The sequence below is a fragment of the Henckelia pumila genome, chromosome 1 (genome assembly GCF_033568475.1).
Source record: "Henckelia pumila isolate YLH828 chromosome 1, ASM3356847v2, whole genome shotgun sequence".
NCBI lineage: Eukaryota > Viridiplantae > Streptophyta > Magnoliopsida > Lamiales > Gesneriaceae > Henckelia > Henckelia pumila.
Genome location: NC_133120.1, coordinates 97831224 through 97903312, shown reverse-complemented (window position 1 = coordinate 97903312; position 72089 = coordinate 97831224). Strand labels below are relative to the sequence as shown.

Genomic DNA, 72089 nt, shown 5'->3' with positions numbered 1-72089 from the left:
TTTTACTTCACTCGCTTAAAGTCGAGATGCAAGTGAGAAATTTTTCACTATGCAGATTTTGTCGTTCAGAATATTTGATCTTTGGATGACCTCTACTTAAGTGAGTTTCTTTGATTATGAATTTCAAGAGTCGTTGATCATTTGGTATATACATTCAGTATATTTTGATGATTTTGGGCTCGTAACTGATCGAAATTTGGATTCAGAGTATCAGTAAGAGTTTTGAATTGATTGTATGATTTTCCAAAACTTGAGAAATAGAAAGAAGAAATTGGAAGAATGCTTGATCGACTGATTAAAGATCTGTTCCTTTTGTTCTTGAGTTCTATACAGATCATCAACCAGTCAGTATTGTTGCAATCCACACTATGTTAGATTAGTTTGGAAAGATTAAAGCAATATTGAGATTAAATCAAGCGATTAGAATTGTTTGAGAATGCTAGATGGAGATATAAAACAAGATGGTAGATCAGAAATAATGGATTTTGAGATGAATATTTATTTGATTGAGCCAGATAATCTAGACATGAAATATCACATTCTGGAAAAGGCACAATACATCAGATTTTATATCTATTCAGTAGTTTGGAAATGTTGTATGAATTAATTGGAAATCAGTATTGGTAAAGGAAAATAGAGAATGATATGACAGAAATGAGTTTCCGATACGTACGTTTCCAGTAATACAATCAGAAAAGAAGAAACCAAATGATCTATGAATCAGTTTAGCAACTCTAAAGTCAAAACAAGAATAATTTTTTTGACAGATTTTAGTTCGAAATTACTCAAGTCGTCATGAGTTTGCGATTTGTATTGAAATATATTCGTCAGATTCAAGAATTCGCTGGATTAGCAATAATATTGATATGAGTTGCTAGATGTTAAGAAGTTAGTGATATGATAAAATTACAGGAATTGTTGAAATTTATTGTCGAGACAGAGACTTTAAATTTAGTTAGTAGATTGTGGCATCGATTTTTAGAAGTTCTAAGTATTTGATCGCTTTATGCCACCCTTTGATCGATGGATTGTCTGAGGTGACTATCCAAATTTGAGGAAATGCTCAGAACTATAGTATTTGATTCGATACTAACTGATAGAGTTTGCCATTTTCTTATTGCGATTCCTGTAACAGTTATACGATTGATATAGAGATAGTGTTTTTGACTAAGAAATGAGAAGAAAAGCAGAAGTTCCTTTGTGATAAGATAGTATTGCAAAAGTATTAAATATCAGATCAGATGTGGTTTGATAAAAGACAGAAAATATGAAGATTTATTCGTAATGAATTTGAACAGAACAGATTAGACAGACCCAGAGTTTGAATCTTGAACAGAATGTTCAGTGAGAAATATTCTTTCCGAAGAAATATCTGATACAGAAGGAAATTTTATTATGAATAATCGATATAGATTTTAATCAGAAAAAAAGAAGAAGATACAATATCAGAAAAGATATATAAAGTTCTTAGGATTGAAATAAGAATTACTTGAGTCAGCTTTACAGTATACGCGATTCAGTAATTCGATTGAATGCGATTTCGAGGACGAAATCATTCCTTAGAGGGGAGGAATTGGAAGGCCCTGAACATATGAATATTAATTACGGAATTAGAGATTTAAATTTCGTCTTTGAAAAATATTCAATTAGGAATTTATGGAAATTAGAGATTTAATTTCTGAGCCGAAAATATTTAATTTGAGAATTTACGGATATTTGGGAACTAAATTCCGGGATTATTAAATTAAAAGAATAAAATATTTGGGTTGAATATTTATGAGATTGAATATTTTTATTATGAGTTTGGATATAAAGAGGATTTAATTTGAAGAAGAAACTTGAGCAGGGACTGAATTGCAAATATCGAGGTTTCAGGGGCTAAATTGCAAAAATGGGATTTGACTTGTCAAAAAGGGATTTATATTACACTTTGCATGTGTATATATTCCCTTCAGCAGTAGCAAGACCGAGAGAGAGATGATTGAAGGTTTCCAAGGACCGATTTTCAAATAGCCCAGAACTTGGGGGCCAAAGTGCAAAATTGATATGCAAGTGGGATTACACATGTGATGTGTATGACATTGCATGTATTCCATCAGATTGATAAGCAAATTACAATAGCCAAAACCAAGAGAGGAGAACAGAATTTCCATGGCCGATTCCTTGATTCCAAAATTTGATAGAAAATGATCCGGTTGGTAGAATTTTAAATTGATCGTATATTTGCGATCACGGCTTCGAGTGCTACACTTTGACGTAAGTTTGGCTAAATTATACCATGTTTTAATTTTAAGATGTTGGTAGAATTACGATTTGATTGTATAAACGTGTTCTAGTATATACGACGATAGTATATTTAAGACGGTTCGCAAAAAGATCGTCGTTTGGATATGTTTTTCAATTATCGATTAGTTTCTGAAATTCTGGAATTTTTAGGCTATTGGTTTCGTGTGATATGGATGAAATTGAATATGGAAATGAGACTAGTTGATAGATAAGATGGTGTCTATGCTTTTGGAATTACCGAATTCGAGTCGTTACGCCGTCGATTTTGTTTGTCGAATTTCTGAAAAATTCAAGTGTTGGATTTGAATGTGTAGTGATGAAATGATATTGATATGAAGTAGATATCAATGTTTGATTGATATTAAAAGTATTAGAATCATCGGTTATGAATTGATTCGTCGTCGATTGGATTTTGGTTAATTGAACAAGATTTGAAGTTGATGAAACCTTGATGAGTTGAAATGAATTTGAGAATCTAATGTTTAGTTGTAAACACTTCAATTCAGATTTAATTTGAAAGGTATCGAAGTCGATTCGACGAGTCCGGAATGGAATTGACATGAGCTACAAGTTGAAGACAACTAACACCTTGGATTGATTGAGCAGAATTCTGGACAGCTCATGTTTGATCAAGTAGTGCAAGAGTTTCAGAGGTTTGAGTTCAGATTAAAGGTATGATTCGACATTAAATTCGACAGGTAGAATAACTCGAGAACGTGGTGGTTTTTGAGTTTATTAAATCACATACATGCATGATTAGTTGTTTTACTTAATCTTATGTGATCTATATGAATTACTTGCCTTAATTGATTTAGTTGATTGATATATGAGATGTTTGATTCAAACATGATTTTCTTATTGAGATTGATGCTTGATACTTATTTGAAATTAATAAGTATAGGTTACTTTGAATTATTGAGTTGTGGCAGATTGGTTATAGAGTTGAGAGTAAACCTCTTGAGACACAATTCTTTCGAAATCTTGAAAACAGAATCGAAAAGAAAATATTGGACGTGGTGAACTTGTATATAAGAGGCTTGAAATCTGACTTGATTTCTTTTTACCACGATTCTCAGTATAGTGTTCACAGTCCAGGGAATACACGATTGTTACCACCTCGAGCGGGAGTGTAGGTGGGAGGCTTGATTTGTGGCCTTATTATATTTCCGGGATCCCAACGAAATGATTTTTGAAAATATCGATTCTGTGAGACTGGAATCCTTGAACCCTTGACGTATCTTTGAGTCTGTATATTATTGAATGAATTTTCCTTGAATGATATTCGACAGGTAAGGGTATCAATAAAGGATGATTGTAATAGTAGATTAATTGTTTAAGTTATATCTACTTGATTTATATAGATGTCTTTCATACTGAGATTTATTCTCACCGGAGTTATCCGACTGTTGTTTTGCTTGTTTGTATGTGTGCATTGTATCAGGTTGAAGAGTAAGCGAGTCGGACTTGGCAAGGAATCGAGAGATTGAGAGATTAGAGTGGAGACTCGGGTGTTAGAAGAAGTTTATGTTTTGTCAAACATGTTAGATTTGGATTCCAATGTTTAGATGTTAAAACATTGGTTGAGACTTTAATAGTTTTTCATGTTTTGATATTTGTATTAAAGCTTGAGACTAGCTTTTAATCTAGAAGTATATAATGTTGCTACCTTGAAATCTAGTTGAGTTACTTTTTGTAGGTTCTACATGTAAACTTGAGATTGTTTATGTGAAGAGTTGGAACTCTACTTGTTGTAGCATCTTATGATGGGGCTTTGAAGTTTCTTGTATAATTATGCTTCTAGTCTTGATGTTATTTTTGGGGAGTTGGCATGTACATGTTTTTATTCCCTTGGATAGGTGTTAAGAATTATTAGCATGCTATTATGTGATTTATACATGGAACTAGTAGCATGTATGAGATTCATGTTAGCTTGGTTATACCTTGTAGATTGCCTTTAGATCATTCTATTATGAATTTGAGATGCTTAGAATGTTTCAAGCTCTTTAAATTTTGCGTAAGACAACAACAGGAGTTTCTGAATTTTCTGCATAGAACATTCTCGCTCGATCGGTGAACTTCAACCGATCGAGCGAGGCCATGTTTTCTTTGGGCAGAAAGTTGCTGAATTTGTGCTCGCTCGATCGGTGAACTTTTACCGATCGAGCGAGGACTTGTTATTTTTAAAAAAAAAAAAAATTTAGGCCTTTGATTACTTGATCTTAATTCATGTATTGGATTAAATGTTTAGTATTTCATCTTGTATAAATCGTTATGATTTGAGAGATTAGTGCCCGAGTCCTCACACCAGATATCCGAGAGATACCCGTGGTTTGTGACTTTCCAGATATATTTCCGGAGGAGATTCCAGGTTTGCCACCAGTAAGGGAGATTGAGTTTGGCATTGAGTCAGTGCCAGGGACTGCACCAATTTCCAGAACTCCTTACCGATTGGCACCGTCAGAAATGAAAGAGCTGCAGAAGCAATTGCAAGATCTTCTTGATAAGGGTTATATTCGACTTAGTGTTTTGCCATGGGAAGCCCCAGTACTGTTTGTCAAGAAGAAGGATGGGTCGATGCGGTTATGTATTGACTACCGTCAGTTGAATCAGGTGACAGTGAAGAATAAATATCCTTTTCCGTGGATAGATGATCTCTTTTTCTTTGATATTTCCTCCACTTTCTTTACTTCCTTGGACTTCAATAAGATTATAGCATCCCTCAAAATGATCTTCAAGCATTCCAAAGTCCATTATCAACGATTGAAGTGCATCTTTGAATTTCTTAGCTCGACCTCTCGTAATCGGTCATCTTGGCATCTCCAACGGATCCTTAACCACTTGATCAACATGCAAACTATCCATGATCGCATCATCCTCCCCATCTTGAAAAGGATTTGTCCTCAAATCTTGATCATCTCCTACATCAAACGGAGACAAATCAGAAACATTGAAAGTAGCACTGACATTATACTCACCTGGTAAATCTAATTTGTAGGCATTATCATTGATCCACTCCAAGACTTGGAAAGGTCCATCGCCTCTAGGCAACAATTTAGAACGTCGCTTCTCCGGAAAATGCTCCTTCCTCAAGTGCAACCAAACCCAATCACCCGGTTCGAATACAACCTTCTTTTTACCTTTATTTGCTTGCTTTGTGTATTGCAAGTTCTTTTTCTCAATGTTCGCTTTCACCTTCTCATGCAAATTTCTCACAAACTCAGCCTTTTTTATTTCCATCCATACTAACCCTTTCACTCATAGGCAAAGACATCAAATCCAAAGAGGTTAAAGGATTAAAACCATACACAATTTCAAATGGTGAAAAATTTGTAGTAGAATGCACACTAAGATTATATGCAAACTCAACAAATGGCAAACATTCCTCCCAATTTTTCAAATTCTTTTTAATTATAGCACGTAACAAAGTTCCTAACGTCCTATTAACAACCTCAGTTTGACCATCCGTTTGAGGATGACATGTAGTTGAAAACAGTAATTTAGTACCAAGCTTGCACCATAATATTTTCCAAAAGTAGCTCAAGAAACGAGTATCTCTATCAGAAACAATACTCCTAGGCATGCCATGCAATCTAACAATTTCATTAAAGAAGAAGTCCGCAACATGAGATGCATCATCAAATTTATGACACGCAATGAAATGAGTCATCTTAGAAAATCTATCAACCACCACAAACACAGAATCCCTCCCCTTCTTAGACCTTGGTAGTCCTAAAACAAAATCCATAGAAATATCTACCCACGGTTCACTAGGAACAGGAAGTGGAGTATACAATCCATGTGGTTGTGTCCTAGACTTAGCTTTTCTACAAGTTACACATCTCTCACAAATATTCTCAACATCATGCTTCATATGTGGCCAATAAAAATGTTCATGCAAAGTATCATAAGTTTTAGCCACACCAAAATGTCCCATCAAACCACCCCCATGTGATTCCCTAACAAGTAACTCACGAATGGACGATTTAGGCACACAATTTATCTTCCTTAAACAAATATCCATCATGCATGAAAAATTTATCCCTCGGACCATGCAAACATGACACATAAATCTCACCAAAATCATGATCATTGGCATACAACTCCTTCAGATACTCAAATCCCAAAAACTTAGAATCTAGAGTAGATAGAAGCACATACCTTCATGATAGAGCATATGCTACCACGTTTTCTTTCCCTTGCTTGTACTTGATAATGTAGGGAAAAGTCTCCACAAACGCCACCCACATGGCATGTCTCTTGTTCAGCTTTTGTTGTCCTTTGAGATGCTTCAAAGACTCATGATCCGTATGAATCACAAATTCTTTTGGCCTCAAATAATGCTGCCACGTTTCAAGCACACGAACCAAGGCATAAAATTCCTTGTCGTAGGTAGGATAATTCAGCGCTGCTCCACTTAGCTTCTCACTGAAGTATGCAATTGGTTGTCCACCTTGCGTCAAGACACCACCAATTCCTACACCTGATGCATCACATTCAATTTCAAATGTATTAGAAAAATCAGGCAATACAAGTAAAGGAGCATTAATTAATTTCTGCTTAATGATATCAAAAGACTTCTCTTGCTCCTCGCCCCAATGGAATGGAACGTTATTCTTGTCACTGCAGTCATAGGAGCCGCCAAAATGCTGAAATCTTTTACAAATCTCCTATAGAAACTTGCAAGACCATGACAACTCCGAACTTGGCCAATTGAAGTAGGCGTTGGCCAATCTCGAATTGCACTTACCTTGTCCTCATCAACTTTGACTCCTTGAGCACTCACAACAAAACAAAGAAACACAAGTTTTTTTTGTACAAAACACACACTTTTTCAAATTAGCATACAAATTTTCAGCCTTTAGTGTGATTAACACAAATCTCAAGTGTTCAACATGCTCATTCAAATTTTCGCTATACACCAAGATATCATCAAAGTATACCACAACAAATTTTCCAATATAAGCACGCAAGATATGATTCATCATCTCATAAAAGTATTAGGTGCATTAGTTAACCCAAATGGCATAACCAACCACTCGTACAATCCATATTTCGTTTTGAAAGCAGTTTTCCACTCATCGCCTTCTCTCATCCTAATTTGATGATAACCACTTTTCAAATCAATTTTACTAAAGATGCTAGAACCATGCAATTCATCCAACATATCATCTAGCCTAGGAATAGGATGCCTATACTTGATGGTAATATTGTTAATGGCTCTACAATCAACACACATTCTCCATGAACCGTCTTTCTTAGGCACTAACAAAACAGGTACAACACAAGGAGACATCGACTCACGCACAAACCCCTTATCGAGAAGTTCACTTACCTGCCTTTGTAGCTCTTTTGTTTCCTCCGGATTACTCCTATAAGCTGGACGATTCGGTAACGTACTTCCGGGCACAAAATCAATTTGATGCTCAATTCCCCTCAAAGGTGGTAGTCCTTGAGGTAAATCCTCCGGAAATAATTCTTTAAATTCCTGCAAGAGAGAAACAGCATTGCTCGGAAGAGTTCCGGCTATATCACTTGTGTTAAGGAGAATCTCCTTATAGAAAATCAACACAAGTGGAGTATGCACATGTAAAATCTCTCGCAACTCACTCTTTTGGGCCATGTATATTTTTTTATCGGCCTCTTTCATCTCAATTTTTTTCTCATCTTTTTTTCTTTCATTCTTTTTTTTAAGGTCACTTCACTTTTTTGTTCACTCTTTTTTTGGCCTCTTCTCTCTTTTTCTTTTTCAAATGATCCTCCAATACTTGCTTTGGAGTCATAGACAACAATACAACAGACTCTTTTTTCATAGTAAAAGAATAACGATTTTAAAACCGTCATGTATCACCTTCCTATCAAATTGCCACGGTCTTCCTAACAAAATATGACAAGCTTGCATAGGAACAACATCACACAACACTTCATCCTCATATTTACCAATTGAGAAAGGCACTAAAACTTGCCTAGTCACTCTCACCTCCGAACTATCATTAAACCACTGCAATTTATATGGTTGAGGATGCTTTAAAGTAGGCAAACTCAACTTTTCAACAAGCTCACTACTCGCCACATTAGTACAACTATCCCCATCAATGATGACACTACACACTTTGTTTTTCACGAAGCATCTAGTATGAAACAAATTTTTCCTTTGATTTTCTTCCCCCTCTTTTTGTTGCACATTCAACACTCTCCTAGTCACCAACAACTCTCCAACCACCGCATCATATCCCTCATCATCGGGATCCTCCAACGCAGGCATACTATCATAATTCTCCTCCTCACTCTCCGACTCAAACTCACCACAAGCATTCATAATCATAATTTTTTTATTCGGACACTGACTAGCAATATGACCAAGACCTTGACATCGAAAGCATTTAATGTCCCTAGAACGATTATTAGGAGTTTCATATTTACCTTTGTAACGCCCAGAAATTCGTCACGTAAATTCTCATGCATAATTAGGGGATTTTATAATTTTATAATAATGTGAAAATGTGTTAAATTGTTTTTATGAGTGATTATTTAAATTAATTGATTTATTTGCATGTTTTAAATATTATTTCGGCATTTAAATATGTATGATGTGATTTATGAATTTATTTGAGAAAGTTTATTTTATGATCGCGTAGGCGGGACCGTGGATGGACGAGATGTTGTTTTCACCCAAAATATTTTATGAGATTTTTAAGAGCCTTAAAATATTATTTTAAGGTATAATTTGAAGAAAATTATGGTATTTATATATATATATTTATTTATGTGCTAGTTTTTACCCAAAATAAGTTATTTTAATTACTTTTATTAACCTTTAAAAATCTCCTATTTTATTATTTCGAGATTATTAAGTTTTTAGCAAATTATCATGTATTTATTTTAAGTTTAAATTATAGTATTTATCTATCCTAATTATTTATTAACTAATTAACCTAGTTTATCCTAAGTATCTACCCAAAATCCCTCCCAAACCTACGATCGTATCCCCTAGCCGCCTCCATCACCCTCTTCTCCACCATCTTCATTGTTCCATCAGATATTTCTTAGCCCCATATCCGAGCGTTAAAAGTTTTTGGGTTATTTAGAAGATTCGTTCGTCCCGGCGAGCCCGATACGCGTTGTTTACGTCGTTTCATCTAAATAATTCTCAAGGCACGTTTGATTCCCTTCTTGAACACCATTTAAATCATATTATACTGATTTTATGCATACAAGATCTGATATTGCATGTGTATGTGGTTTAGAATGATAAACTTCATGGATTTTGCATGTTACTCACGTTTTTTGCAAATATGGCACAATTTTGAGTTGTTTCTGGCCATGCAATGTTCGAACCTGCTGTACCTTGGTTAGGGGTCTGATCTAGGGTCCCTTAGGGTCAGTTAACGTGAGTGGTTAGGGCCTGGAAGTGGCTGGTTGAAGGCTGGGTTTGGGAAGGGCAGAAGTTGTCGCGCAGAATTTAAGGGGGGAGAAGATGAGTTCGTTCGAAACATTTAGCTGCTGGTTCGAGCTGGGGTTAGGCCTCTTAGGATCGGCAGGACCTTGGGGTGGTCCTGCCGGCGGTGCTCCGGCCAGGGGTGGTCGGAGCTAGGCGGTCGAATGGCCAACTTGGGACTGCTCACGTGAGGGATGAGAGGAGAGGCTATGTTTTTGGCAGATGTGGGTGGGTTCCTGGTCGAGAGGGGTGGATTCCTGATCGGGCCGGGTCTTGGGCCCGGGTCGGGTCTAAAGTGTTGGGTAAAATAATGTTAGTCCGGGTTTAGATTTTTATTAATTAGGCTTGGATATTTTATTTTAATTAATTAAGAGTTTAAGTTAGTAAATTAATGGGTTGAGCTTGATTAAATTAATTAACTAGACTAATTTAATGGGCTTTAATAATTATGGATGAGCCATTAATTTTTCATAGGTCGTGTGATCATTAGAATTATTGGGCCAAGTTGTGTTGGGTTTAGTAATTTTATCAGTCTAAATTATAAGTTACCGGTTAGTTAATAACTTTATTAATTTAATTTTAAGTTAATTAGTTAATGGGCCTAAATTATGTTTTAGTGAGTCCATTAGTTTTCCATAGGCTTGGGGGCCCATGAAACTTAATGGCCAGGTCAGGTTGGGCTTTTGGGTGTTTGAGTCAGTCTAGGAATTTATAGGTTTAAGTTAAGTGGTCAGCAGCTCGAACAAGTTCTTGGCAAAATAAACGTCCGTAAATATATATTTAACTCATGCATGCATTTTTATTAGATATATTAGTATGATTTTTAAGAAAATAAATTAAATATATATTTACGGGCAAATTTTCATGAAATAAAAAAATAAATGTGAATTTTTAAGTTCATGCATCATGTAAGAATTTTTATGATAATTTTAAATGTATGTTAAGAAAAATATATTTTTATGGAAGTTGAAGTGAAGGTGGAAAGTGATGTGGTTGGAGGTCGGGACACCTGGGCCCGGTGACCTTCCTAATGATGTATAAGTATGATGAGCTTATGGATCCAGATGAGAGGGCTGGTGAAGTGGCAGCACAGAGGTGGAAACCCCACCGCCATGTACGTTGGTTTATAGATTGATCAATCGTTTAGTACGATGCCACCGACATGGATACGACCTGTTGAGAACTAAGAAATCATGATAAGTTATTTTATGAGATTTATTGAGTATGATGATATATATTTAGCATGATGATGAAGCAGTATGATTATTTATTTATGTTTATATGCATATAATTTTAAGATCATGCACGTATAATTATTATTCACGTATTTTATATGATGTGTGCTTGTGTGTGGTTTCATTTTGTTATGTAAGGATAGAACGTATTGAGCCTCTAGGCTCACTAGATTTAAATGGTGCAGGTGAGCAAAATGTCAATAAGGATAATGTGTTCCCGACTAGCGGCGAGGGCGTATGAGTATCCAGGCAGCTAGTACCCGTGACCATCGCTCTATTATGAATTTTATGTTGAGACTAGAACATTTATTTCCGCATAGGTTTTATTATTATAGATTTTTAGTATATGCATGGATTTTAGATTTAAGTATTTATTTTCTAAGTTTTCCTGAATTTTTGTGAAAGAAATATTATTTAGGAATTTTATTATGGCGTTCTTATAAATTATTATTTAGTAATTAATTTTAAGTATTTAATTGCATGCGTGTACTTTTATTGTATCTTTTGTGTATTTGTATTTTAAATTAAGTAAAGTTATTTTTATGTATGATATATATATGTATGTGCATATATATATTTATATTCATTATTTTATTATCAGAGAGTTTTGTTAAAAAAAAAATAAAATTCAGTAGGAGTTTTAGGATGTTTCAACCTTGCACTCCTTTCTTTAGTGTTTCTTGCTTGGTGTCGATTTTTGGTTTGGACACCGGCTTGACATCTTCTCGTTTACCAATGTTTGGATGCCAAGGAGTAGAAGAACCCACAATAGTAGAGTTTCGACCCATGCCTCTCCTTTTGAGTTGTTGTTCCACTTTCATGGCCAATTGTACCATCTCCTCAAGATCCATGCAATGTCTGAGCTCCACTTTGTCTTGAATTTCCCTATTCAAACCACATAAGAAACGAGCCATAGTTGCTTCACGATCCTCTTCAATATTAGCTCGAATCATGGTGACCTCCAACTCCTTGAACTAATCCTCAACACTCTTCGAACCTTGCTTCAAATTTTGTAAACGCCTAAACATATCACGATAGTAGTAATTAGGCACAAATCTCTTCCGCAATATTTGCTTCATCTCCTCCCATGTCTCAATGGGACGCTCTCGATTCCTCCTCCTAGAAGTAACAAATTGATCCCACCAAATGAGAGCATAATCCACAAACTCAACCACCGCCAGTTTTATTTTTTTCGCATCATTGTAGTTGTGGCAATCAAATACCGACTCAACTCTCATCTCCCACTCCAAATAAGCCTCCGGATCAGATTTCCCATGGAACGAAGGAATCTTCATCTTAATCCCACTAATATTCCCATCCTCTTGACTCCCTTTGATGTATCTTCCTCTCACAGCTCCCCTTCTATTTCTTTCACCCTCATGAACCCTCCTATTTCTACCCCAATTTTCACCCAAACTCTCTTCATCCTCTCCACCATCATCATCTTCTTCAAATTTTTTCTTTTTATTTTTACCATCACCCCCACTAACTTCAAGCTTATCCAACTTCTCATGTATTGGCCCCAAAGCCGCCATCATCATCTTGGTCAATTCATCCATTTGACCTTGAGAAAAGTTTTGGCTAGAACTCATCGTACCTGCAAGAAAACGTTAGTAATAAAATTACCTCACACAAATTCTCACAATTCACTCCAAAGAATTCACTCAACCACTCCTTTTTTTTTCACTCAATTTATGCAGGCTTTTGCGTTATGTAGAATTCAATCAAACTTTCAAGTTTACAACTCGTAGATACTTGAAGATTGACTCTCGAAGACTGACAAAATCAATATGAAGAATTTTAGGAACTTGAATTTCTGACTTGCACCCAAGGATGAACAAGAACAAAAATTGACCACAAGTTATTCTTCAATATTTTTTTTTTGAAGCTTTCGAGCCTTTCTATTTTTTTTATTTTTTGAAATTTATAACTTGTAGCACAAGACACGAGACTTGGGTAACAAGTTTGAGAGAAAATGACACAGAAATTTGATAAAGAATAGACTCAGATAAGAATGAGGAATACGAAGAACAGAGATAGATGAAGATAGATACTTACTTGATTCAAAACCTTGGCTTTGATACCAACTGATATGAATTCTTAATGTATGGAAGGCAAACATGACTATATTAAAATCGTACCCTCAATCCAATAACAAAAGAAATCAAGAAATTGCCCAATCTTGAAAACAAGTAAAAATTTTTGGGATTAATCACCTCTAGCTTTCAACGAAACTAGCAACAGTTAAACACGAAGAAAACAATTGATCACAACGAGACCTTCAGAAAACCTGTTTCTGATAACCCACGAGGATAATCAATCGACAAACGCCACAAAGTTGAAAAACTTTGATAAGTTTGATTTTTGGGTAAGCAAAAGCTTGATAAAATTCTAGAGAGAATTTTAATTGATCAATATCAAAAATTTCTTGTTTTGGGTAAAAACTAGCACTTGTTTCAAGATTGGGAAATTTCTTGATTTCTTTTGTTATTGGATTGAGGGTACGATTTTAATATAGTCGTGTTTGCCTTCCATACATTAAGAATTCATATCATTTGGTATCAAAGCCAATGTTTTGAATCAAGTAATTATCTATCTTCATCTATATCTGTTCTTCGTGTTCTTGTTCTTCATCTTTCATTCTTCATCCTGTCAAACTTGTTATCCAAGCCTCGTGTCTTGTGCTACAAGTTATAAATTCAAAAAAAAAAAAATATTGAAGAAGCAAGATAACTTGTGGTCAATTACTTTGCTCTTGTTCATCCTTGGGTGCAAGTAAAAAATTCAATTCCATAACTTTCTTCTTCTTGTTTTTGTCAATCTTCGAGAGTCGATCTTCAAGCATTTAAAAGTTGTGCCCTTGAGAGTTTGATACATCATTCCCAAAGCATAAACGCTACATATATTTTGAGTTAAAAAAAAAAAAGAGATTGAGTGAATTTTTTTTGGAGTGAATTGTGAGAATTTGTGTGAGAAATTTTTATTACTAACCTTTTCTTGCAGGTACAATGAGTTCTAATAAAGAAGAAGGTGATAGTTCTAGCCAAGAGTTTTCCAAGACCCAAAAAGATGATTTGTCTAAAATGGTGAGGGAAGCAATGAGGGCTGAATTGGAGACGGTGCATGAGAGGATAAGTAAACTTGAAGTTGAGGGTAATGAGGATGATGAGAATTTTGGTGAGAATTGGGATAGAAATAGGCGAGATCAAGAGGGTGGAAGAAATAGAAGGGAAGCGAGGCGTGGAAGATACATTGAAGGGGGTCGAGAGGACGGGAATATTAGTGGGATTAAGATGAAAATTCCTTCATTCCATGGAAAATATGATCCGGAGGCTTACTTAGAGTGGGAGATGAGGGTGGAGTCCATATTTGACTGCCACAACTACAGTGATGCGAAAAATAAAATTGGCGGTTTTCGAGTTTGTGGATTATGCGCTTATTTGGTGGGATCAGTTTGTTATTTTGAGGAGGAGGAATCGAGAGCGTCCCATTGAGACATGGGAGGAGATGAAGCAAATATTGCGAAAGAGATTTGTGCCTAATTATTACTATCGTGACATGTTTAGGCGTCTACAAAATTTGAAGCAAGGTCCGAAGAGTGTTGAGGATTATTTCAAGGAGTTGGAGGTCACAATGATTCGAGCTAATATTGACGAGGATCGTGAAGCAACTATGGCTCGTTTCTTATGTGGTTTGAATAGGGAGGTTCAAGACCAAGTGGAGCTTAGACATTGCATGGATCTTGAGGAGATGGTGCAAATTGCCATGAAAGTGGAACAACAACTCAAAAGAAGGGGCATGGGTCGAAATTCTACTGTTGGAGGTTCTTCTACTCCTTGGCGATCAAACGTTGGTAAATGAGAGGATGTCAAGCCGGTGCCCAAGCCAAAATTCGACACCAAGCAAGAAACACCAAAGCAAGGAGTGCAAGGTAAATCTGAAACTCCTATTAATCGTTCTAGAGATATCAAATGCTTTAGATGTCAAGGTGTTGGTCATATTGCTAGTCAGTGTCCGAATAAAAAAATTATGATTATGAATGCTTGTGGTGAGTTTGAGTCGGAGAGTGAGGAGGAGGATTATGGTGATATGCCTGCGTTGGAGGATCCCAATGATAAGGGATATGATGCAGTGGTTGGAGAGTTGTTGGTGACTAGGAGAGTGTTGAATGTGCAACAAAAGGAAGAGGAAGAAAATCAAAGGGAAAATTTGTTTCATACTAGATGCTTTGTGAAAAACAAAGTGTGTAGTATCATCATTGATGGGGTCGCAAGTAGCGAGCTTGTTGAGAAATTAAGTTTGCCTACTTCAAAGCATCCTCAACCCTATAGATTGCAGTGGTTTGATGATAGTTCTGAAGTGAGAGTGACTAGGCGAGTTGTGGTGCCTTTCTCAATCGGGAAATATGGAGATGAAGTGATGTGTGATGTGGTGCCTATGCAAGCGTGTCATATCTTGTTGGGTAGACAGTGGCAATTTGATAGGAAGGTGACACATGATGGATTTTGTAACGCCCGGAATTATTTAATTTTAATCCGAGAATAATTAATTTGGGAATATTTGGAGTTTTGATTTAAATTCTAATATTCTTAAATTGATTAGGATTGAATTTGAATGAATTGAGTAATTGAGGACTGAATTGCAATTTTTGAACTCTTGAGGGGCTAAAGTGCAAATTGTATTTAACTTATCAGAATTGAAGTTGTTACTCAGCATGTGCACGTGTCATTGGAAGCAATTTCATCAGATTCTTCAGCCAAGGAAAGAAGGAAAACCGAGAGTAAAAAATGTCAAGAGAATTTCCAATTCATTTCTTTGTCTTCAAATCTTCTTATCTTGGGCTACGATTATCCGATTTCGATTCCGAAAGATGTTTTGGAATCCTCTCGCCAAGACCTTCGATTTGATGTAAGTATCTTCTTTGTTCATCAAGGTTTGGGATTTCGAAAATGGCAGATATCAGATGTTGGTTTTGATTTGGTGTTGTTGAGCTTCTAGCTTTGTTAATCTTGAAGTTTGATTGAAGCTTGAGTTGTATATCTTGTTCTTATGCTTTCTTAGCTGTGATTCAATCTATACACCTGCTGATATGTTGGTTTAGAGGTTGAATAAGTGATATGAATGTTTGAAATGATTTAGAGATTTGCGGGAATCACCGAGTTATACCGAAATGCCGTCGAATTCTTGAATTGAAGTGATTTGATATTGTTTTTGGCTTTGGAAGTTGCTGAACTATTAGATAATGGTTCCTTGTTTGTTATGCTATTGTCTCAGTGCATAAACAGGGCAACTCAACTCAAGAACGTCGACTTCGAAACCGATAGAAGATTGAACAAGATTTTGACAAGTTTGAAGACCTTCTAGACATCACATTTGAAAGGTAAAAGTGGACTACAATTTGATTGAGATTACAACTCGAGATGGTTTGTATCGAGTTCCCTCAATTCACATACTTGTTTGTTTAAGTGCTCTTATGTGCTTTCTTTTGATTACTTGAATAAGTTCTTGATATAATGAATGCCCTGATTATGTTACATGTTGCATTCATCTTGATGACTTATTCCTTTGAGTTTGAAATGAACGGACACGTTCGAATAGACGATTTGAGGGATTGTATATGTATGGCCTGGGTGGTTGTTTGAGCCTAGCGTCTGAGCTACATATATAATGGCTTCAAAGTCTAGAGGAGCAAGATAGTAGCCCCACCTCGATAGGGTGTGTCGGTGGATTAGCTATGATATCTTCTTCTCGGGATCCCAATTGATGAATGATGAAAAGAACCTTGTTTTGAAAGCATGCATTGTATTTACTTCTATATCATGATGGTGATATTGATTATGCATGCTTAGTTGCTTTTACTGGGAAATCTATTTCTCACCGGAGTTATCCGGCTATTGTTTTGTTGTATGTGTCATTGCAATAGGAGGAATATGAGATATCACCTGAGGAATATCACTGCTCTGAGATGCATGAAAAGTGAACGAGTCGCCTACTGTAGGTCTCACTGACACTGATCTCCGACGAAAATCAATCGAAGCTCCATTGACTGTCAACCAGTCCATGCCCAAAATCAAATCGAATCCACTCAAAGGCAAAACTACTACATCTGCTCGAATGGAGTGTCCCTGCAGCTCCAACTCCAGTCCTCGAATAACCTTCGAGGTAGAAATAATCTGCCCTGATGGCATAGTAACATCATACCCACTGTCACTACTCTCAGGTGTGATGCCTACCCGCCTGATAAACTCCAGGGAGATAAACAAATGCGTAGCCCCTGAATCTAGCAATGCAAACGTGGAGTTGCCTCCAACTAGAATTCTCCCTGCACGCAGAAAATTCCCAACAGTTTCACACCACTACTAAATTTTCCCCAACGAGTCACTACAAATTCTTAATTCTAATCACAAGTAAAACATGCTTCCTATTCTAACATGCAGTTAAATAACCCAAATAACAAGAATTCCAAATTAAAGACTAAATTTTTAACCAAAGGAAAATTATTAAAATGCTAGGGATAAGATATACCGGTGATCAAGGAGGTGTCTGGATCTACCTCTTCAGCCTGCATCACAAACACTCTCCCAGCAGTGTTCTTCTTCCTCGGGCAGTTAGCAATCTGATGCCCTGGCTCCCTACAATGGTAGCACACTCCCGCTCCCAAAAGACAAGGTCCCGAATGCATCTTCTGACACTTCGGGCAAGTAGGATAAGCTATGGCATTAAGGGCCCCGCCCCTTTGCTGCTGCGGCCTCTGCTGCTGTGGCCTCTGCTGCTGATTCGGGCCCTTAGCCGGCCCTGTATACTGCTTCTTCGCAGGAGGCTGCGAAGATGGTCGCTGGTACCCAGCCTGAAACTGCCTCTTCCCCTGCTGCTCCCTCTGGATCTCTCTCCGACCCTCCTCGGAATGCAAGGCTCTACTGACTGCAGACTCATAAGTAAGGACGTCTGCCATACGAACATCATGCCTGATATCAGCCTTCAGGCCCTCCACAAACTGTCTCAACTTCTCCTGCGGACTATCAGCAATCAAGGGCACAAAGTGACAGCCCCTCTCGAACTGCCTCACATACTCAACCACGGCCTTGTCCCCCTGACGGAGACTCATAAACTCACGGATCATGCGACTGCGCACATCCTCAGTAAAGTACTTGGCGTAGAAGATACGCCTAAACTCTGCCCAGGTCAGTGTAGGAAGGTCGACTCCTCTGGCTGCACCCTCCCACCAGAGCGCTGCATCACCCCTCAGCATGTACGTAGCACAGTTCACCCGGTCGGTGTCCGTGATCCCCATATAAGCAAAGATGGACTCTAGAGAGCGAATTCATCCCTCCGCCACCAAAGGATCGGTGGTACCTACAAACTCCTTGGGTCCCTTCTTCTGGAACCTCTCAGCAACGTCCTCCTCGTGGGACAACCTGGGACGAGTAGCCTGCTGCTCTAACAGAGCAGTAATCCCTGCCATCATATTTGCATTGGCCTGCTCCAATGCTGCAATAGGGTTCTGCGGAGGTGGAGGTGGAGGTGGAGGTGGAGGTGGAGGTCCCCCACGTCTGTTAACTGGTCTCGGAGGCATTCTGCACCACCACATATTTATTTACGTAAATCGCCATGCATAACTAAGTTGTTTCAAATTAATGCTAACTTAAATTCTAAAAATTAAATCATGCTATGAACACTTAAAACTTACAGACCGGTAGCGTGGATTTCTGAGCTCGCATAGCAGTTATGACCCCTCCAAGGACCGTGCTTTGATACCAACTGAAACGACCCTAACTCTATAATTAACAAATAAATATGCGGAAATTTTTTTTTTTTTTATATACTTACTAAATAAAATATGTACATATATGCCCATACATATATGCACAGAATAAAAAGTTTTAAAATAAATAAATAAATAAATAAACAACTAAATACTTAAATAAAAATGCATCCTTTCAAATAAAATAAATATCTGAGTCAAATATTTAATTAAAAGTGCTGCATAAATAAAATGTTTAAAATTTGCATGCACTAACAATATTCCATAAAATATTCAAAATTCCCAACCACTAAAAAAAATAATATAAAATGTAGCATGCTGACAAAAATAAACATGCACGTGACTCAGACATCTATCACGGTCACGGGGTCACTGCATGTCTGCTCATACATCCTCGCCTCCGGTGGGTACAACATCATCCTCAACGTCCTCACCTGCACCATACCAGTGTAGTGAGCCTAGAGGCCCAACATGCTAACATAACAAGGGTTTGAAAATAATTTAAAACAATTAAATACTAATACATACATATACATGAATGAGCATGCTTAAAAATTACATAACATAACTTAACTTAAATAAACTTAAATAACATAATACATAACAATTGTTGAGCAAATTAATTTTCTAACATAGCATGGTTGTATCCATAGTGTAACCTTAAATCATACATTAAATACTGATCAGCGTGGAAACCAACGTACGTGGCCGGTGACGAATCACCTCTTAAATTGGCAGTAAACTGCCCTTCAATCATATGGGGACGAATCCCCCTTAAATTGTCACACTACTTCAACTTCCAACATAAAATATTTTCTTGCTCAACCTTACACATTAAATCATGCATAAAATATTATTTCATGAATGCATGTACTTGAATAAAATGTGTGTCCTTCATATATATTTAATTTAATTTCTTACTAACATATAAATATTAAAATAACTTAAATGCATAAAAAGAATTAAATATATATTCAGGACACATGCAAATTTCTCATGGATCGTACTGGACTGCTGGCCCTAACACTCAAGCCCATTTACTTAAATCTGGCCCATTAACACTGAGACTGGCCCGATAACATACTTAAGCCCAATAAAATTATTCTAAGCCCAATTAAATTAATTCAAAGCCCATAAAACCTTCTAGGCCCAATAACAACTTAAACTGGCCCAATGAGCCCAAAAGCCCAAAGACTGGCCCAATAACTTTTATGGGCTCAAAAGCCCATAAAATTCATGGACTAACTTAATTAAAATTTTAAAAACCCAAATAAAATTATTTGGGAGTCCAAATAATTTTATTTCTAATTAATTGGCCCAAAAACCAATTAATTCATAAAATACTTTAAAATTAAAAAGACTCGAGCCCGGCCCACCTAACCCGGACCCGGACTCACTTGACCCGACCCTAGACCCTATTGACTTGACCCGGACCACCAACCCGACCCGGACCCATCACCTAACCCTAAACCCGATCGCCCCTCCCCCCTAATCTGCTACGGCCGTGAGCAGCAGCCACTCCATGGCTGCTGCCGGCCTGCTCCAGCCGCCCCTGGCCGGAGCGCCACCGCCCAGACGTGGCCCACGTCTGGGCGGTGCTAACTTGCCCCAGCCCCCAGCCCCATGCAGTCCACGAAGCCAAAGCCGAAGCCTCTTCCCGAACCCTAGTCTGTGCACCCCCAAGCACCCGATCTGCACTAGCTCCAATCTTGGGCTCGTTTGGCTCGAACCACTCAAGCCACTCGAGTCCAAGCCACCCTCCCTCAACCTAGGAACCTCTGACCAGCAACCTAGACGCCCATAACCATAAAAACGTGAGCATGTCCATGAAAATCAAAGAGCCAAGTGCATACAACCGAACAAACCCATCTTTTCTGAAAATTTTTTCAAGTTTTGATGCATACACCATACGCACACTATAATAACTGAGATGGTACGAAAATTAAAGAAAGAATCATGCCTTGCACCGTAGAATGGAAAGACGTAGGCGTAGATGACGATTCCGGGACGACGGGGCGACGAGAAACCTAGAAAAAAACTTGAGGGGATTGGCTATGGAGTCCTTGGGACTGTCTCGACCGATGGAGAGGATGATGAATAGTGGGTGTCGGCTGAGTGATGGAGGCGTGTGTGTGTGTGGGGTTGGGTAGATTAGGTTTAGGTTTTAATTAATAAAATAGGTTTTAGGTAAATTAAAAATTATTAATAAGGATTTTAATATATAACATATATTGCTTAGAACTCTAATTAAAAAAAAATAAACCTGATAAATAATTGAAATTCCCGAAATATTAATTTAGGAAATTTTTAAAGATAATAAAAAGTCATTAAAATGGCTTAATTTGGATAAAAATGGACTCCTAAAATTATATAAAATTAAATACTTAAAATTTTGAGATAATAAAACTCAAAAATATTTCATTGATACCTGTCACGCATTACATTGCATTTCATTGCATTGTACTTGATTTTATTCATGTCAGTTATATTTGTCATAATTTTTATAGTTCGTCGTACTGGGGTCCCACCCCTGTTTTCTTTTTATGCTGTGGTTGTTTGTGATTCCATAGCAGGTTATCCAGGGGGATTTGACGCATCTGGTGGAGCGTCATCTAGTGGTATCCAGTGAGGCGAGCGTGGAGTCGAGTTCCCAGATATATGTATATATATCAGTTTAGCGAGTTTTATATTTGCCGGGGTGATGCCCTGTGTATCTGTATAAATAGTTTTGGACCTTGTTTTGAATTGTTATTTGTGTGATCGAGCCTTGCCGGCTCTGCATGTGTTTAGTCCTGGCCAGTGCGGCTATAGGTTTGTAAATTGGAGTTGTGACTCTATTTACGAGTATATATTGCTGGTTGTGTTGTACAGGTTTTTGGGATGTCCTATTTACGAATAGGTCATGCCGAAATTTCTGTAGGCCCAAACGCAAATTTTTAACTCGTTTTCGCTGTTTACATTAATTAATCCTGGTTGTTTGATCATTAAATATTAAATCAGGACACGGGCCCTTTCATTTGGTATCAGAGCGTATAACAAAATGGTTGCGTATGTGTGTGACTACTTGTTCTTACGTGACTTACTTGTGGTGTTTATTTTTGAACGTATTTGTTAGAACCAGTAGTTCTTGGCTTTAGAATTAGTTTATGAATTCTATTAGAACTCTGAGTTCCTATCATAGTTTTCTGTTTGTTAAGATATTTTTGCCTATATTTAAATCCTTGTGTCTTGTAGAATGGGTAGAATGGCACCAGGAGGAAGAGGTAGAAAAGGGAAGGAAGTTGTAGAAGAGTCTGCAGCGGAAAATGTTAGAAATCTTGATGATATTGTCAGGGGAAGACGTGGTCGACCAGCTGTTCAGCCTCCGAAAGATGTGGAATTAGAGGTGGAACAACAACCACGGGTAAATCCTGACAAAGAAAAAGCGATTCAGGTTGAGGCTGATCCAGTAGCCCAATTGACTGAGAAAATGGGAGGAATACGATTAATAATTTCTCAATTTCAGGAGTTGCGTCCGCAAAAGTTCTTTGGCAATGAAGGAAGTGAGAAAACTGCTAGTTGGTTGAAAAGTCTCAATAATATGTTTAATGGATTAGAATATCCTGATGACATTCGACTGAAGTTAGTTCCTTTTCAGCTGAAAGACCGAGCGCAACTGTGGTGGGAAACGACAGCAGAAACACTTTCTGATTCTGGTGAAAAGATCACATGAGAAGTATTTTGTAAGCAGTTTGCACAAGAATATGCACCACCATCATACTATTCTGCTAAAGAAGATGAATTTAATCTATTGGTGCAAGGCAATAAATCTGTTGCTGAATATACTTCTCAGTTTTCTGCTCTTTTGCCTTATGTCCCACATGTTGCAAAGAATGATCGGTCAAAGCTTTCACATTTTCTGAAGGGGCTTACACGAACTATCCACACATTGGTAACTACAGGAACTCCATCAACTTATATGAAAGCCGTAGAAAAGGCAAAGAAGATTGAAGCAAGTCTACTCAAGGGTGAACCACAATCAATCCCAGCAGCTAGTCCTCAAGGAGCTGGAAGTAGTTCACAGACACCAATGGGTTTACCTTTATATCAGTCTATTCAATCTTCTCAGCAAGAGAAAAGGCCTTGGTTTAAAGATAAGGGGAAACCATTTAAAAAGAAACAGCAGTCTAGTTCATCGAGTTCCAGTGGTAGTCGTGCAGAAAGTTCAGTTGGATCGTCTGATAGGGTGTACTGTGACAGATGTGGTGGTAAGCATTTGAGTGCACATTGTACAGGATTTCCAGGAACTTGTTATACTTGTGGGCAGGCTGGACATTCGTCTCGAGTATGTCCAAATGCTGGAAGACAGCAATTTCAGTCACAACAGTTTGGCCAGTTTCCTGGACGACCATCATTCAGACCATATGCTCCTGTACCACAGTTTGCTCCTACACAGCCTTATATTCCAGTACAGTCCACTCAGCAGCCTAGGTATCCATCTCCTCAGAGTCAGCAGCGTTTTCCAGGTCCACAGCAGGCTCAAGTCCATGCTATGACTCAGGATCAGGCACAAGATGCACCTGGGGGAGTTATTGCAGGTATTTGTTATGTTTTTGAGTATCCTGCACGTATCTTGATAGACACAGGAGCATCTCATTCATTTTTATCTGTTACATTTGCTGATGAGCATGAGATTGCTTTTACTCCGTTATTGGATACTGTGTCTGTTGCTACTCCTGCTGGTGTTTTCTTGATGTCTAATGAGATAGTTTTGAATTGTGTGATTAGATTTGAGGATAAGATAATGATAACCAATCTAATCAAACTAGCTATGTCTGATTTTGACTGTATCTTGGGTATGGATACACTAATGAATTATAGAGCTACGGTTGATTGTTTCCATGGCATTGTGAGATTTAGACCGTATTATGGCAATAAGTGGAATTTTTATGGTAGTGATTCATAATCTCGCATTCCATTAGTATCGACAATGGAAATGTTTAGATTATTGTCGATAGGAAATGAAGGATTTATGATTTATGCTCTAGATGCGACGAAGGAAGAGAAATTGAAAGTTTCAGATATTCCTGTCGTTAAGGATTTTCTTGATGTATTTCCTGATGAGATTCCGGGTTTTCCGCCTCAAAGGGAAATAGATCTTAGCATTAAATTAATGCCAGGGACAAGTCCTATTTTCCGAGCTCCATATCGATTAGCTCCAGCAGAATTAAAAGAACTCAAGACGCAATTGCAAGATTTGCTGGAAAAATGTTATATTAGACCAAGTGTATCACCTTGGGGTGCTCCAGTCTTGTTTTTGAAGAAGAAAGACGGAACGATGAGAATGTGCATCGATTATCGGCAATTGAATCAGGCTACTATGAAGAATAAGTATCCTTTGCCACGAATTGATGACTTGTTTGATCAGTTGCAGGGTACATCTGTATATTCTAAAATTGATCTTCGTTCCGGATATCATCAACTTCGAGTTCGAGAGGAAGATGTTTCCAAGACAGCATTTCGAACGCGTTACGGACATTATGAATTCTTAGTTGTGCCTTTCGGGTTGACTAATGCTCCAGCGATTTTTATGGATTTAATGAATCGTGTGTAAGTGTGAATTTTGGCTGGACAGAGTATTATTTCTAGGACATGTGATATCAGCACAAGGGGTATCTGTCGATCCTAGTAAAATTGAAGCTGTTCTTAATTGGTCCAGACCAACCAATGTCTCTGAGATTCGTAGCTTTTTGGGTTTGGCCGGATAGTATAGGCGTTTCATCAAGGAATTTTCTGAAATAATTAGGCCTATGACTATATTGACGCAAAAAGATCGACGTTTTGTGTGGACTGAGGAATGTGAAGCTAGTTTTCAGATTTTGAAAGAGAAATTGACTACGGCTCCAGTACTAGCATTACCTTCAGGCTCAGGTGGATTTGTTGTCTGTACAGATGCTTCTTTGAATGGACTGGGTTGTGTTTTGATGCAAAATGGACGCGTGATTGCGTATGCATCTCGTCAATTGAAACCACATGAGACTCGTTATCCAGTTCATGATTTAGAATTGGCTGCCATTGTGCATGCATTGAAAATATGGCGTCATTATCTGTACGGTGAACAGTTTGTGATTTATTCCGATCATAAGAGTCTGAAATATTTATTCACACAGTCTGATTTGAATATGAGACAACGTCGATGGTTGGAATTACTTAAGGATTTTGACTGTGATATTCAATACCAGCCAGGAAACGTGAATCAAGTTGCAGATGCTTTGAGCAAAAAAGTTCATACTAAGATGTTGGCATCTTTAACTATTTCTAAAGTTCATGAGCATTTGAGAACTTCAGGATGGACTTATCGAGCTAAAGGTAATCATTTCATAGTTTCATCTATTCAAGTTGAACCACGAATAATTTCAAAAATCAAAGCAGCACAAAAGATTGATCCATATATTCATCATTTGAAAGAATTAACTCCAGCTGGTCAGTCAGGGAAGTTTCTTGTTGCTTCTGATGGATGTTTGCGTTATAATGGTAGACTTGTGGTTCCGAATTTGATAGATTTGAAAGACAATATACTACGAGAAGCTCATTGTAGTCGACATAGTGTACATCCTGGAATTAGAAAGATGTATCATATCTTGAAAGCCCATTACTGGTGGGAAGGTATGAAGAATGATATTTCTGATTTTGTGGCTAAGTGTTTGACGTGTCAACAAGTTAAAGCTGAAAGAATGATACCAGGTGGTATGTTACTTAGTCTTGAAGTACCACAGTGGAATTGGGAACACATTACTATGGATTTCGTGACACACCTACCTCGATCTAATCGTGGTTGTGATGCCATTTGGGTTATTGTGGATAGATTGTCTAAATCTGCCCATTTTATTCCATATGATCGTACTTGGACATATACGAAAATGGCAAAAATGTACATTGATCAGATAGTGCGATTGCATGGTGTGCCAGTTACTATAGTATCAGACCGTGATCCCAGATTTACTTCTAAGTTTTGGTCTAGTTTGCAATCAGCTTTGGGTTCTAAATTGGCCATGAGTACTGCCTATCATCCACAAACAGATGGTCAATCTGAAAGGACTATTCAGACACTTGAAGATTTATTACGAGCTGTTGTGATGGATTTTAGTGGTGGTTGGCAAGAATCTTTAGCTCTGGTGGAATTCTCTTACAATAATAGTTATCAAGTATCTATCGGGATGGCACCATTTGAAGCCTTGTATGGCAGAAAATGTAGATCTCCGATCTGTTGGGAAGAAGTAGGAGAACAACAGTTGTCAGGACCAGAGTTTATTCAAGAGATGAAAGAAAAAGTTGAACTGATCAGGAAAAGAATGAAAGCAGCCCAGGATCGTCAAGCCAGCTATGCAAATAACAGACGTAGACCTTTAGAATTTCAGGTTGGCGATTTTGTTTTCTTGAAAGTATCACCATTTCGTGGTACTATGAGATTTGGGCGTAAAGGAAAATTAGCTCCTCGTTATATCGGTCCATACGAGATTGTTGAGAAGATTGGTATTTTGGCGTATCGTTTGAACTTGCCGCAGAGTTTGTCTGCGATACATGATGTATTTCACGTATCTATGCTGCGGAAGTATGAACCAGATCCTTCTCATATCTTGAGGGCTGATGATGTGGAGTTGGATATTTCCCTTAGCTATGTTGAGTATCCAGTGCAGATTCTTGATCGTAAGGAAAAGCAACTTAGGAACAAAACGATTCCTTTGGTTATGGTGGAATGGAGTAGACATGGGAGAGAAGAAGCTACATGGGAATTGGAGTCTCGAATGCGTCAAGAATGGCCTCATTTGTTTGACAATGTGGTGACTTATGCCATGTACTCTGATTTTCCTATGTACTATGAGTGGTAGATGATTGACCACTATGTATATAAGTTTGATGTGTGTTTGATTTCGAGGACGAAATCTTCTTTTTAGAAGGGGAGAAATGTAAGGACCCGATATTAATATATTAATTAATTTGTGTGTTAAAAATATGTATTTATAAGCGTAATATTATCAAGTAGGGACTCCAATATAATCTAATTGATTAGATTAAGACAATATGGTGTCTTCATCACTCTTTTACAATGTATAGATCATTGCAAATGCCAGTATATGTTGTAATAAGCTTGTAAATGATGCACTAGTCTAAAAGAATCCTTATAGGTGTTTTAGCTTAAGAATATTATGTTGGGAATCTAATGCACTCTAATTGGTTTGAATAAGCTAGTTATTGGTCCACAAGTCAATCAAAATCCGTATAGGTATTTTAGCGTAATATTATCAAGTAGGGACTCCAATGGACTCTAATTGAGTAGATTAAGACAATATGGTGTCTTCATCACTCTTTTACAATGTATAGATGATTGCAAATGCCAATATATGTTGTAATAAGCTTGTAAATGATGCACGAGTCTAACAGAATCCGTATAGGTGTTTTAGCTTAAGGATATTATGTTGGGAATCCAATGCACTCTAATTGGTTTGAATATGCTAGTTATTGGTTCACAAGTCAATCAAAATCCGTATAGGTGTTTTAGCAAAATATTATCAAGTAGGGACTCCAATGGACTCTAATTGATTAGATTAAGACAATATGGTGTCTTCATCACTCTTTTACAATGTATAGATCATTGAAAATGCAAATATATGTTGTAATAAGCTTGTAAATGATGCACGAGTCTAACAGAATCCGTATAGGTGTTTTAGCTTAAGGATATTAAGTTGGGAATCCAATGCACTCTAATTGGTTTAAATAAGCTAGTTATTGGTCCACAAGTCAATCATAATCCGTATAGGTGTTTTAGGGTAATATTATCAAGTAGGGACTCCAATGGACTCTAATTGATTAGATTTAGACAATATGGTGTCTTCATGACTCTTTTACAATGTATAGATCATTGCAAATGCCAATATATGTTGTAATAAGCTTTTAAATGATGCATGAGTCTAACAGAATCCGTATAGGTGTTTTAGCTTAAGAATTTTAAGTTGGGAATCCAATGCACTCTAATTGGTTTGAATAAGCTAGTTATTGATCCACAAGTCAATCAAAATCCGTATAGGTGTTTTAGCGTAATATTATCAAGTAGGGACTCCAATGGACTCTAATTGATTAGATTAAGATAATATGGTGTCTTCATCACTCTTTTACAATGTATAGATCATTGCAAATGCCAATATATGTTTTAATAAGCTTTTAAATGATGCACGAGTCTAACAGAATCCGTATAGGTGTTTTAGCTTAAGAATATTAAGTTGGGAATCCAATGCACTCTAATTGGTTTGAAGAAGCTAGTTATTTGTCCACAAGTCAATCAAAATCTGTATAGGTGTTTTAGTGTAATATTATCAAGTAGGTCTCCAATGGACTCTAATTGATTAGATTAAGACAATATAGTGTCTTCATCACTCTTTTACAATGTATAGATCATTGCAAATTCCAATATATGTTGTATTAAGCTTGTAAATGATGCACGAGTATAACATAATCCGTATTGGTGTTTTAGCTTAAGAATATTAAGTTGAGAATCCAATGCACTCTAATTGGTTTGAATAAGCTAGTTATTGGTACACAAGTCAATCAAAATCCGTACAGGTGTTTTAGCATAATATTATCAAGTAGGAACTCCAATGGACTCTAATTGATTAGATTAAGACAATATGGTGTCTTCATCACTCTTTTACAATGTATAGATCATTGCAAATGCCAATATATGTTGTAATAAGCTTGTAAATGATGCACGAGTATAACAGAATCCGTATTGGTGTTTTAGCTTAAGAATATTAAGTTGGGAATTTAATGCACTCTAATTGGTTTGAATAAGCTAGTTATTGGTCCACAAGTCAATCAAAATCTGTATATGTGTTTTAGCGTAATATTATCAAGTAGGGACTCCAATGGACTCTAATTGATTAGATTAACACAATATGGTGTCTTCATCACTCTTTTACAATGTATAGATCATTGCAAATGTCAATATATGTTGTAATAAGCTTTTAAATGATGCACGAGTCTAACAGAATCCGTAAAGGTATTTTAGCTTAAGAATATTAAGTTGGGAATCCAATGCACTCAAATTGGTTTGAATAAGCTAGTTATTGGTCCACAAGTAAATCAAAATCCGTATAGGTGTTTTAGTGTAATATTATCAAGTAGGGACTCCAATGGACTCTAATTGAATAGATTAAAACAATATAGTGTCTTCATCACTCTTTTACAATGCATAGATCATTGCAAATGCCAATATATGTTGTAATAAGCTTGTAAATGATGCACGAGTCTAACAGAATCCGTATAGGTGTTTTAGCTTAAGAATATTAAGTTGGGAATCCAATGCACTCTAATTGGTTTGAATAAGCAAGTTATTGGTACACAAGTCAATCAAAATCCGTACAAGTGTTTTAGCATAATATTATCAAGTAGGAACTCCAATGAACTCTAATTTATTAGATTAAAACAATATGGTGTCTTCATCACTCTTTTACAATGTATAGATCATTGCAAATGCCAATATATGTTGTAATAAGCTTGTAAATGATGCACGAGTATAACAGAATCCGTATTGGTGTTTTAGCTTAAGAATATTAAGTTGGGAATCCAATGCACTCTAATTGATTTGAATAAGCTAGTTATTGGTCCACAAGTCAATCAAAATCCGTATATGTGTTTTAGCGTAATATTATCAAGTTGGGACTCCAATGTACTCTAATTGATTAGATTATGACAATATGGTGCCTTCATCACTCTTTTACAATGTATAGATCATTGCAAATGTCAATATATATTGTAATTAGCTTTTAAATGATGCACGAGTCTAACAGAATCCGTAAAGGTATTTTAGCTTAAGAATATTAAGTTGGGAATCCAATGCACTTTAATTGGTTTGAATAAGCTAGTTATTGGTCCACAAGTCAATCAAAATCCGTATAGGTGTTTTAGCATAATATTATCAAGTAAGGACTCCAATGTACTCTAAATGATTAGATTAAGACAATATGGTGTCTTCATCACTCTTTTACAATGTATAGATCATTGCAAAGGCCAATATATATTGTAATAAGCTTGTAAATAATGCACGAGTCTAACAGAATCCGTATAGGTGTTTTAGCTTAAGAATATTAAGTTGAGAATCCAATACACTCTAATTGGTTTGAATAAGCTAGTTATTGGTCCACAAGTCAATCAAAATCCGTATAGGTTTTTTAGCGTAATATTATCATGTAGGGACTCCAATGGACTCTAATTGATTAGATTAAGACAATATGGTGTCTTCATCACTCTTTTACAATGTATAGATCATTGCAAATGCCAATATATGTTGTAATAAGCTTGTAAATGATGCACGAGTCTAACATTATCCGTATAGGTGTTTTAGCTTAAGAATATTAAGTTGGGAATCCAATGCACTCTAATTGGTTTGAAAAAGCTAGTTATTGGTACACAAGTCAATCAAAATCCGTACAGGTGTTTTAGCGTAATATTATCAAGTCGGAACTCCAATGGACTCTAATTGATTAGATTAAGTCAATATGGTGTCTTCATCACTCTTTTACAATGTATAGATCATTGCAAATGCCAATATATGTTGTAATAAGCTTGTAAATGATGCACGAGTATAACAGAATCCGTATTGGTGTTTTAGCTTAAGAATATTAAGTTGGGAATCCAATGCACTCTAATTGGTTTGAATAAGCTAGTTATTGGTCCACAAGTCAATCAAAATCCGTATATATGTTTTAGCGTAATATTATCAAGTAGGGACTCCAATGGACTCTAATTGATTAGATTAAGACAATATGGTGTCTTCATCACTCTTTTACAATGTATAGATCATTGCAAATGTCAATATATATTGTAATAAGCTTTTAAATGATGCACGAGTCTAACAGAATCCGTAAAGGTATTTTAGCTTAAGAATATTAAGTTGGGAATCCAATGCACTCTAATTGGTTTGAATAAGCTAGTTATTGGTCCACAAGTCAATCAAAATCCGTATAGGTGTTTTAGCATAATATTATCATGTAGGGACTCCAATGGACTCTAATTGATTAGATTAAGACAATATGGTGTCTTCATCACTCTTTTACAATGTATAGATCATTGCAAATGCCAATATATATTGTAATAAGCTTGTAAATGATGCACGAGTCTAACAGAATCCGTATAGGTGTTTTAGCTTAAGAATATTAAGTTGAGAATCCAATACACTCTAATTGGTTAGAATAAGCTAGTTATTGGTCCACAAGTCAATCAAAATCCGTATAGGTGTTTTAGCATAATATTATCATGTAGGGACTCCAATGGACTCTAATTGATTAGATTAAGACAATATGGTGTCTTCATCACTCTTTTACAATGTATAAATCATTGCAAATGCCAATATATGTTGTAATAAGCTTGTAATTGATGCACGGGTCTAACAGAATCCGTATAGGTGTTTTAGCTTAAGAATATTAAGTTGGGAATCCAATGCCCTCTAATTGGTTTGAATAAGCTAGTTATTGGTCCACAAGTCAATCAAAATCCGTATAGGTATTTTAGCGTAATATTATCAAGTTGGGACTACAATGGACTGTAATTGATTAGATTAAGACAATATGGTGTCTTCTTCACTCTTTTACAATGTATAGATCATTGCAAATGCCAATATATGTTGTAATAAGCTTTTAAATGATGCATGACTCTAACAGAATCTGTATAGGTGTTTTAGCTTAAGAATATTAAGTTGGGAATCCAATGCACTCTAATTTGTTTGAATAATCTAGTTATTGGTCCACATGTCAATCAAAATACGTAAAGGTGTTTTAGCGTAATATTATCAAGTAGGGACTCAAATGGACTCTAATTGATTAGATTAAGACAATATGGTGTCTTCATCACTCTTTTACAATGTATAGATCATTGCAAATGCCAATATATATTGTAATAAGCTTGTAAATGATGCACGAGTCTAACAGAATCCGTATAGGTGTTTTAGCTTAAGAATATTAAGTTGAGAATCCAATACACTCTAATTGGTTAGAATAAGCTAGTTATTGGTCCACAAGTCAATCAAAATCCGTATAGGTGTTTTAGCATAATATTATCATGTAGGGACTCCAATGGACTCTAATTGATTAGATTAAGACAATATGGTGTCTTCATCACTCTTTTACAATGTATAGATCATTGCAAATGCCAATATATGTTGTAATAAGCTTGTAATTGATGCACGAGTCTAACAGAATCCGTATAGGTGTTTTAGCTTAAGAATATTAAGTTGGGAATCCAATGCCCTCTAATTGATTTGAATAAGCTAGTTATTGGTCCACAAGTCAATCAAAATCCGTATAGGTATTTTAGCGTAATATTATCAAGTTGGGACTACAATGGACTGTAATTGATTAGATTAAGACAATATGGTGTCTTCTTCACTCTTTTACAATGTATAGATCATTGCAAATGCCAATATATGTTGTAATAAGCTTTTAAATGATGCATGACTCTAACAGAATCTGTATAGGTGTTTTAGCTTAAGAATATTAAGTTGGGAATCCAATGCACTCTAATTGGTTTGAATAAGCTAGTTATTGGTCCACATGTCAATCAAAATCCGTATAGTTGTTTTAGCGTAATATTATCAAGTAGTGACTCCAATGGACTCTAATTGATTAGATTAAGACAATATGGTGTCTTCATCACTCTTTTACAATGTATAGATCATTGCAAATGCCAATATATGTTGTAATAAGCTTGTAAATGATGCACGAGTATAACGGAATCCGTATTGGTGTTTTAGCTTAAGAATATTAAGTTGGGAATCCAATGCACTCTAATTGGTTTAAAAAAGCTAGTTATTGGTACACAAGTCAATCAAAATCCGTATATGTGTTTTAGCGTAATATTATCAAGTTGGGACTCCAATGTACTCTAATTGATTAGATTATGACAATATGGTGCCTTCATCACTCTTTTACAATGTATAGATCATTGCAAATGTCAATATATATTGTAATTAGCTTTTAAATGATGCACGAGTCTAACAGAATCCGTAAAGGTATTTTAGCTTAAGAATATTAAGTTGGGAATCCAATGCACTCTAATTGGTTTGAAAAAGCTAGTTATTGGTACACAAGTCAATCAAAATCCGTACAGGTGTTTTAGCGTAATATTATCAAGTCGGAACTCCAATGGACTCTAATTGATTAGATTAAGTCAATATGGTTTCTTCATCACTCTTTTACAATGTATAGATCATTGCAAATGCCAATATATGTTGTAATAAGCTTGTAAATGATGCACGAGTATAACAGAATCCGTATTGGTGTTTTAGCTTAAGAATATTAAGTTGGGAATCCAATGCACTCTAATTGGTTTGAATAAGCTAGTTATTGGTCCACAAGTCAATCAAAATCCGTATATATGTTTTAGCGTAATATTATCAAGTAGGGACTCCAATGGACTCTAATTGATTAGATTAAGACAATATTGTGTCTTCATCACTCTTTTACAATGTATAGATCATTGCAAATGTCAATATATATTGTAATAAGCTTTTAAATGATGCACGAGTCTAACAGAATCCGTAAAGGTATTTTAGCTTAAGAATATTAAGTTGGGAATCCAATGCACTCTAATTGGTTTGAATAAGCTAGTTATTGGTCCACAAGTCAATCTGAAACATCCTAGACTTATAAATTTCTAAAATGCGGAAGCAGGGAGTGATCGCCGGTGCCAAGAGGTTGCACGGACAATGAGCGGCTCCTGGTAGGCTTCTAGGCAGAGGGAGACATGAATGAACCGATCCCGTGCCGGAATGAGAGGGGATTCTGAGACTGTGTAGGTATGGGACTACATAGTTGAGGAGGGCTTAAAAGATTTCATATGTACTGCTCATATCAAGAAGGTGCATCTTCTTTTCGGAAGCTCATCACATAAGAACTCCAAAATTAAGCGTGCTTGACTTGGGGCAATTATAGGATGGGTGACCCCCTGGAAAGTTTCTCAGGGTGCGTGTGAGTGAGGACATAAGCACGCTGAAAAGACCCGTCTTGATACAGTGGGTCGTTACACAATCAAAATACGTATAGGTGTTTTAGCGTAATATTATCAAGTAAGGACTCCAATGGACTCTAAATGATTAGATTAATACAATATGGTGTCTTCATCTTTCTTTTACAATGTATAGATCATTGCAAATGCCAATATATATTGTAATAAGCTTGTAAATGATGAACGAGTCTAATAGAATCCGTATAGGTGTTTTAGCTTAAGAATATTAAGTTGAGAATCCAATACACTCTAATTGGTTTGAATAAGCTAGTTATTGGTCCACAAGTCAATCAAAATCCGTATAGGTATTTAGCGTAATATTATCAAGTAGAGACTCCAATGGACTCTAATTGAGTAGATTAAGACAATATGGTGTCTTCATCACTCTTTTACAATGTATAGATCATTGAAAATTCAAATATATGTTGTAATAAGCTTGTAAATGATGCACGAGTCTAACAGAATCCGTATAGGTGTTTTAGCTTAAGGATATTAAGTTGTGAATCCAATGCACACTAATTGGTTTGAAAAAGCTAGTTATTGGTCCACAAGTCAATCAAAATCCGTATATGTGTTTGTAACGTCCCACTGTATCAAGACGGGTCTTTTCAGCGTGCTTATGTCCTCACTCACACGCACCCTGAGAAACTTCCCAGGGGGTCACCCATCCTATAATTGCCCCAAGTCAAGCACGCTTAACTTTAGAGTTCTTATGTGATGAGCTCCCGAAAAGAAGATGCATCTTCTTGATATGAGCAGTACATATGAAATCTTTTTTTAAGCACTCCTCAACTATATAGTCCCATACCTACACAGTCTCAGAATCCCCTCTCATTCCGGCACGGGATCGGTTCATTCATGTCTTCCTCCGCCTAGAATCCTACCAGGAGCCGCTCATTGTCCGTGCAACCTCTTTGAAACGCCCTAGAACTACTAAATGCGGAAAAACTTTTTTTTTTTTTTATACTATACTATATACATATACGCCCATACATATATGTATAAACTTTAAAAATAATATTACAAATAATAACTCGCTTAATAAAATAATAAACATTTATTTGATAAAATCTTGAGTCGTGCAATAGATAAAATAATGTCTATAATGAAAATTTATAACTTATGTCTACTAAAATCATGAAAAATCAATAAGTAATCATAACCACTAAAAACATAAAATATCCTGAATAAATAACTCATGCATAGATAAAATTCTAGCGAGACGGTCACGGGGCCACTGCCATGCTCGCTCATACGTCCTCGCCACCGGTAGGAGCTACATCATACTCACCTGCACCATATAAGCGTAGTGAGCCTAGGGGCTCAACATGTCTAATCCTTTATATCAAGGTTAAAAATAATGCATCACGTAGATACTAATACATATACATGTACATGATCATGCATGGAAACATTTTTCATATCATAAATGCTGAATCATAAATCATAAACATAACATAACTTTCTTCATCATACATAACATAATTGAGCATGTCATAAACATAAAAACTGTGTATGGTCATATCCATGAATGTGACTAATAACTGTGCCGACTGATCAGTCTAAAGAACCATCGTACGTGGCGGTGGATAAATCCACCTCTATGCTGGTAGTAAACTACCTCTGTGCCAGTGGTAAAACCCACTTCTATGCCGGTAGTAGAACTACCTCTGTGTCAGTGGTAAAACCCACTTCTATGCTGTCACATCACTTCAATTTCCATAAAAATATTTTTCATGCTCAATTCTTAATCATAAACACATCATAAAATATTTCATGTATGCATGCACTTAAAATATGTCCGTAATATATATTTAATTAATTTTAATAATAAATATACTTTTACTTAAAATAGACTTCATGCATAAAAATAATTAAATATATATTCCGGACTTAGTTTATTTTCATGGGTTGGTCCAGACTGCTGGTCACTCACTCTAAGCCCATTAAACTTAAATAAAAGCTCAATAATCATATCTTAGCCTGAATAACTTAATTAAACTTAATTGGGCCTAAATAAAAATATTTAAGCCATTAACTTAATTAAACCCAATAAAATTCTAGACTGGCCCAAAAATACACTGACTGGCCCAATGGGCCCAAAAACTCAAAGACTGGCCCAATAATTCCCATGGGCTCCCAAGACCATAAAATTAATTGGGTTGATTTAAATAAATTATTTGAAGCCCAAATAAAATTATTTAGTGACCCAAATAATTTTATTCCTAATTAATTAGCCCAAAAACTTAATTAAAACATAAGTCACTTAAAAATTAAAATACTCGAGCCCGGCCCACCTAGCCCAGACCCGGACCTACCTGACCCGACCCTAGACCCTAATGACCCGACCCGGACCCCCAAGACCCGGCCCAGACCCAGCCCCGACTCACATCCCGATTCCCCTTCCCTTACTCTCTCCGCTGCGCGAGCAGCAGGCTTTGCAGCCTGTTTCTGGACATCTCCGGCCACCCAATGGCCGGAAATCTATCATAACTAGCTAGCACACTTCGAGACCTATCCAAAAAGCTAAGAATCAGCCCAATCCATCGACTATGGAGTGAGAACAAAGCTCTGCAACCCAGCCCTTCTGCACTAGCGCGCAGACGCGAGCAGCTGCGGAAAAACAGTTCGTTCTCGAAGCTCCAACCACGAAAGACCATGCAACCTCTTGCAAAAACATAGAAAACTTCAAGACGTTTCCATAAAGCCAAAAACCAGCCAAAACGGAATCCTAACGAAGGAGAACGAACCGCTGCAAGTTCGCCTATCCTGGGCTCGCGCGCAGCTGGAGCAGTCCCAGCGTTTTGCTTCGTGCCGATGACTCAGACCACCAAAGGCCACGAAACCAGTCCTCAATCTTAGACAACATCCTAAGCTTTCAAACCCAACAAACCTCACCCAAAATAATATGGCCCGAGGAAGGAGAACGAAGTATTCTTCCTCAGGACCCTAATCTGCGTGAGCTGTGCAACAGAAATGGAAGGCTTCGACTTGGACCCCTCCAGCCTCAAACCGACCACACTACTCGACCCTAGGGACCCTAGGACACCCCTTGACCAAGCCCTTAGCCCTGGACCGAACCATGCTAGGCAAAAACATGAGTTATGATCATGAATTCTCATATACATGCATCAAACATCAAAAATTTGCATAAATTCGAAATACTTATGAAAATTCTGAACAAGAACAATCATGCATGAATAATAGCTCATATGGTGGCCAAAGAAAAGTTTTAGACATGCCTTTAAATTATTGAAGAAGAATATCGCGTCTACGAGTTTCCGGAACGACGAACGGACCAAAATTCTTCAAGGAATGAAGCTCGAATGATCGGCTATGGAGGCTGTTTTCTCTGAACGTGAGAATGGGGTGTGTGAGGGAGATGAGTGTCGGCTGAATAATTTGTAGTGGGTGGTGGGGTTTGGGGTAGGTTTAGGTTTTTAAATTAATTTATGTATAATAGATATTAACTAATTAATATAGATAATATATCATAGAAAATATAATTAAAACTCTCTAATAAAAATAATAATCTGATAAGATAACTCCAAATCTCGAAATTATTAAATAGGCTAATTTTAAAAATTAATAAAAGTCAATAAAGAGACTAATTTTTGCTAAAAATAAACCCTTAAATAAATATATAATTAAATACTAAAATTTTCTTGACAAAATACCTTAAAATGTTATTTTAAGGCTCATAAAACTCATAAAATATTTTTGGCTAAATATTTTGGTATCTCGTCCGTCCACGGTCCCGCCTACGCGATCAAAACCAATTAATTTCCATAAATCACAAAAATCACTAATTTTGGGTTAAATGCTAAAATAACTTAAATCATGCATATAAATCACATAATAACACATAAATTCATTTAACCCTTATTTTAAAATTAATTTCTCCTAATTATGCATGCGAATTTACGTATTAAAATTTTCGGGTGTTACAATTCTCCCCCCCTTAAATTGAATTTTGTCCTCGAAATTCGACGGAATCTATCTGGGAGGCATTCTGTACCACCACATATTTTTTTACGTAAATCGCAATGCATAACTAAGGGTTTCAAAAGTCTTACTGAACATGAAATACTTAAAATTAATACATATGCTCCTTCTAAATCTTATTAAAACATTTAAAACTTACAGACCAGTAGCAGGATTTCTGAGCTTCACGTGGCAGATGGACACCCTCCGAGGACCGTGCTCTGATACCAATTGAAACGCCCTAGAACTACTAAATGCGGAAAAACTTTTTTTTTTTTTTTATACTATACTATATACATATACGCCCATACATATATGTATAAACTTTAAAAATAATATTACAAATAATAACTCGCTTAATAAAATAATAAACATTTATTTGATAAAATCTTGAGTCGTGCAATAGATAAAATAATGTCTATAATGAAAATTTATAACTTATGTCTACTAAAATCATGAAAAATCAATAAGTAATCATAACCACTAAAAACATAAAATATCCTGAATAAATAACTCATGCATAGATAAAATTCTAGCGAGACGGTCACGGGGCCACTGCCATGCTCGCTCATACGTCCTCGCCACCGGTAGGAGCTACATCATACTCACCTGCACCATATAAGCGTAGTGAGCCTAGGGGCTCAACATGTCTAATCCTTTATATCAAGGTTAAAAATAATGCATCACGTAGATACTAATACATATACATGTACATGATCATGCATGGAAACATTTTTCATATCATAAATGCTGAATCATAAATCATAAACATAACATAACTTTCTTCATCATACATAACATAATTGAGCATGTCATAAACATAAAAACTGTGTATGGTCATATCCATGAATGTGACTAATAACTGTGCCGACTGATCAGTCTAAAGAACCATCGTACGTGGCGGTGGATAAATCCACCTCTATGCTGGTAGTAAACTACCTCTGTGCCAGTGGTAAAACCCACTTCTATGCCGGTAGTAGAACTACCTCTGTGTCAGTGGTAAAACCCACTTCTATGCTGTCACATCACTTCAATTTCCATAAAAATATTTTTCATGCTCAATTCTTAATCATAAACACATCATAAAATATTTCATGTATGCATGCACTTAAAATATGTCCGTAATATATATTTAATTAATTTTAATAATAAATATACTTTTACTTAAAATAGACTTCATGCATAAAAATAATTAAATATATATTCCGGACTTAGTTTATTTTCATGGGTTGGTCCAGACTGCTAGTCACTCACTCTAAGCCCATTAAACTTAAATAAAAGCTCAATAATCATATCTTAGCCCGAATAACTTAATTAAACTTAATTGGGCCTAAATAAAAATATTTAAGCCATTAACTTAATTAAACCCAATAAAATTCTAGACTGGCCCAAAAATACACTGACTGGCCCAATGGGCCCAAAAACTCAAAGACTGGCCCAATAATTCCCATGGGCTCCCAAGACCATAAAATTAATTGGGTTGATTTAAATAAATTATTTGAAGCCCAAATAAAATTATTTAGTGACCCAAATAATTTTATTCCTAATTAATTAGCCCAAAAACTTAATTAAAACATAAGTCACTTAAAAATTAAAATACTCGAGCCCGGCCCACCTAGCCCAGACCCGGACCTACCTGACCCGACCCTAGACCCTAATGACCCGACCCGGACCCCCAAGACCCGGCCCAGACCCAGCCCCGACTCACATCCCGATTCCCCTTCCCTTACTCTCTCCGCTGCGCGAGCAGCAGGCTTTGCAGCCTGTTTCTGGACATCTCCGGCCACCCAATGGCCGGAAATCTATCATAACTAGCTAGCACACTTCGAGACCTATCCAAAAAGCTAAGAATCAGCCCAATCCATCGACTATGGAGTGAGAACAAAGCTCTGCAACCCAGCCCTTCTGCACTAGCGCGCAGACGCGAGCAGCTGCGGAAAAACAGTTCGTTCTCGAAGCTCCAACCACGAAAGACCATGCAACCTCTTGCAAAAACATAGAAAACTTCAAGACGTTTCCATAAAGCCAAAAACCAGCCAAAACGGAATCCTAACGAAGGAGAACGAACCGCTGCAAGTTCGCCTATCCTGGGCTCGCGCGCAGCTGGAGCAGTCCCAGCGTTTTGCTTCGTGCCGATGACTCAGACCACCAAAGGCCACGAAACCAGTCCTCAATCTTAGACAACATCCTAAGCTTTCAAACCCAACAAACCTCACCCAAAATAATATGGCCCGAGGAAGGAGAACGAAGTATTCTTCCTCAGGACCCTAATCTGCGTGAGCTGTGCAACAGAAATGGAAGGCTTCGACTTGGACCCCTCCAGCCTCAAACCGACCACACTACTCGACCCTAGGGACCCTAGGACACCCTTGACCAAGCCCTTAGCCCTGGACCGAACCATGCTAGGCAAAAACATGAGTTATGATCATGAATTCTCATATACATGCATCAAACATCAAAAATTTGCATAAATTCGAAATACTTATGAAAATTCTGAACAAGAACAATCATGCATGAATAATAGCTCATATGGTGGCCAAAGAAAAGTTTTAGACATGCCTTTAAATTATTGAAGAAGAATATCGCGTCTACGAGTTTCCGGAACGACGAACGGACCAAAATTCTTCAAGGAATGAAGCTCGAATGATCGGCTATGGAGGCTGTTTTCTCTGAACGTGAGAATGGGGTGTGTGAGGGAGATGAGTGTCGGCTGAATAATTTGTAGTGGGTGGTGGGGTTTGGGGTAGGTTTAGGTTTTTAAATTAATTTATGTATAATAGATATTAACTAATTAATATAGATAATATATCATAGAAAATATAATTAAAACTCTCTAATAAAAATAATAATCTGATAAGATAACTCCAAATCTCGAAATTATTAAATAGGCTAATTTTAAAAATTAATAAAAGTCAATAAAGAGACTAATTTTTGCTAAAAATAAACCCTTAAATAAATATATAATTAAATACTAAAATTTTCTTGACAAAATACCTTAAAATGTTATTTTAAGGCTCATAAAACTCATAAAATATTTTTGGCTAAATATTTTGGTATCTCGTCCGTCCACGGTCCCGCCTACGCGATCAAAACCAATTAATTTCCATAAATCACAAAAATCACTAATTTTGGGTTAAATGCTAAAATAACTTAAATCATGCATATAAATCACATAATAACACATAAATTCATTTAACCCTTATTTTAAAATTAATTTCTCCTAATTATGCATGCGAATTTACGTATTAAAATTTTCGGGTGTTACACTCTTGGCACCGGCGATCACTCCCTGCCTCTTCAGCCCCGGGCGTCACATGCCCACCAGCTTCCACTTGGTTCGTCCCCGAACCATACCGTACTAAGAAAGGTCGGCTCTGATACCATTAGTAACGTCCCACTGTATCAAGACGGGTCTTTTCAGCGTGCTTATGTCCTCACTCACACGCACCCTGAGAAACTTCCCAGGGGGTCACCCATCCTATAATTGCCCCAAGTCAAGCACGCTTAACTTTAGAGTTCTTATGTGATGAGCTCCCGAAAAGAAGATGCATCTTCTTGATATGAGCAGTACATATGAAATCTTTTTTTAAGCACTCCTCAACTATGTAGTCCCATACCTACACAGTCTCAGAATCCCCTCTCATTCCGGCACGGGATCGGTTCATTCATGTCTTCCTCCGCCTAGAAGCCTACTAGGAGCCGCTCATTGTCCGTGCAACCTCTTGGCACCGGCGATCACTCCCTGCCTCTTCAGCCCCGGGCGTCACAGTGTTTTAGTGAATATTATCAAGTAGGGACTCCAATGGACTCTAATTGATTAGATTAAGACAATATGGTGTCTTCATCACTCTTTTACAATGTATATATCATTGCAAATGTCAATATATATTGTAATAAGCTTTTAAATGATGCACGAGTCTAACATAATCCGTAAAGGTATTTTAGCTTAAGAATATTAAGTTGGGAATCCAATGCACTCTAATTGGTTTGAATAAGCTAGTTATTGATCCACAAGTCAATCAAAATCCGTATAGGTGTTTTAGAATAATATTATCAAGTAAGGACTCCAATGGACTCTAAATGATTAGATTAAGACAATATGGTGTCTTCATCACTCTTTTACAATGTATAGATCATTGCAAATGCCAATATATATTGTAATAAGCTTGTAAATGATGCACGAGTCTAACAGAATCCGTATAGGTGTTTTAGCTTAAGAATATTAAATTGAGAATCCAATACACTCTAATTGGTTAGAATAAGCTAGTTATTGGTCCACAAGTCAATCAAAATCCGTATAGGTGTTTTAGCATAATATTATCATGTAGGGACTCCAATGGACTCTAATTGATTAGATTAAGACAATATGGTGTCTTCATCACTCTTTTACAATGTATAGATCATTGCAAATGCCAATATATGTTGTAATAAGCTTGTAAATGATGCACGAGTCTAACAGAATCCGTAAAGGTATTTTAGCTTAAGAATATTAAGTTGGGAATCCAATGCACTCTAATTGGTTTGAATAAGCTAGTTATTGGTACACAAGTAAATCAAAATCCGTATAGGTGTTTTAGTGTAATATTATCAAGTAGGGACTCCAATGGACTCTAATTGAATAGATTAAGACAATATAGTGTCTTCATCACTCTTTTACAATGCATAGATCATTGCAAATGCCAATATATGTTGTAATAAGCTTGTAAATGATGCACGAGTCTAACAGAATCCGTATAGGTGTTTTAGCTTAAGAATATTAAGTTGGAAATCCAATGCACTCTAATTGGTTTGAATAAGCAAGTTATTGGTACACAAGTCAATCAAAATCCGTACAAGTGTTTTAGCATAATATTATCAAGTAGGAACTCCAATGAACTCTAATTTATTAGATTAAAACAATATGGTGTCTTCATCACTCTTTTACAATGTATAGATAATTGCAAATGCCAATATATGTTGTAATAAGCTTGTAAATGATGCACGAGTATAACAGAATCCGTATTGGTGTTTTAGCTTAAGAATATTAAGTTGGGAATCCAATGCACTCTAATTGATTTGAATAAGCTAGTTATTGGTCCACAAGTCAATCAAAATCCGTATATGTGTTTTAGCGTAATATTATCAAGTTGGGACTCCAATGTACTCTAATTGATTAGATTATGACAATATGGTGCCTTCATCACTCTTTTACAATGTATAGATCATTGCAAATGTCAATATATATTGTAATTAGCTTTTAAATGATGCACGAGTCTAACAGAATCCGTAAAGGTATTTTAGCTTAAGAATATTAAGTTGGGAATCCAATGCACTTTAATTGGTTTGAATAAGCTAGTTATTGGTCCACAAGTCAATCAAAATCCGTATAGGTGTTTTAGCATAATATTATCAAGTAAGGACTCCAATGGACTCTAAATGATTAGATTAATACAATATGGTGTCTTCATCACTCTTTTACAATGTATAGATCATTGCAAAGGCCAATATATATTGTAATAAGCTTGTAAATAATGCACGAGTCTAACAGAATCCGTATAGGTGTTTTAGCTTAAGAATATTAAGTTGAGAATCCAATACACTCTAATTGGTTTGAATAAGCTAGTTATTGGTCCACAAGTCAATCAAAATCCGTATAGGTTTTTTAGCGTAATATTATCATGTAGGGACTCCAATGGACTCTAATTGATTAGATTAAGACAATATGGTGTCTTTATCACTCTTTTACAATGTATAGATCATTGCAAATGCCAATATATGTTGTAATAAGCTTGTAAATGATGCACGAGTCTAACAGAATCCGTATAGGTGTTTTAGCTTAAGGATATTATGTTGGGAATCCAATGCACTCTAATTGGTTTGAATAAGCTAGTTATTGGTACACAAGTCAATCAAAATCCGTACAGGTGTTTTAGCGTAATATTATCAAGTAGGGACTCCAATTTAATCTAATTTATTAGATTAAGACAATATGGTGTCTTCATCACTCTTTTACAATGTATATATCATTGCAAATGCCAATATATGTTGTAATAAGATTGTAAATGATGCACGAGTCTAACATTATCCGTATAGGTGTTTTAGCTTAAGAATATTAAGTTGGGAATCCAATGCACTCTAATTGGTTTGAAAAAGCTAGTTATTGGTACACAAGTCAATCAAAATCCGTACAGGTGTTTTAGCGTAATATTATCAAGTTGGAACTCCAATGGACTCTAATTGATTAGATTAAGTCAATATGGTGTCTTCATCACTCTTTTACAATGTATAGATCATTGCAAATGCCAATATATGTTGTAATAAGCTTGTAAATGATGCACGAGTATAACAGAATCCGTATTGGTGTTTTAGCTTAAGAATATTAAGTTGGGAATCCAATGCACTCTAATTGGTTTGAATAAGCTAGTTATTGGTCCACAAGTCAATCAAAATCCGTATATATGTTTTAGCGTAATATTATCAAGTAGGGACTCCAATGGACTCTAATTGATTAGATTAAGACAATATGGTGTCTTCATCACTCTTTTACAATGTATAGATCATTGCAAATGTCAATATATATTGTAATAAGCTTTTAAATGATGCACGAGTCTAACAGAATCCGTAAAGGTATTTTAGCTTAAGAATATTAAGTTGGGAATCCAATGCACTCTAATTGGTTTGAATAAGCTAGTTATTGGTCCACAAGTCAATCAAAATCCGTATAGGTGTTTTAGCATAATATTATCATGTAGGGACTCCAATGGACTCTAATTGATTAGATTAAGACAATATGGTGTCTTCATCACTCTTTTACAATGTATAGATCATTGCAAATGCCAATATATATTGTAAAAAGTTTGTAAATGATGCACGAGTCTAACAGAATCCGTATAGGTGTTTTAGCTTAAGAATATTAAGTTGAGAATCCAATACACTCTAATTGGTTAGAATAAGCTAGTTATTGGTCCACAAGTCAATCAAAATCCGTATAGGTGTTTTAGCATAATATTATCATGTAGGGACTCCAATGGACTCTAATTGATTAGATTAAGACAATATGGTGTCTTCATCGCTCTTTTGCAATGTATAGATCATTGCAAATGCCAATATATGTTGTAATAAGCTTGTAATTGATGCACGAGTCTAACAGAATCCGTATAGGTGTTTTAGCTTAAGAATATTAAGTTGGGAATCCAATGCCCTCTAATTGGTTTGAATAAGCTAGTTATTGGTCCACAAGTCAATCAAAATCCGTATAGGTATTTTAGCGTAATATTATCAAGTTGGGACTACAATGGACTGTAATTGATTAGATTAAGACAATATGGTGTCTTCTTCACTCTTTTACAATGTATAGATCATTGCAAATGCCAATATATGTTGTAATAAGCTTTTAAATGATGCATGACTCTAACAGAATCTGTATAGGTGTTTTAGCTTAAGAATATTAAGTTGGGAATCCAATGCACTCTAATTTGTTTGAATAATCTAGTTATTGGTCCACATGTCAATCAAAATCCGTAAAGGTGTTTTAGCGTAATATTATCAAGTAGGGACTCAAATGGACTCTAATTAATTAGATTAAGACAATATGGTGTCTTCATCACTCTTTTACAATGTATAGATCATTGCAAATGCCAATATATATTGTAATAAGCTTGTAAATGATGCACGAGTCTAACAGAATCCGTATAGGTGTTTTAGCTTAAGAATATTAAGTTGAGAATCCAATACACTCTAATTGGTTAGAATAAGCTAGTTATTGGTCCACAAGTCAATCAAAATCCGTATAGGTGTTTTAGCATAATATTATCATGTAGGGACTCCAATGGACTCTAATTGATTAGATTAAGACAATATGGTGTCTTCATCACTCTTTTACAATGTATAGATCATTGCAAATGCCAATATATGTTGTAATAAGCTTGTAATTGATGCACGAGTCTAACAGAATCCGTATAGGTGTTTTAGCTTAAGAATATTAAGTTGGGAATCCAATGCCCTCTAATTGGTTTGAATAAGCTAGTTATTGGTCCACAAGTCAATCAAAATCCGTATAGGTATTTTAGCGTAATATTATCAAGTTGGGACTACAATGGACTGTAATTGATTAGATTAAGACAATATGGTGTCTTCTTCACTCTTTTACAATGTATAGATCATTGCAAATGCCAATATATGTTGTAATAAGCTTTTAAATGATGCATGACTCTAACAGAATCTGTATAGGTGTTTTAGCTTAAGAATATTAAGTTGGGAATCCAATGCACTCTAATTGGTTTGAATAAGCTAGTTATTGGTCCACATGTCAATCAAAATCCGTATAGTTGTTTTAGCGTAATATTATCAAGTAGTGACTCCAATGGACTCTAATTGATTAGATTAAGACAATATGGTGTCTTCATCACTCTTTTACAATGTATAGATCATTGCAAATGCCAATATATGTTGTAATAAGCTTGTAAATGATGCACGAGTATAACGGAATCCGTATTGGTGTTTTAGCTTAAGAATATTAAGTTGGGAATCCAATGCACTCTAATTGGTTTAAAAAAGCTAGTTATTGGTACACAAGTCAATCAAAATCCGTACAGGTGTTTTAGCGTAATATTATCAAGTCGGAACTCCAATGGACTCTAATTGATTAGATTAAGACAATATGGTGTCTTCATCACTCTTTTACAATGTATAGATCATTGCAAATGCCAATATATGTTGTAATAAGATTGTAAATGATGCACGAGTCTAACATTATCCGTATAGGTGTTTTAGCTTAAGAATATTAAGTTGGGAATCCAATGCACTCTAATTGGTTTGAAAAAGCTAGTTATTGGTACACAAGTCAATCAAAATCCGTACAGGTGTTTTAGCGTAATATTATCAAGTCGGAACTCCAATGGACTCTAATTGATTAGATTAAGTCAATATGGTTTCTTCATCACTCTTTTACAATGTATAGATCATTGCAAATGCCAATATATGTTGTAATAAGCTTGTAAATGATGCACGAGTATAACAGAATCCGTATTGGTGTTTTAGCTTAAGAATATTAAGTTGGGAATCCAATGCACTCTAATTGGTTTGAATAAGCTAGTTATTGGTCCACAAGTCAATCAAAATCCGTATATATGTTTTAGCGTAATATTATCAAGTAGGGACTCCAATGGACTCTAATTGATTAGATTAAGACAATATGGTGTCTTCATCACTCTTTTACAATGTATAGATCATTGCAAATGTCAATATATATTGTAATAAGCTTTTAAATGATGCACGAGTCTAACAGAATCCGTAAAGGTATTTTAGCTTAAGAATATTAAGTTGGGAATCCAATGCACTCTAATTGGTTTGAATAAGCTAGTTATTGGTCCACAAGTCAATCTGAAACATCCTAGACTTATAAATTTCTAAAATGCGGAAGCAGGGAGTGATCGCCGGTGCCAAGAGGTTGCACGGACAATGAGCGGCTCCTGGTAGGCTTCTAGGCAGAGGGAGACATGAATGAACCGATCCCGTGCCGGAATGAGAGGGGATTCTGAGACTGTGTAGGTATGGGACTACATAGTTGAGGAGGGCTTAAAAGATTTCATATGTACTGCTCATATCAAGAAGGTGCATCTTCTTTTCGGAAGCTCATCACATAAGAACTCCAAAATTAAGCGTGCTTGACTTGGGGCAATTATAGGATGGGTGACCCCCTGGGAAGTTTCTCACGGTGCGTGTGAGTGAGGACATAAGCACGCTGAAAAGACCCGTCTTGATACAGTGGGTCGTTACACAATCAAAATACGTATAGGTGTTTTAGCGTAATATTATCAAGTAAGGACTCCAATGGACTCTAAATGATTAGATTAATACAATATGGTGTCTTCATCTTTCTTTTACAATGTATAGATCATTGCAAATGCCAATATATATTGTAATAAGCTTGTAAATGATGAACGAGTCTAATAGAATCCGTATAGGTGTTTTAGCTTAAGAATATTAAGTTGAGAATCCAATACACTCTAATTGGTTTGAATAAGCTAGTTATTGGTCCACAAGTCAATCAAAATCCGTATAGGTATTTAGCGTAATATTATCAAGTAGAGACTCCAATGGACTCTAATTGAGTAGATTAAGACAATATGGTGTCTTCATCACTCTTTTACAATGTATAGATCATTGAAAATTCAAATATATGTTGTAATAAGCTTGTAAATGATGCACGAGTCTAACAGAATCCGTATAGGTGTTTTAGCTTAAGGATATTAAGTTGTGAATCCAATGCACACTAATTGGTTTGAAAAAGCTAGTTATTGGTCCACAAGTCAATCAAAATCCGTATATGTGTTTGTAACGTCCCACTGTATCAAGACGGGTCTTTTCAGCGTGCTTATGTCCTCACTCACACGCACCCTGAGAAACTTCCCAGGGGGTCACCCATCCTATAATTGCCCCAAGTCAAGCACGCTTAACTTTAGAGTTCTTATGTGATGAGCTCCCGAAAAGAAGATGCATCTTCTTGATATGAGCAGTACATATGAAATCTTTTTTTAAGCACTCCTCAACTATGTAGTCCCATACCTACACAGTCTCAGAATCCCCTCTCATTCCGGCACGGGATCGGTTCATTCATGTCTTCCTCCGCCTATAATCCTACCAGGAGCCGCTCATTGTCCGTGCAACCTCTTGGCACCGGCGATCACTCCCTGCCTCTTCAGCCCCGGGCGTCACATGCCCACCAGCTTCCGCTTGGTTCGTCCCCGAACCATACCGTACTAAGAAAGGTCGGCTCTGATACCATTAGTAACGTCCCACTGTATCAAGACGGGTCTTTTCAGCGTGCTTATGTCCTCACTCACACGCACCCTGAGAAACTTCCCAGGGGGTCACCCATCCTATAATTGCCCCAAGTCAAGCACGCTTAACTTTAGAGTTCTTATGTGATGAGCTCCCGAAAAGAAGATGCATCTTCTTGATATGAGCAGTACATATGAAATCTTTTTTTAAGCACTCCTCAACTATGTAGTCCCATACCTACACAGTCTCAGAATCCCCTCTCATTCCGGCACGGGATCGGTTCATTCATGTCTTCCTCCGCCTATAATCCTACCAGGAGCCGCTCATTGTCCGTGCAACCTCTTGGCACCGGCGATCACTCCCTGCCTCTTCAGCCCCGGGCGTCACAGTGTTTTAGTGAATATTATCAAGTAGGGACTCCAATGGACTCTAATTGATTAGATTAAGACAATATGGTGTCTTCATCACTCTTTTACAATGTATATATCATTGCAAATGTCAATATATATTGTAATAAGCTTTTAAATGATGCACGAGTCTAACATAATCCGTAAAGGTATTTTAGCTTAAGAATATTAAGTTGGGAATCCAATGCACTCTAATTGGTTTGAATAAGCTAGTTATTGATCCACAAGTCAATCAAAATCCGTATAGGTGTTTTAGAATAATATTATCAAGTAAGGACTCCAATGGACTCTAAATGATTAGATTAAGACAATATGGTGTCTTCATCACTCTTTTACAATGTATAGATCATTGCAAATGCCAATATATATTGTAATAAGCTTGTAAATGATGCACGAGTCTAACAGAATCCGTATAGGTGTTTTAGCTTAAGAATATTAAATTGAGAATCCAATACACTCTAATTGGTTAGAATAAGCTAGTTATTGGTCCACAAGTCAATCAAAATCCGTATAGGTGTTTTAGCATAATATTATCATGTAGGGACTCCAATGGACTCTAATTGATTAGATTAAGACAATATGGTGTCTTCATCACTCTTTTACAATGCATAGATCATTGCAAATGCCAATATATGTTGTAATAAGCTTGTAAATGATGCACGAGTCTAACAGAATCCGTATAGGTGTTTTAGCTTAAGAATATTAAGTTGGGAATCCAATGCACTCTAATTGGTTTAAATAAGCAAGTTATTGGTACACAAGTCAATCAAAATCCGTACAAGTGTTTTAGCATAATATTATCAAGTAGGAACTCCAATGAACTCTAATTTATTAGATTAAAACAATATGGTGTCTTCATCACTCTTTTACAATGTATAGATCATTGCAAATGCCAATATATGTTGTAATAAGCTTGTAAATGATGCACGAGTATAACAGAATCCGTATTGGTGTTTTAGCTTAAGAATATTAAGTTGGGAATCCAATGCACTCTAATTGATTTGAATAAGCTAGTTATTGGTCCACAAGTCAATCAAAATCCGTATATGTGTTTTAGCGTAATATTATCAAGTTGGGACTCCAATGTACTCTAATTGATTAGATTATGACAATATGGTGCCTTCATCACTCTTTTACAATGTATAGATCATTGCAAATGTCAATATATATTGTAATTAGCTTTTAAATGATGCACGAGTCTAACAGAATCCGTAAAGGTATTTTAGCTTAAGAATATTAAGTTGGGAATCCAATGCACTTTAATTGGTTTGAATAAGCTAGTTATTGGTCCACAAGTCAATCAAAATCCGTATAGGTGTTTTAGCATAATATTATCAAGTAAGGACTCCAATGGACTCTAAATGATTAGATTAAGACAATATGGTGTCTTCATCACTCTTTTACAATGTATAGATCATTGCAAAGGCCAATATATATTGTAATAAGCTTGTAAATAATGCACGAGTCTAACAGAATCCGTATAGGTGTTTTAGCTTAAGAATATTAAGTTGAGAATCCAATACACTCTAATTGGTTTGAATAAGCTAGTTATTGGTCCACAAGTCAATCAAAATCCGTATAGGTTTTTTAGCGTAATATTATCATGTAGGGACTCCAATGGACTCTAATTGATTAGATTAAGACAATATGGTGTCTTCATCACTCTTTTACAATGTATAGATCATTGCAAATGCCAATATATGTTGTAATAAGCTTGTAAATGATGCACAAGTCTAACAGAATCCGTATAGGTGTTTTAGCTTAAGGATATTATGTTGGGAATCCAATGCACTCTAATTGGTTTGAATAAGCTAGTTATTGGTACAAAAGTCAATCAAAATCCGTACAGGTGTTTTAGCGTAATATTATCAAGTAGGGACTCCAATTTAATCTAATTTATTAGATTAAGACAATATGGTGTCTTCATCACTCTTTTACAATGTATATATCATTGCAAATGCCAATATATGTTGTAATAAGATTGTAAATGATGCACGAGTCTAACATTATCCGTATAGGTGTTTTAGCTTAAGAATATTAAGTTGGGAATCCAATGCACTCTAATTGGTTTGAAAAAGCTAGTTATTGGTACACAAGTCAATCAAAATCCGTACAGGTGTTTTAGCGTAATATTATCAAGTCGGAACTCCAATGGACTCTAATTGATTAGATTAAGTCAATATGGTGTCTTCATCACTCTTTTACAATGTATAGATCATTGCAAATGCCAATATATGTTGTAATAAGCTTGTAAATGATGCACGAGTATAACAGAATCCGTATTGGTGTTTTAGCTTAAGAATATTAAGTTGGGAATCCAATGCACTCTAATTGGTTTGAATAAGCTAGTTATTGGTCCACAAGTCAATCAAAATCCGTATATATGTTTTAGCGTAATATTATCAAGTAGGGACTCCAATGGACTCTAATTGATTAGATTAAGACAATATGGTGTCTTCATCACTCTTTTACAATGTATAGATCATTGCAAATGTCAATATATATTGTAATAAGCTTTTAAATGATGCACGAGTCTAACAGAATCCGTAAAGGTATTTTAGCTTAAGAATATTAAGTTGGGAATCCAATGCACTCTAATTGGTTTGAATAAGCTAGTTATTGGTCCACAAGTCAATCAAAATCCGTATAGGTGTTTTAGCATAATATTATCATGTAGGGACTCCAATGGACTCTAATTGATTAGATTAAGACAATATGGTGTCTTCATCACTCTTTTACAATGTATAGATCATTGCAAATGCCAATATATATTGTAAAAAGTTTGTAAATGATGCACGAGTCTAACAGAATCCGTATAGGTGTTTTAGCTTAAGAATATTAAGTTGAGAATCCAATACACTCTAATTGGTTAGAATAAGCTAGTTATTGGTCCACAAGTCAATCAAAATCCGTATAGGTGTTTTAGCATAATATTATCATGTAGGGACTCCAATGGACTCTAATTGATTAGATTAAGACAATATGGTGTCTTCATCGCTCTTTTGCAATGTATAGATCATTGCAAATGCCAATATATGTTGTAATAAGCTTGTAATTGATGCACGAGTCTAACAGAATCCGTATAGGTGTTTTAGCTTAAGAATATTAAGTTGGGAATCCAATGCCCTCTAATTGGTTTGAATAAGCTAGTTATTGGTCCACAAGTCAATCAAAATCCGTATAGGTATTTTAGCGTAATATTATCAAGTTGGGACTACAATGGACTGTAATTGATTAGATTAAGACAATATGGTGTCTTCTTCACTCTTTTACAATGTATAGATCATTGCAAATGCCAATATATGTTGTAATAAGCTTTTAAATGATGCATGACTCTAACAGAATCTGTATAGGTGTTTTAGCTTAAGAATATTAAGTTGGGAATCCAATGCACTCTAATTGGTTTGAATAAGCTAGTTATTGGTCCACATGTCAATCAAAATCCGTATAGTTGTTTTAGCGTAATATTATCAAGTAGTGACTCCAATGGACTCTAATTGATTAGATTAAGACAATATGGTGTCTTCATCACTCTTTTACAATGTATAGATCATTGCAAATGCCAATATATGTTGTAATAAGCTTGTAAATGATGCACGAGTATAACGGAATCCGTATTGGTGTTTTAGCTTAAGAATATTAAGTTGGGAATCCAATGCACTCTAATTGGTTTAAAAAAGCTAGTTATTGGTACACAAGTCAATCAAAATCCGTACAGGTGTTTTAGCGTAATATTATCAAGTCGGAACTCCAATGGACTCTAATTGATTAGATTAAGACAATATGGTGTCTTCATCACTCTTTTACAATGTATAGATCATTGCAAATGCCAATATATGTTGTAATAAGATTGTAAATGATGCACGAGTCTAACATTATCCGTATAGGTGTTTTAGCTTAAGAATATTAAGTTGGGAATCCAATGCACTCTAATTGGTTTGAAAAAGCTAGTTATTGGTACACAAGTCAATCAAAATCCGTACAGGTGTTTTAGCGTAATATTATCAAGTCGGAACTCCAATGGACTCTAATTGATTAGATTAAGACAATATGGTGTCTTGATCACTCTTTTACAATGTATAGATCATTGCAAATGTCAATATATATTGTAATAAGCTTTGAAATGATGCACGAGTCTAACAGAATCCGTAAAGGTATTTTAGCTTAAGAATATTAAGTTGGGAATCCAATGCACTCTAATTGGTTTGAATAAGCTAGTTATTGGTCCACAAGTCAATCTGAAACATCCTAGACTTATAAATTTCTAAAATGCGGAAGCAGGGAGTGATCGCCGGTGCCAAGAGGTTGCACGGACAATGAGCGGCTCCTGGTAGGCTTCTAGGCAGAGGGAGAAATGAATGAACCGATCCCGTGCCGGAATGAGAGGGGATTCTGAGACTGTGTAGGTATGGGACTACATAGTTGAGGAGGGCTTAAAAGATTTCATATGTACTGCTCATATCAAGAAGGTGCATCTTCTTTTCGGAAGCTCATCACATAAGAACTCCAAAATTAAGCGTGCTTGACTTGGGGCAATTATAGGATGGGTGACCCCCTGGGAAGTTTCTCACGGTGCGTGTGAGTGAGGACATAAGCACGCTGAAAAGACCCGTCTTGATACAGTGGGTCGTTACACAATCAAAATACGTATAGGTGTTTTAGCGTAATATTATCAAGTAAGGACTCCAATGGACTCTAAATGATTAGATTAATACAATATGGTGTCTTCATCTTTCTTTTACAATGTATAGATCATTGCAAATGCCAATATATATTGTAATAAGCTTGTAAATGATGAACGAGTCTAATAGAATCCGTATAGGTGTTTTAGCTTAAGAATATTAAGTTGAGAATCCAATACACTCTAATTGGTTTGAATAAGCTAGTTATTGGTCCACAAGTCAATCAAAATCCGTATAGGTATTTAGCGTAATATTATCAAGTAGAGACTCCAATGGACTCTAATTGAGTAGATTAAGACAATATGGTGTCTTCATCACTCTTTTACAATGTATAGATCATTGAAAATTCAAATATATGTTGTAATAAGCTTGTAAATGATGCACGAGTCTAACAGAATCCGTATAGGTGTTTTAGCTTAAGGATATTAAGTTGTGAATCCAATGCACACTAATTGGTTTGAAAAAGCTAGTTATTGGTCCACAAGTCAATCAAAATCCGTATATGTGTTTGTAACGTCCCACTGTATCAAGACGGGTCTTTTCAGCGTGCTTATGTCCTCACTCACACGCACCCTGAGAAACTTCCCAGGGGGTCACCCATCCTATAATTGCCCCAAGTCAAGCACGCTTAACTTTAGAGTTCTTATGTGATGAGCTCCCGAAAAGAAGATGCATCTTCTTGATATGAGCAGTACATATGAAATCTTTTTTTAAGCACTCCTCAACTATGTAGTCCCATACCTACACAGTCTCAGAATCCCCTCTCATTCCGACACGGGATCGGTTCATTCATGTCTTCCTCCGCCTAGAATCCTACCAGGAGCCGCTCATTGTCTGTGCAACCTCTTGGCACCGGCGATCACTCCCTGCCTCTTCAGCCCCGGGCGTCACATGCCCACCAGCTTCCGCTTGGTTCGTCCCCGAACCATACCGTACTAAGAAAGGTCGGCTCTGATACCATTAGTAACGTCCCACTGTATCAAGACGGGTCTTTTCAGCGTGCTTATGTCCTCACTCACACGCACCCTGAGAAACTTCCCAGGGGGTCACCCATCCTATAATTGCCCCAAGTCAAGCACGCTTAACTTTAGAGTTCTTATGTGATGAGCTCCCGAAAAGAAGATGCATCTTCTTGATATGAGCAGTACATATGAAATCTTTTTTTAAGCACTCCTCAACTATGTAGTCCCATACCTACACAGTCTCAGAATCCCCTCTCATTCCGGCACGGGATCGGTTCATTCATGTCTTCCTCCGCCTAGAAGCCTCCTAGGAGCCGCTCATTGTCCGTGCAACCTCTTGGCACCGGCGATCACTCCCTGCCTCTTCAGCCCCGGGCGTCACAGTGTTTTAGTGAATATTATCAAGTAGGGACTCCAATGGACTCTAATTGATTAGATTAAGACAATATGGTGTCTTCATCACTCTTTTACAATGTATATATCATTGCAAATGTCAATATATATTGTAATAAGCTTTTAAATGATGCACGAGTCTAACATAATCCGTAAAGGTATTTTAGCTTAAGAATATTAAGTTGGGAATCCAATGCACTCTAATTGGTTTGAATAAGCTAGTTATTGATCCACAAGTCAATCAAAATCCGTATAGGTGTTTTAGAATAATATTATCAAGTAAGGACTCCAATGGACTCTAAATGATTAGATTAAGACAATATGGTGTCTTCATCACTCTTTTACAATGTATAGATCATTGCAAATGCCAATATATTGTAATAAGCTTGTAAATGATGCACGAGTCTAACAGAATCCGTATAGGTGTTTTAGCTTAAGAATATTAAATTGAGAATCCAATACACTCTAATTGGTTAGAATAAGCTAGTTATTGGTCCACAAGTCAATCAAAATCCGTATAGGTGTTTTAGCATAATATTATCATGTAGGGACTCCAATGGACTCTAATTGATTAGATTAAGACAATATGGTGTCTTCATCACTCTTTTACAATGTATAGATCATTGCAAATGCCAATATATGTTGTAATAAGCTTGTAAATGATGCACGAGTCTAACAGAATCCGTAAAGGTATTTTAGCTTAAGAATATTAAGTTGGGAATCCAATGCACTCTAATTGGTTTGAATAAGCTAGTTATTGGTCCACAAGTAAATCAAAATCCGTATAGGTGTTTTAGTGTAATATTATCAAGTAGGGACTCCAATGGACTCTAATTGAATAGATTAAGACAATATAGTGTCTTCATCACTCTTTTACAATGCATAGATCATTGCAAATGCCAATATATGTTGTAATAAGCTTGTAAATGATGCACGAGTCTAACAGAATCCGTATAGGTGTTTTAGCTTAAGAATATTAAGTTGGGAATCCAATGCACTCTAATTGGTTTGAATAAGCAAGTTATTGGTACACAAGTCAATCAAAATCCGTACAAGTGTTTTAGCATAATATTATCAAGTAGGAACTCCAATGAACTCTAATTTATTAGATTAAAACAATATGGTGTTTTCATCACTCTTTTACAATGTATAGATCATTGCAAATGCCAATATATGTTGTAATAAGCTTGTAAATGATGCACGAGTATAACAGAATCCGTATTGGTGTTTTAGCTTAAGAATATTAAGTTGGGAATCCAATGCACTCTAATTGATTTGAATAAGCTAGTTATTGGTCCACAAGTCAATCAAAATCCGTATATGTGTTTTAGCGTAATATTATCAAGTTGGGACTCCAATGTACTCTAATTGATTAGATTATGACAATATGGTGCCTTCATCACTCTTTTACAATGTATAGATCATTGCAAATGTCAATATATATTGTAATTAGCTTTTAAATGATGCACGAGTCTAACAGAATCCGTAAAGGTATTTTAGCTTAAGAATATTAAGTTGGGAATCCAATGCACTTTAATTGGTTTGAATAAGCTAGTTATTGGTCCACAAGTCAATCAAAATCCGTATAGGTGTTTTAGCATAATATTATCAAGTAAGGACTCCAATGGACTCTAAATGATTAGATTAAGACAATATGGTGTCTTCATCACTCTTTTACAATGTATAGATCATTGCAAAGGCCAATATATATTGTAATAAGCTTGTAAATAATGCACGAGTCTAACAGAATCCGTATAGGTGTTTTAGCGTAATATTATCAAGTTGGGACTACAATGGACTGTAATTGATTAGATTAAGAAAATATGGTGTCTTCTTCACTCTTTTACAATGTATAGATCATTGCAAATGCCAATATATGTTGTAATAAGCTTTTAAATGATGCATGACTCTAACAGAATCTGTATAGGTGTTTTAGCTTAAGAATATTAAGTTGGGAATCCAATGCACTCTAATTTGTTTGAATAATCTAGTTATTGGTCCACATGTCAATCAAAATCCGTAAAGGTGTTTTAGCGTAATATTATCAAGTAGGGACTCAAATGGACTGTAATTGATTAGATTAAGACAATATGGTGTCTTCATCACTCTTTTACAATGTATAGATCATTGCAAATGCCAATATATGTTGTAATAAGCTTGTAAATGATGCACGAGTATAACAGAATCCGTATTGGTGTTTTAGCTTAAGAATATTAAGTTGGGAATCCAATGCACTCTAATTGGTTTGAATAAGCTAGTTATTGGTCCACAAGTCAATCAAAATCCGTATATGTGTTTTAGCGTAATATTATCAAGTAGGGACTCCAATGGACTCTAATTGATTAGATTAACACAATATGGTGTTTTCATCACTCTTTTACAATGTATAGATCATTGCAAATGTCAATATATATTGTAATAAGCTTTTAAATGATGCACGAGTCTAACAGAATCCGCAAAGGTATTTTAGCTTAAGAATATAAAGTTGGGAATCCAATGCACTCTAATTGGTTTGAATAAGCTAGTTATTGGTCCACAAGTAAATCAAAATCCGTATAGGTGTTTTAGTGTAATATTATCAAGTAGGGACTCCAATGGACTCTAATTGATTAGATTAACACAATATGGTGTCTTCATCACTCTTTTACAATGTATAGATCATTGCAAATATCAATATATGTTGTAATAAGCTTGTAAATGATGCACGAGTCTAACAGAATCCGTATAGGTGTTTTAGCTTAAGAATATTAAGTTGGGAATCCAATGCACTCTAATTGGTTTGAATAAGCTAGTTATTGGTCCACAAGTCAATCAAAATCCGTACAGGTGTTTTAGCGTAATATTATCAAGTAGGGACTCCAATGAACTCTAATTGATTAGATTAAGACAATATGGTGTCTTCATCACTCTTTTACAATGTATAGATCATTGCAAATGCCAATATATGTTGTAATAAGCTTGTAAATGATGCACGAGTATAACAGAATCCGTATTGGTGTTTTAGCTTAAGAATATTAAGTTGGGAATCCAATGCACTCTAATTGGTTTGAAAAAGCTAGTTATTGGTACACAAGTCAATCAAAATCCGTACAGGTGTTTTAGCGTAATATTATCAAGTCGGAACTCCAATGGACTCTAATTGATTAGATTAAGTCAATATGGTGTCTTCATCACTCTTTTACAATGTATAGATCATTGCAAATGCCAATATATGTTGTAATAAGCTTGTAAATGATGCACGTGTATAACAGAATCCGTATTGGTGTTTTAGCTTAAGAATATTAAGTTGGGAATCCAATGCACTCTAATTGGTTTGAATAAGCTAGTTATTGGTCCACAAGTCAATCAAAATCCGTATAGGTGTTTTAGCATAAAATTATCAAGTAAGGACTCCAATGGACTCTAAATGATTAGATTAAGACAATATGGTGTCTTCATCACTCTTTTACAATGTATAGATCATTGCAAATGCCAATATATATTGTAATAAGCTTGTAAATGATGCACGAGTCTAACAGAATCCGTATAGGTGTTTTAGCTTAAGAATATTAAGTTGAGAATCCAATACACTCTAATTGGTTTGAATAAGCTAGTTATTGGTCCACAAGTAAATCAAAATCCGTATAGGTGTTTTAGCGTAATATTATCAAGTTGGGACTACAATGGACTGTAATTGATTAGATTAAGACAATATGGTGTCTTCTTCACTCTTTTACAATGTATAGATCATTGCAAATGCCAATATATGTTGTAATAAGCGTGTAAATGATGCACGAGTCTAACAGAATCCGTATAGGTGTTTTAGCTTAAGAATATTAAGTTGGAAATCCAATGCCCTCTAATTGGTTTGAATAAGCTAGTTATTGGTCCACAAGTCAATCAAAATCCGTATAGGTGTTTTAGCGTAATATTATCAAGTTGGGACTACAATGGACTGTAATTGATTAAATTAAGACAATATAGTGTCTTCTTCACTCTTTTACAATGTATAGATCATTGCAAATGCCAATATGTTGTAATAAGCTTTTAAATGATGCATGACTCTAACAGAATCTGTATAGGTGTTTTAGCTTAAGAATATTAAGTTGGGAATCCAATGCACTCTAATTGGTTTGAATAAGCTAGTTATTGGTCCACATGTCAATCAAAATCCGTATAGGTGTTTTAGCGTAATATTATCAAGTAGGGACTCCAATGGACTCTAATTGATTAGATTAAGACAATATGGTGTCTTCATCACTCTTTTACAATGTATAGATCATTGCAAATGGCAATATATGTTGTAATAAGCTTGTAAATAATGCACGAGTATAACAGAATCCGTATTGGTGTTTTAGCTTAAGAATATTAAGTTGGGAATCCAATGCACTCTAATTGGTTTGAATAAGCTAGTTATTGGTCCACAAGTCAATCAAAATCCGTATATGTGTTTTAGCGTAATATTATCAAGTAGGGACTCCAATGGACTCTAATTGATTATATTAAGACAATATGGTGTCTTCATCACTCTTTTACAATGTATAGATCATTGCAAATACCAATATATGTTGTAATAAGCTTGTAAATGATGCACGAGTCTAACAGAATCCGTATAGGTGTTTTAGCTTAAGAATATTAAGTTGGGAATCCAATGCACTCTAATTGGTTTGAATAAGCTAGATATTGGTCCACAAGTCAATCAAAATCCGTATATGTGTTTTAGCGTAATATTATCAAGTAGGGACTCCAATGGACTCTAATTGATTAGATTAACACAATATGGTGTTTTCATCACTCTTTTACAATGTATAGATCATTGCAAATGTCAATATATATTGTAATAAGCTTTTAAATGATGCACGAGTCTAACAGAATCCGTAAAGGTATTTTAGCTTAAGAATATAAAGTTGGGAATCCAATGCACTCTAATTGGTTTGAATAAGCTAGTTATTGGTCCACAAGTAAATCAAAATCCGTATAGGTGTTTTAGTGTAATATTATCAAGTAGGGACTCCAATGGACTCTAATTGATTAGATTAACACAATATGGTGTCTTCATCACTCTTTTACAATGTATAGATCATTGCAAATATCAATATATGTTGTAATAAGCTTGTAAATGATGCACGAGTCTAACAGAATCCGTATAGGTGTTTTAGCTTAAGAATATTAAGTTGGGAATCCAATGCACTCTAATTGGTTTGAATAAGCTAGTTATTGGTCCACAAGTCAATCAAAATCCGTACAGGTGTTTTAGCGTAATATTATCAAGTAGGGACTCCAATGGACTCTAATTGATTAGATTAAGACAATATGGTGTCTTCATCACTCTTTTACAATGTATAGATCATTGCAAATGCCAATATATGTTGTAATAAGCTTGTAAATGATGCACGAGTATAACAGAATCCGTATTGGTGTTTTTGCTTAAGAATATTAAGTTGGGAATCCAATGCACTCTAATTGGTTTGAAAAAGCTAGTTATTGGTACACAAGTCAATCAAAATCCGTACAGGTGTTTTAGCGTAATATTATCAAGTCGGAACTCCAGTGGACTCTAATTGATTAGATTAAGTCAATATGGTGTCTTCATCACTCTTTTACAATGTATAGATCATTGCAAATGCCAATATATGTTGTAATAAGCTTGTAAATGATGCACGTGTATAACAGAATCCGTATTGGTGTTTTAGCTTAAGAATATTAAGTTGGGAATCCAATGCACTCTAATTGGTTTGAATAAGCTAGTTATTGGTCCACAAGTCAATCAAAATCCGTATAGGTGTTTTAGCATAAAATTATCAAGTAAGGACTCCAATGGACTCTAAATGATTAGATTAAGACAATATGGTGTCTTCATCACTCTTTTACAATGTATAGATCATTGCAAATGCCAATATATATTGTAATAAGCTTGTAAATGATGCACGAGTCTAACAGAATCCGTATAGGTGTTTTAGCTTAAGAATATTAAGTTGAGAATCCAATACACTCTAATTGGTTTGAATAAGCTAGTTATTGGTCCACAAGTCAATCAAAATCCGTATAGGTGTTTTAGCATAATATTATCATGTAGGGACTCCAATGGACTCTAATTGCTTAGATTAAGACAATATGGTGTCTTCATCACTCTTTTACAATGTATAGATCATTGCAAATGCCAATATATGTTGTAATAAGCGTGTAAATGATGCACGAGTCTAACAGAATCCGTATAGGTGTTTTAGCTTAAGAATATTAAGTTGGAAATCCAATGCCCTCTAATTGGTTTGAATAAGCTAGTTATTGGTCCACAAGTCAATCAAAATCCGTATATGTGTTTTAGCGTAATATTATCAAGTAGGGACTCCAACGGACTCTAATTGATTAGATTAACACAATATGGTGTCTTCATCACTCTTTTACAATGTATAGATCATTGCAAATGTCAATATATGTTGTAATAAGCGTGTAAATGATGCACGAGTCTAACAGAATCCGTATAGGTGTTTTGGCTTAAGAATATTAAGTTGGAAATCCAATGCCCTCTAATTGGTTTGAATAAGCTAGTTATTGGTCCACAAGTCAATCAAAATCCGTATAGGTGTTTTAGCGTAATATTATCAAGTTGGGACTACAATGGACTGTAATTGATTAGATTAAGACAATATGGTGTCTTCTTCACTCTTTTACAATGTATAGATCATTGCAAATGCCAATATATGTTGTAATAAGCGTGTAAATGATGCACGAGTCTAACAGAATCCGTATAGGTGTTTTAGCTTAAGAATATTAAGTTGGAAATCCAATGCCCTCTAATTGGTTTGAATAAGCTAGTTATTGGTCCACAAGTCAATCAAAATCCGTATAGGTGTTTTAGCGTAATATTATCAAGTTGGGACTACAATGGACTGTAATTGATTAGATTAAGACAATATAGTGTCTTCTTCACTCTTTTACAATGTATAGATCATTGCAAATGCCAATATATGTTGTAATAAGCTTTTAAATGATGCATGACTCTAACAGAATCTGTATAGGTGTTTTAGCTTAAGAATATTAAGTTGGGAATCCAATGCACTCTAATTGGTTTGAATAAGCTAGTTATTGGTCCACATGTCAATCAAAATCCGTATAGGTGTTTTAGCGTAATATTATCAAGTAGGGACTCCAATGGACTCTAATTGATTAGATTAAGACAATATGGTGTCTTCATCACTCTTTTACAATGTATAGATCATTGCAAATGGCAATATATGTTGTAATAAGCTTGTAAATGATGCACGAGTATAACAGAATCCGTATTGGTGTTTTAGCTTAAGAATATTAAGTTGGGAATCCAATGCACTCTAATTGGTTTGAATAAGCTAGTTATTGGTCCACAAGTCAATCAAAATCCGTATATGTGTTTTAGCGTAATATTATCAAGTAGGGACTCCAATGGACTCTAATTGATTATATTAAGACAATATGGTGTCTTCATCACTCTTTTACAATGTATAGATCATTGCAAATACCAATATATGTTGTAATAAGCTTGTAAATGATGCACGAGTCTAACAGAATCCGTATAGGTGTTTTAGCTTAAGAATATTAAGTTGGGAATCCAATGCACTCTAATTGGTTTGAATAAGCTAGATATTGGTCCACAAGTCAATCAAAATCCGTATATGTGTTTTAGCGTAATATTATCAAGTAGGGACTCCAATGGACTCTAATTGATTAGATTAACACAATATGGTGTTTTCATCACTCTTTTACAATGTATAGATCATTGCAAATGTCAATATATATTGTAATAAGCTTTTAAATGATGCACGAGTCTAACAGAATCCGTAAAGGTATTTTAGCTTAAGAATATAAAGTTGGGAATCCAATGCACTCTAATTGGTTTGAATAAGCTAGTTATTGGTCCACAAGTAAATCAAAATCCGTATAGGTGTTTTAGTGTAATATTATCAAGTAGGGACTCCAATGGACTCTAATTGATTAGATTAACACAATATGGTGTCTTCATCACTCTTTTACAATGTATAGATCATTGCAAATATCAATATATGTTGTAATAAGCTTGTAAATGATGCACGAGTCTAACAGAATCCGTATAGGTGTTTTAGCTTAAGAATATTAAGTTGGGAATCCAATGCACTCTAATTGGTTTGAATAAGCTAGTTATTGGTCCACAAGTCAATCAAAATCCGTACAGGTGTTTTAGCGTAATATTATCAAGTAGGGACTCCAATGGACTCTAATTGATTAGATTAAGACAATATGGTGTCTTCATCACTCTTTTACAATGTATAGATCATTGCAAATGCCAATATATGTTGTAATAAGCTTGTAAATGATGCACGAGTATAACAGAATCCGTATTGGTGTTTTTGCTTAAGAATATTAAGTTGGGAATCCAATGCACTCTAATTGGTTTGAAAAAGCTAGTTATTGGTACACAAGTCAATCAAAATCCGTACAGGTGTTTTAGCGTAATATTATCAAGTCGGAACTCCAGTGGACTCTAATTGATTAGATTAAGTCAATATGGTGTCTTCATCACTCTTTTACAATGTATAGATCATTGCAAATGCCAATATATGTTGTAATAAGCTTGTAAATGATGCACGTGTATAACAGAATCCGTATTGGTGTTTTAGCTTAAGAATATTAAGTTGGGAATCCAATGCACTCTAATTGGTTTGAATAAGCTAGTTATTGGTCCACAAGTCAATCAAAATCCGTATAGGTGTTTTAGCATAAAATTATCAAGTAAGGACTCCAATGGACTCTAAATGATTAGATTAAGACAATATGGTGTCTTCATCACTCTTTTACAATGTATAGATCATTGCAAATGCCAATATATATTGTAATAAGCTTGTAAATGATGCACGAGTCTAACAGAATCCGTATAGGTGTTTTAGCTTAAGAATATTAAGTTGAGAATCCAATACACTCTAATTGGTTTGAATAAGCTAGTTATTGGTCCACAAGTCAATCAAAATCCGTATAGGTGTTTTAGCATAATATTATCATGTAGGGACTCCAATGGACTCTAATTGCTTAGATTAAGACAATATGGTGTCTTCATCACTCTTTTACAATGTATAGATCATTGCAAATGCCAATATATGTTGTAATAAGCGTGTAAATGATGCACGAGTCTAACAGAATCCGTATAGGTGTTTTAGCTTAAGAATATTAAGTTGGAAATCCAATGCCCTCTAATTGGTTTGAATAAGCTAGTTATTGGTCCACAAGTCAATCAAAATCCGTATATGTGTTTTAGCGTAATATTATCAAGTAGGGACTCCAACGGACTCTAATTGATTAGATTAACACAATATGGTGTCTTCATCACTCTTTTACAATGTATAGATCATTGCAAATGTCAATATATGTTGTAATAAGCGTGTAAATGATGCACGAGTCTAACAGAATCCGTATAGGTGTTTTGGCTTAAGAATATTAAGTTGGAAATCCAATGCCCTCTAATTGGTTTGAATAAGCTAGTTATTGGTCCACAAGTCAATCAAAATCCGTATAGGTGTTTTAGCGTAATATTATCAAGTTGGGACTACAATGGACTGTAATTGATTAGATTAAGACAATATGGTGTCTTCTTCACTCTTTTACAATGTATAGATCATTGCAAATGCCAATATATGTTGTAATAAGCGTGTAAATGATGCACGAGTCTAACAGAATCCGTATAGGTGTTTTAGCTTAAGAATATTAAGTTGGAAATCCAATGCCCTCTAATTGGTTTGAATAAGCTAGTTATTGGTCCACAAGTCAATCAAAATCCGTATAGGTGTTTTAGCGTAATATTATCAAGTTGGGACTACAATGGACTGTAATTGATTAGATTAAGACAATATAGTGTCTTCTTCACTCTTTTACAATGTATAGATCATTGCAAATGCCAATATATGTTGTAATAAGCTTTTAAATGATGCATGACTCTAACAGAATCTGTATAGGTGTTTTAGCTTAAGAATATTAAGTTGGGAATCCAATGCACTCTAATTGGTTTGAATAAGCTAGTTATTGGTCCACATGTCAATCAAAATCCGTATAGGTGTTTTAGCGTAATATTATCAAGTAGGGACTCCAATGGACTCTAATTGATTAGATTAAGACAATATGGTGTCTTCATCACTCTTTTACAATGTATAGATCATTGCAAATGGCAATATATGTTGTAATAAGCTTGTAAATGATGCACGAGTATAACAGAATCCGTATTGGTGTTTTAGCTTAAGAATATTAAGTTGGGAATCCAATGCACTCTAATTGGTTTGAATAAGCTAGTTATTGGTCCACAAGTCAATCAAAATCCGTATATGTGTTTTAGCGTAATATTATCAAGTAGGGACTCCAATGGACTCTAATTGATTATATTAAGACAATATGGTGTCTTCATCACTCTTTTACAATGTATAGATCATTGCAAATACCAATATATGTTGTAATAAGCTTGTAAATGATGCACGAGTCTAACAGAATCCGTATAGGTGTTTTAGCTTAAGAATATTAAGTTGGGAATCCAATGCACTCTAATTGGTTTGAATAAGCTAGATATTGGTCCACAAGTCAATCAAAATCCGTATATGTGTTTTAGCGTAATATTATCAAGTAGGGACTCCAATGGACTCTAATTGATTAGATTAACACAATATGGTGTTTTCATCACTCTTTTACAATGTATAGATCATTGCAAATGTCAATATATATTGTAATAAGCTTTTAAATGATGCACGAGTCTAACAGAATCCGTAAAGGTATTTTAGCTTAAGAATATAAAGTTGGGAATCCAATGCACTCTAATTGGTTTGAATAAGCTAGTTATTGGTCCACAAGTAAATCAAAATCCGTATAGGTGTTTTAGTGTAATATTATCAAGTAGGGACTCCAATGGACTCTAATTGATTAGATTAACACAATATGGTGTCTTCATCACTCTTTTACAATGTATAGATCATTGCAAATATCAATATATGTTGTAATAAGCTTGTAAATGATGCACGAGTCTAACAGAATCCGTATAGGTGTTTTAGCTTAAGAATATTAAGTTGGGAATCCAATGCACTCTAATTGGTTTGAATAAGCTAGTTATTGGTCCACAAGTCAATCAAAATCCGTACAGGTGTTTTAGCGTAATATTATCAAGTAGGGACTCCAATGGACTCTAATTGATTAGATTAAGACAATATGGTGTCTTCATCACTCTTTTACAATGTATAGATCATTGCAAATGCCAATATATGTTGTAATAAGCTTGTAAATGATGCACGAGTATAACAGAATCCGTATTGGTGTTTTTGCTTAAGAATATTAAGTTGGGAATCCAATGCACTCTAATTGGTTTGAAAAAGCTAGTTATTGGTACACAAGTCAATCAAAATCCGTACAGGTGTTTTAGCGTAATATTATCAAGTCGGAACTCCAGTGGACTCTAATTGATTAGATTAAGTCAATATGGTGTCTTCATCACTCTTTTACAATGTATAGATCATTGCAAATGCCAATATATGTTGTAATAAGCTTGTAAATGATGCACGTGTATAACAGAATCCGTATTGGTGTTTTAGCTTAAGAATATTAAGTTGGGAATCCAATGCACTCTAATTGGTTTGAATAAGCTAGTTATTGGTCCACAAGTCAATCAAAATCCGTATAGGTGTTTTAGCATAAAATTATCAAGTAAGGACTCCAATGGACTCTAAATGATTAGATTAAGACAATATGGTGTCTTCATCACTCTTTTACAATGTATAGATCATTGCAAATGCCAATATATATTGTAATAAGCTTGTAAATGATGCACGAGTCTAACAGAATCCGTATAGGTGTTTTAGCTTAAGAATATTAAGTTGAGAATCCAATACACTCTAATTGGTTTGAATAAGCTAGTTATTGGTCCACAAGTCAATCAAAATCCGTATAGGTGTTTTAGCATAATATTATCATGTAGGGACTCCAATGGACTCTAATTGCTTAGATTAAGATAATATGGTGTCTTCATCACTCTTTTACAATGTATAGATCATTGCAAATGCCAATATATGTTGTAATAAGCGTGTAAATGATGCACGAGTCTAACAGAATCCGTATAGGTGTTTTAGCTTAAGAATATTAAGTTGGAAATCCAATGCCCTCTAATTGGTTTGAATAAGCTAGTTATTGGTCCACAAGTCAATCAAAATCCGTATATGTGTTTTAGCATAATATTATCAAGTAGGGACTCCAACGGACTCTAATTGATTAGATTAACACAATATGGTGTCTTCATCACTCTTTTACAATGTATAGATCATTGCAAATGTCAATATATGTTGTAATAAGCGTGTAAATGATGCACGAGTCTAACAGAATCCGTATAGGTGTTTTAGCTTAAGAATATTAAGTTGGAAATCCAATGCCCTCTAATTGGTTTGAATAAGCTAGTTATTGGTCCACAATTCAATCAAAATCCGTATAGGTGTTTTAGCGTAATATTATCAAGTTGGGACTACAATGGACTGTAATTGATTAGATTAAGACAATATAGTGTCTTCTTCACTCTTTTACAATGTATAGATCATTGCAAATGCCAATATATGTTGTAATAAGCTTTTAAATGATGCATGACTCTAACAGAATCTGTATAGGTGTTTTAGCTTAAGAATATTAAGTTGGGAATCCAATGCACTCTAATTGGTTTGAATAAGCTAGTTATTGGTCCACATATCAATCAAAATCCGTATAGGTGTTTTAGCGTAATATTATCAAGTAGGGACTCCAATGGACTCTAATTGATTAGATTAAGACAATATGGTGTCTTCATCACTCTTTTACAATGTATAGATCATTGCAAATGCCAATATATGTTGTAATAAGCTTGTAAATGATGCACGAGTATAACAGAATCCGTATTGGTGTTTTAGCTTAAGAATATTAAGTTGGGAATCCAATGCACTCTAATTGGTTTGAATAAGCTAGTTATTGGTCCACAAGTCAATCAAAATCCGTATATGTGTTTTAGCGTAATATTATCAAGTAGGGACTCCAATGGACTCTAATTGATTATATTAAGACAATATGGTGTCTTCATCACTCTTTTACAATGTATAGATCATTGCAAATACCAATATATGTTGTAATAAGCTTGTAAATGATGCACGAGTCTAACAGAATCCGTATAGGTGTTTTAGCTTAAGAATATTAAGTTGGGAATCCAATGCACTCTAATTGGTTTGAATAAGCTAGATATTGGTCCACAAGTCAATCAAAATCCGTATATGTGTTTTAGTGTAATATTATCAAGTAGGGACTCCAATGGACTCTAATTGATTAGATTAACACAATATGGTGTCTTCATCACTCTTTTACAATGTATAGATCATTGCAAATACCAATATATGTTGTAATAAGCTTGTAAATGATGCACGAGTCTAACAGAATCCGTATTGGTGTTTTAGCTTAAGAATATAAATTTGGGAATCCAATGCACTCTAATTGGTTTGAATAAGCTAGTTATTGGTCCACAAGTCAATCAAAATCCGTATATGTGTTTTAGCGTAATATTATCAAGTAGGGACTCCAATGGACTCTAATTGATTAGATTAACACAATATGGTGTCTTCATCACTCTTTTACAATGTATAGATCATTGCAAATGTCAATATATATTGTAATAAGCTTGTAAATGATGCACGAGTATAACAGAATCCGTATTGGTGTTTTAGCTTAAGAATATTAAGTTGGGAATCCAATGCACTCTAATTGGTTTGAATAAGCTAGTTATTGGTCCACAAGTCAATCAAAATCCGTATATGTGTTTTAGCGTAATATTATCAAGTAGGACTCCAATGGACTCTAATTGATTAGATTAACACAATATGGTGTCTTCATCACTCTTTTACAATGTATAGATCATTGCAAATGTCAATATATATTGTAATAAGCTTTTAAATGATGCACGAGTCTAACAGAATCCGTAAAGGTATTTTAGCTTAAGAATATAAAGTTGGGAATCCAATGCACTCTAATTGGTTTGAATAAGCTAGTTATTGGTCCACAAGTAAATCAAAATCCGTATAGGTGTTTTAGTGTAATATTATCAAGTAGGGACTCCAATGGACTCTAATTGATTAGATTAACACAATATGGTGTCTTCATCACTCTTTTACAATGTATAGATCATTGCAAATATCAATATATGTTGTAATAAGCTTGTAAATGATGCACGAGTCTAACAGAATCCGTATAGGTGTTTTAGCTTAAGAATATTAAGTTGGGAATCCAATGCACTCTAATTGGTTTGAATAAGCTAGTTATTGGTCCACAAGTCAATCAAAATCCGTACAGGTGTTTTAGCGTAATATTATCAAGTAGGGACTCCAATGGACTCTAATTGATTAGATTAAGACAATATGGTGTCTTCATCACTCTTTTACAATGTATAGATCATTGCAAATGCCAATATATGTTGTAATAAGCTTGTAAATGATGCACGAGTATAACAGAATCCGTATTGGTGTTTTAGCTTAAGAATATTAAGTTGGGAATCCAATGCACTCTAATTGGTTTGAATAAGCTAGTTATTGGTCCACAAGTCAATCAAAATCTGTATATGTGTTTTAGTGAATATTATCAGGTAGGGACTCCAATGGACTCTAATTGATTAGATTAAGACAATATGGTGTCTTCATCACTCTTTTACAATGTATAGATCATTGCAAATGTCAATATATATTGTAATAAGCTTTTAAATGATGCACGAGTCTAACATAATCCGTAAAGGTATTTTAGCTTAAGAATATTAAGTTGGGAATCCAATGCACTCTAATTGGTTTGAATAAGCTAGTTATTGATCCACAAGTCAATCAAAATCCGTATAGGTGTTTTAGCATAAAATTATCAACTAAGGACTCCAATGGACTCTAAATGATTAGATTAAGACAATATGGTGTCTTCATCACTCTTTTACAATGTATAGATCATTGCAAATGCCAATATATATTGTAATAAGCTTGTAAATGATGCACGAGTCTAACAGAATCCGTATAGGTGTTTTAGCTTAAGAATATTAAGTTGAGAAATCCAATGCCCTCTAATTGGTTTGAATAAGCTAGTTATTGGTCCACAAGTCAATCAAAATCCGTATAGGTGTTTTAGCGTAATATTATCAAGTTGGGACTACAATGGACTGTAATTGATTAGATTAAGACAATATGGTGTCTTCTTCACTCTTTTACAATGTATAGATCATTGCAAATGCCAATATATGTTATAATAAGCTTTTAAATGATGCATGACTCTAACAGAATCTGTATAGGTGTTTTAGCTTAAGAATATTAAGTTGGGAATCCAATGCACTCTAATTGGTTTGAATAAGCTAGTTATTGGTCCACATGTCAATCAAAATCCGTATAGTTGTTTTAGCGTAATATTATCAAGTAGTGACTCCAATGGACTCTAATTGATTAGATTAAGACAATATGGTGTCTTCATCACTCTTTTACAATGTATAGATCATTGCAAATGCCAATATATGTTGTAATAAGCTTGTAAATGATGCACGAGTATAACGGAATCCGTATTGGTGTTTTAGCTTAAGAATATTAAGTTGGGAATCCAATGCACTCTAATTGGTTTGAATAAGCTAGTTATTGGTCCACAAGTCAATCAAAATCCGAATATGTGTATTATCGTAATATTATCAAGTAGGGACTCCAATGGACTCTAATTGATTAGATTAAGACAATATGGTGTCTTCATCACTCTTTTACAATGTATAAATCATTGCAAATACCAATATATGTTGTAATAAGCTTGTAAATGATGCACGAGTCTAACAGAATCCGTATAGGTGTTTTAGCTTAAGAATATTAAGTTGGGAATCCAATGCACTCTAATTGAACCCAGGGCCGCTAAGCCCGTCAGCACCGGAGCCGTGACGGCGAGAATTTTGTTGAGTTTTACAGCTTTATTGGCCAATCTCAAGTAGTCTTCTCTATCTTTTATTCTCATCACCTTCACCATCTCTCTCATTTCTTCCTCTAATTTCCCGTCCCAGCCGTTGAAATCTTTGTCCCCGCCGGGCCCTTTTGGCTGTCTCCGCCGCCACTCCGTCGGCCACCAGACTGCGGGCTCCACAGTCTCGGGGAACTTTTCCAGCATTACCCCAAGGAGAGGGAGGGGGTATGCTTTATCCAGAGCCAACACTTTTTCCATGAATTCTTTCACATCAGCTTCCGTGGGATTCCCTATGCAAATCATGGTCTGGATTTGATTTTGAAGCTGCTTGAACAGCCTGGCGGCGTTCCTCTGTTCTTCCGCCAGCTGAGACGGCTGAATTTTATTCACGATCGACAGCATCCCAGTCGCGGCCACTAACGGCAATCTCGTCTCTCATGAGCCCTGAAAATCGATGACACAGGCTCTCAGTAAATCCTCAAGAACCTGTATCACCCTCTCAGACTGACCATCTGTCTGGGGATGAAAAGCTGTGCTGAACAGTAATCTGGTCCCCAATGCTGTATGCAGACTCTTCCAAAACGCGGATGTGATTCTCGGATCTCTATCGGATACGATAGACACTGGTATGCCATGCAGTCTAACAATCTCCTTGATGTAAAGCTCTGCATACTGTGTCAAAGAGTAGGTAGTCCTCACCGGCAAGAAATGAGCTGACTTGGTGAGTCTATCGACGATCACCCAAATAGCTGTGCAACCTCTGTTACTCCTCGGAAGGCCAACTACAAAATCCATCGTAATGTTCTCCCATTTCCATTCCGGAATAGGAAGAGGTCTAAGAAGTCCTACTGGACGCTGATGCTCTGCCTTGACTCGCTGACAAGTCAAACACTCTGACACAACTCTCCTGATGTCTCCCTTTATCCCGGGCCACCAATACAATAGCTGCAAATCTCGGTACATCTTCGTACTTCCGGGGTGAATGAAGTACGGAGATGTGTGAGCCTCTGCTAGAATCTCAGCTCTCAACTGATCGACGTTCGGTACCCACATCCTACCACGGTACTGAACAATGCCATCCACAATTGTATACAGAAGACCACCCTTGGCCTCATCTCTCTGCCTCCAACGCTGCAACTCCTCATCTGTAGACTGTCCCTCTCTGATCCGATCCCGTAGAATCGGCTGCACCGTCAACACTGACAAGCTCGGTGCATGACCACTCGAGTAAAAC

General features: G+C 35.7%; 1 protein-coding gene across 1 annotated transcript; it reads right to left on the bottom strand.

Moving 5' to 3' along the window:
• Positions 1–70064: 70064 nt before the first annotated feature.
• Positions 70065–71257, bottom strand: LOC140870234 (probable F-box protein At4g22030). The gene is made up of 2 exons (XM_073272999.1): positions 70790–71257; positions 70065–70085 (listed from the first exon to the last, which is right to left on the bottom strand). The coding sequence occupies exons 1-2, from the start codon at positions 71255–71257 to the stop codon at positions 70065–70067; spliced, it is 489 nt and encodes a 162-aa protein (XP_073129100.1).
• Positions 71258–72089: the final 832 nt, after the last annotated feature.

Coding starts and splice junctions, on each gene's coding strand:
- LOC140870234 (XM_073272999.1), bottom strand. CDS start 71,257: ATGCTGTCGATCGTGAATAAAATTCAGCCGTCTCAGCTGGCGGAAGAA. Junction 70,086..70,789: donor CGGCCCTGGGTTCAATTAGA/GTGCATTGGATT, acceptor AATCAATTACAG/TCCATTGTAGTCCCAACTTG.